The sequence below is a fragment of the Falco peregrinus genome, chromosome 6, assembly GCF_023634155.1.
Source record: "Falco peregrinus isolate bFalPer1 chromosome 6, bFalPer1.pri, whole genome shotgun sequence".
Taxonomy (NCBI): domain Eukaryota; kingdom Metazoa; phylum Chordata; class Aves; order Falconiformes; family Falconidae; genus Falco; species Falco peregrinus.
The window spans coordinates 60032291-60104379 of record NC_073726.1 but is presented as its reverse complement, the minus strand read 5'-3'; the positions used below and the strand labels follow the sequence as shown (position 1 = coordinate 60104379).

The 72089-nt window shown below is 43.6% G+C and overlaps 1 protein-coding gene and 1 long non-coding RNA gene across 2 annotated transcripts; one reads left to right on the top strand and one right to left on the bottom strand.

Annotated features, from left to right (window-relative positions):
• The first annotated feature begins 24097 nt into the window (after positions 1 to 24097).
• On the top strand, positions 24098 to 50343 carry ISX (intestine specific homeobox). Its single transcript, XM_055809360.1, has 5 exons — positions 24098 to 24269; positions 32049 to 32291; positions 44678 to 44829; positions 49329 to 49445; positions 50107 to 50343. The coding sequence occupies exons 1-5, from the start codon at positions 24098 to 24100 to the stop codon at positions 50341 to 50343; spliced, it is 921 nt and encodes a 306-aa protein (XP_055665335.1).
• A 291-nt stretch (positions 50344 to 50634) lies between these two features.
• LOC129784691 (uncharacterized) lies at positions 50635 to 58069 on the bottom strand. The gene is made up of 3 exons (XR_008747690.1): positions 57972 to 58069; positions 57589 to 57706; positions 50635 to 50806 (listed from the first exon to the last, which is right to left on the bottom strand). It is a non-coding gene; the product is annotated as an uncharacterized LOC129784691 (long non-coding RNA).
• Positions 58070 to 72089: the final 14020 nt, after the last annotated feature.

Sequence of the window (72089 nt, the reverse complement as noted above, 5' to 3'; positions counted from 1 at the left end):
TAATGGACTCCTGCTGCTTATAACCTTATTGTAATCAAAGGGGTATATTCATTTCTTGCATAGTTATGTGCACATAACTCCTATTGAAGCTAATAAGTGTTATGTGCTTGCTGTGAGGGGCAAAGAGGTGCCACACAATTAAATCATTTGCTATAGCTGCATTGTAAATGGTAAAAACAGCCTAGAATGTTATAGTTATAGATAACATTGCCCATTTTTAATTTTAAAAAGGATGTATAGCATTGGCCCTTTGGCCTTGTGCTTAGGGGAAGACAGAAATGGTCACAGGCATTGGAGACAGTCGAAGAGTAGGTTTCTGTGCATGGTTGAGCTCTCCACAGGCTTCCAGCAAGTCTTGCTACATGATGTAAGGAGACTACTTAACCAATTTTCAAAAAAACTTTCTATGGGTGCCTGCAGGGCTGAGTAAAAGTAAAAAGTAAAAAAAAAAAGCTTCACCATGCCATGGAAGAATTGGATCTTGGTGGGACCAGACACCTTGCTGAAAATACCATAGGTTGCAACTCTGAAGAAACAGCAGAAATGTCTGCATTGATCAGCAGGAAATGAACATCCTCTTTTCAAGGGTATTAAGGAACCTGCAAGTAATTGCATATCTTGGTTTGGTATATTTTAGATGTGATCCATTGGTCAGGGTCTGACATGAGAGCTCAAACCAGTGGCAGGCATTCACCTGGAACAGTTATTTATGTGTTCCTTTCTGGGAAAAGTGTGTGCAGTTTCGCTTTGACAGTGTAACCACAGCTGCAGGTAAACTGGAAGAGGATCATATTTATATATAAATAGTGCCATTTTGGACATATCATTTCAATTTGGTATGGCAGGCTGAGTTGATCTTTCAATATTAAAAGCCAAAATGGGGTAGCATAGCTATTTGATTACAGCTAAAAGTTCTTTTGATAATGCTTAACCAAAATACTTCCATCGTGCTGACAGATCATTTCACACAAGGTGATGCAGATGGAGTTAATACATCCTAAAAAAATACTTGGATTTTGGTAAATTATTAATTTCTAAAATAAAACCAAGTAATAGTCTCCAGTCCTACAGCAGTATTTTCCAAACTTTTGTGTTTCCTGAAAGTAAACAATATAAAAAGAAAATAATGAAAACTTCACAAACCTGGACAAGGGACTATGCGCTTAGATATAACAGATAGTGAAGAAACAACTCATCATAGTACAGTTTAATGTGTATAGAAGTGTTTGAAGGACCGCTATCTCAGATTGCTGTGCTTCACACAGTCCCAGGATGTCCTGACATGAGTATTCGTGAATACAGCAGTCACAGGGCACCTTAGGAAAGCAGATAATGCAGAAACCAGAAAAAAGCAGGTTCCAAAGGTGAATTCTTCAGAAATTTGGTGACCTTTTTGAGTTTAGACAGCCTGATTTGGAACAAAAGCCACCTTGTGGTGTGATTGAAGTCACAGCAGAACTACCCTTCCCTCTTCTTCGTCTTAGAAATCAGCATCATCGTCTTCTCATGTGATACACAGCATTTAATGAAGTTGTTTCTACCAGTAATTAAAGCAGCCAAATCTTCAGTGCTTACATAGCACAGACAAGACCATGAATGTTACAATCTGGAAATAAGGACAAATATCCAAATACCTGTTTAGTTAATGAAATAAGTGGCGCTTATTCTCAGATGTGCCAGACCACCCAAGGCTCCTGTTCAGTTGCTTTCAGAGGCCGTGGACAAACATCCTCCTTCAGATCCAGCTGCACGGCTGGATGTCACCACTGCAGCTGCTCACCTGTGGTGTCCCCTGTCCTCCTTTTCCCACCCCTTCCCCCCCCTAGTGTTAAGCCCCCTTTTGAACCAGGCTACACCGCAGTTTGTGTCAGCATTCCAAGCAAATTCATCCAGGTCAGTTCAACCGGTTTAAACAGGAGGTGGCAGTAGTGACTGTAGCCCCGAGAGGTACCAGTCTTTGGACAGCAAGGTAAGGATGATGGCCAGCTGGCAGCAGCCTGGGAGCTGATGAAGAAAACTAAGAAGCCCAGGTGCAGAACAAAGGTAAAGTACCAGTTCAGACCTAATTGATCCTTTTGTGGTGCCGAGGAAGGAAAAAAAAAAAAAAAAAAAAAAAAGCAAGACTATCTGCACTGCTTGCTCCCACAGGTCAGACCTGCTGATCTCATGCCATCCTGGTTTTACAGCTTCTCCCACAATCTGAGGTGTCTCACCTGCCATGAATGGAAATACACAGTTCAAGTATGGCTGCCATTCCTCCACAATACCTGGAGAACATCTTTTATTCCTCTGCCTGTAAATGCTGTACCAGTGACCTTTGAGATTCTTGTTTATTTGATGTTTTTCAGACAAACATAGCTAGCCAAGCATCATTGCTTAACACAATCAGTCCAGAAAGAAGTGGGTTTGCTGCCTCCAAGATACACACTTAGCACCTGTGATGCAACCAGGGAGCACCTAACTCCTCATGTGTGGTGCGTTCCTGTCCAGGAAATCTCAGTCAGAACTGTGGCAGCATCACCTGGATAGCACATACAACTCAGAAAGCTTGACTGGTCCCAAAACCACTGGTTGTACTACATTTGGGGATGCAGCATTTGCACCTGCAAAACATATTCTGTTTTGGCGGTGTCTTTGAACAGCAAATCCTGTATCCCTTCTCATTTAGGAGATGATTCAGACTAACTTTCTCCTCCTCTCTCCCCTTTGTCCAACCCCAGCTGTTTGAAGATGCTGTCATGCAGCATGTGCTAATCAAATAACATGTCAAAACGGTGACATGACAAAATAGTAGCACCCATGTGACAGACTCCCCATCTTGCATCCCCATCTTTGGGGAGCTGTGCTCAGTGGTGCATGAAGCATAGCGGCAGCTTTCTCATCAAGTGAAGCTCAGCTGCAGAGACATTGGGAGTCTCCATCTAAACCAGCAGACCAGGCTGAAGAGCTGGGGTGTGGGAGGGAGTACAGTCCGTGAGAAATTGAATCAAGAACGTATTAACTAAAGTCACCTTGCTTTCAGTGAGGACAGGTCATAATCATCCCTGAGTCCCAGTGGGAACATAAGAGCTTAAATAATGAATCTCCAAGTCTCCTCAGTGAGGTACAGTAATGTGACACCTCTTTCTCCTCCCCAGCTTGTCCACTGCGGCAGATTGATTCCCAAGAAATTGCAGTGAACTTACAGATTCTTCTCTAGTACAGGGAGGGGGAAGGAGCAAGCACCATGGAGCTATCCTTACATTTTCAATCACCTCCTGTCCTGCCCCAGACAGCTGTGCAGTTGTGATGGAGACTGTTAAAAAGTGACTGTATCCTGCTCCAGAGCTAGCTGCATTCAGAGGCGAGTGAAATCTGGGCTTCTTTCAGTCTCAGTGTCCTCTGGATTAAAAATTGAAATGTTAACTTTTCTCATAACCTCAAGAAAGATTTAAACAATTTGAAACCTCAGACAGTTTCAGAGAGGGATTTTGCAATTGTGCTATCAGTCACAGTTACTCCTCATAACCCTAAGGAAGACAGGGCAAAGGTTTATAGTAACAAGTAGCACTTTTGTGTATAGAGACATTGATTCTTATTTCCACTGCCCTTACAATGGTCAGGATGTTGAAGTGAAAGTAATATTATTTTTGCACAAATTTTCCTTGCTGCTACATCAGGGATGGACTTACAGGGCGAAGAGTTGATGGGACTGTAGCTCTGCTTACAGCATGTACTGGATGCCCTGTATACCCTTAGCCACAGGCTGAGGAGTGGCTGCTCCTCTTTCCCCACTTTCTTAGACTGTGGTCACATTCCACTCAACGCTACACTGCAAAATTTTCAAAAGACCTTTCTGTAAATGAGAACAAAAGGCCACATACTTGTTCTTTAGATCAGTCCCTCTTTTTTGGTTTGTTTGTTTGTTTGTTTGCTTGTTTTGCAAATGGCAATGAAAAACATTTCTATAGTCACAATTGTGTTACAGAGTTCTTCTTGGAAACTTTCTAGAGAGGGATTAGAGAGCAGAAATTATCTTCTTGTGGTCGATAGAACCTGCATGTTCCACGGTGCCTTGAAGGCTTCTATCCCCATTATACAAAATGATGATTCTTCTTTAAGAAGCTCTAATAAATTCTCTTTAAGAAGCTCCAATAAATTCTCCTCAAATTAAGATATTCTGCTGTCCATGTACAATGTTACTAATTTCCTTTGTACAAGAAGAAAAACCATTAAGCAGAGGTATGAAGGACACCTACAGTATTCCTCCTTTATGACTCATGTCTGCCCATCTTTACAACCTTTTCTTCTGGACTCACTATTTGAAGTCTTTTTTGCTCTTCCCTTTCCAGAAAATTTTCACACTCTCAATGGCCTGATTTGCTAGGGCAAATTCATCTAATTCACTGTAATTAGGAGCATGGTAAACTTCTATTCGTGTACAAAAGATGAAAGGTAACAGCTAGCAAGTGATTATTTCTATCAGTAGGCTTCTGTATAGTATTTCAGACAAAACATTCCTGCTCTTAATAGCTTGAATTTCACAAAAGAAATCCATGGTAACTTGATCAACAGTGTCTGAATCTTTTCACAAGCTGGATGCTTTTCAAGAAATAATGATATTTGAATCATCTTTCTTAATGAAGAAGACAGCATCAATACAGTGTGCCAGTTCTGTTGCTTAGCCACTAAAAGCTGGCACTGGCTCCACGTTAGGGTTGCTCACTTGTTGACTGCAGGGTGCTGAGGCCCTGATCCAAGAAAGTAATGAAGCACGTGTGCCTAAACATAAGCCTGAAGGTAATCCTTCAGACTACCTCATGTTCAGTGAACATGAGCTCCTGCTCCAAGTACATCTCAGAAACAGGATGGGAAAGCCAGGAGGGAAAGGAGATGGGTGTTACTGCAAACACCAATGGATCCCAATGTGGGAAGAGCTGACATTACGCAGCACCTAGAGTGGTGGCCTCCTGAGCAGATCCAGGATACTCAAATCATTCACATCAGTGTTCTTAATTGTCTGGAGGATCAGGAAGCCCAAAGCCATTGTACTGATCTGCACTACACTGGACTGCTCTAACTGGCACGTCTAAGCACAATAAGCCCAGTGGAGCAGGGATCCTGTTGCTAGTTCTCCTATTCTTCCAGTGAGATCTATGACAATCAGCCTGAAATTGCTAATTTAAAAGGATCCCTGAATCTTTTTGAAAAAAACTTTGGCTTGAAGCAATGGGGTTTGGCCACAGAAACCACAGACCTCAAAGTTTCCAGATTGAGGAAAATCTCTGATAACTGTTGGGAGCTTATGGCTCTGCAGAGACCCGGTAAAATGGGAGTATGCCTGTGCAACATCAGTCTGCACAAGAGGGAGCATGCAAATAGCTTGGATGCAGTAAGCTAGGCACACCTCAGTTTGTGGGGACAGTCTTAAAGGAAGAAATTGTTGCATTTTATTTCAAGTTAATTGTGTGCGTATTTCTCATCAGTATCCAATGGTCAGACTAGAATATTGGAAACTTCTCCTTTCTTTTTTTTTTTTTTCTGCTCAGCTGCATTCCTATTCTTTGCAGAGGCAAAATCACTCATGAATCTTAAACAGCTTTTGCACAGAATCACTTCAACTAATGAAAAAACAGAGAAGATTGCCATAATCTCTTGAAACTAAGGAGTAATACAGAGCACTGATTCCATCAGGGTGAGGAAGAAAGAAAGGCATGAGAAAGATGGTCAGGTGCATGATGAATTTTTTGCAATATATACCTTTAAAAAATGTGAGGGAGGGAGAAATGACAGTATTTTAACAATACCATTATTTTACATCATCCTTCTCCTCATTATTTATGGACAGGCTGATGCTGAGATTTAGCACAGGAAACAGTTTTAAGAATCCATATATTCTTGGCTACAGTTCATGCCCTCAGACTGTGCCAGAACTCGAACTGAATGTTAAATATCTAATCTACCTATGCATTTTTAATGCACGCGTTACCAACATATTGAAATAACACTGAGCGCTAATGGCAAGTCTTTTTTTATTTTTTAAACAAATAAAAGGAAGCACCCAGAAACTATATTGAAACAGTAAGTGTGGACAAAACTGGCATACACTGCAAAAACATATGATTTCTTCCCAGAGCTTATGTGCACAGTATAGTAAAAAGCATGGGGTTAGATATGATCACACTTGGGGATAAGGTTTGCTGGACTGGAAGCTCTTCATTTGGAAGATTTAGGCAGGTCTGCAAATTATTCTAGTGCTGCCCCTCTGTGTGCCTTCAGCTAAGCCACTTTAGGTGCATTTGTCACCAAAAGCAGGATGAGTGATGGCTCTTCTGCCAATGCTCCACAGGCTTGCTGTGGAGATGGAAGCCACACCAGCCTGTCAGCTCTCCCACACCAACCTGGGTCAGAGGAGGGACTCCGGTACAGGCACAGCATCCAGTCTGTGAGGTTTTTCTGGATCCAGACCTTGTGCTAGAGTCCCTGCACAGTACTGCCCTGCACAAGCAGTGCATTTCAAGGCACTAGCTTGGTGAAGGATCTCTAGCCAAGCACTGCTTTAGGTAAACATTTCTTCAGAAGTTACAAGGATAGTCAGAGAAATTACACAGGGGAGGCATCTGTTCTTTCTTCTCATGGTCTTTCTTGTCTAGTTAAGCACTGATGTCTTCAAGGCTAGAGCTCTTCCTTAGTGTTTCTGCAGATAAAGTGCAAGGGATCTTCAATTTCTGTGGCAGCTGCTAAGCACCACTGCAACACTTACTAATTTGTGTGTATCAAAGAAACTAGCTGACTGGCAGACCCTATGTACCCACTTCTGAAAAGGTATTTACCCCTCTATTATTCTCTCTGCTTATAAATACATATATAAGTGTATATACATATTTCTTTTCCACAGAAAAAGATCTGTGATGGACCATTTAAAAAATAAGATATGTAAGGCTTGAGGCCAATGTTCCTAAACCATGACATTTTCTAGATTTTAAAATGCTGTCTTCCATTTTTAAAATCATTTTGGGAACAAAAATACTACAATTTCATTACTACTCAAGCCTCTAATCCATTAAGCTTTCTTCTTTTTTTTTAACCAGAAAAAGACTTAGTACACGAGGAAGAACTGGAGATCATCTGCTACATAAGCAACTGAAAAGGAAAAAGAGAGAGAGAATCTATATCTCTGGAATGGATGCCCAAACATAGTCCCTTCCTTCCTGCCTTCCTAAAACATACAGCTTAAAGTATTCTTTCAGTTGTATTGCCTTCTGCAATATTCTGCTTTGGTTTTGCCTAATTAATTAATTAATCTAAAACATGCTTGCTCCAGTAGTCAGGACCCAGTTCTTAAGAGTGATGCTTCCTCACTGGCAGAAGGTCTTTCTCCGATAGAAGGGGATGAAACCCTGGCTGGATGAAGCAGTTACAGCTCTGCAGCAGTTAGTTAATGACCTAAACTGGGATCCCTATTCAATAATCCATCACCAAACAGAAATATTTATGCTTCTAATGCAAATACTGTTTCTGGGGTTTTCTTACTTGTTCTGTCACTGAGACACCTGGGAAGTATGAGTACACTGTTACATTTGCATCCCAAAGACAAATGGTATATTTATTTACCTCAGGGAAATTAAGTTCTCAGCTCCTCTCTTTGCCCCAAGGTGTTCAAACCCCATCATCTTCATTTCTGATTTTAGGTGCTGAAAACCTGGCAAGGTGACTTACGCTCCTGATGTTTTAGTTGGATTTTTTTTCTGGGAACATGATATGTATTTTGTCCTTGTTTCCTCTGGCAAACCTGGTACCATGAAAACACTGTGACAGGAAGAAGTACCCCAGTTGCCTAAAGAGTAAGCACCTAGTTCTCAGCACCAGCTAAAGTTACCTGGAATGAATCCCACCGTAGTCACTGCTTCCTTCTGGGTAGCTCAAAGCTACCTGTTAGAAGCTGTTCACGCTGTGCTAGCAGTCTCATTTCAATCAATGCAACACCTCACACAGTGAGACATGACCCAGCTAGAGGCAGAACTGATTTCCCTGTTCTTTAAATCAATAAATTCTGCCACTGATTTTCCTTAGGACCAAAATATTTCTTTATCTTTAGCATAATGATATAAGCATGGCCTTGCTGGGTAAAAGCAAAGGTCTGAGCAGCTTGACAGATGAAAAACAGTGTGTTGGAAGCAAGGCCGGGCTACAGTGATTATCCCCATATGCCTTTCCAGCAGCTAGAAACTTTATTTCTTGAGCTTATAGCTGTGCCTACATCACTCAAAAAATACAACCTTTGTCTGGCCTAATGCCAACAGCTTTATTTAATTTCTGTTGATTTAATTTCATTACCTTTAGGTTTTCAGAATTTCCTGTGGCAATGAGTTCCACAGTACTGTTGTCTCATCAATATTTACAGTATTTCTTTTAAGCCTGCTGTCTAATAAATTGTTCCCTCCCTCCAGTGAACCTTGTCATCTTCATGAAGTTTCTGGTTCCATATTTTTCACACCTACCTCATACTTTATTTTTTATTCTGCCAGGAGACCAGAACTGCAGATAGCATTCAAGATGTGAGCACAACATAGGTTTGCATAGTAACAAAAAGTATGTCTTTTACCATGTTGTCTATTTCTTTCCTAATAATTTCTAATAATCCATTTGTCTTTTCAACCACTGCTAGCTTGGAGCTGATGTTTTTGAAGAGTTATGTGCAATGATTCCTATATCTGTCTTCTGAGTGGTAATAGCTCATTTAGAGTCCATCACTGTGAACGTATAGTTAAGGTTGTTTTCCTCCATGTGCATTACTTTGCATTTATTGACACTGAATTTCATCTCTCATTTTATTACCCATTCACTCAATTTCTTGAGCTCCTTCTGCAAGCCTTCACAAACAGTTTGAGCTTTGACTGTTGTAAATAACGTGATGTCAGCAGCTGGCTATGCCTACTCACTGCTCACCTCTTTTGCAAAGGGAGTGTTCAGAGGCATGCTGTGCCTGTGGGACCCCACCAGCTACCCCCCTCTCCTGTGGAGCTGCCCCTACTAAGGTCTCCAAGCTGACAGTCTCCAAACTGCCCTGTACCTCAGGGGCACCCAGACTGCCCTGCATCTCAGGGGCACCCAACCTGCCCTGCATCTCAGGGACACCCAGGCCACGTCGCTTTCCCCTGGTCCCCCCAGGGACCCGTGTTCATCCACGGCTTCTCCCCCTCCTAAAACTCATTCTGGCCATTCCCACAGCCAGGCCTCCTAGTCCCAGCGCAGCGCGGGGAGGCGAGCAGCACAGGTATAATTTGCTTCCCGCCCGGGCCCCCCGAAGAAGCGCCCCCGGCCCCCGGCGCCCCCTCGGCCCCAGGACGGCGCCCCGCGTTCTTGCTCGGCGCGGCCCGGCCGTGCGCACGGCGCCCCCTAGCGGCGGCCGCCCTGCATGGCGCCCGGCGCCACCCCAGCCCGGGCCGGCGGGACCCCGGCGCGCCTCGGCGGGACTTAGGGCGCCAGCCGGGAACCGGCGGCGGGGCGGGAAGGTGGCGGGGGGGGCGGGGGGTGCCAGCCCTGCGGCGGGGGGGCGGCATGACAGGCCTCCGGGATTGCACGGGCAGTGCTGGAGGCACTCCGAGGCGAACGTTTGGAGCTAAGTCTGTTGGCGCTACTTATCTTTCCGGATCCCTGCGAGCAGCATCCGCCGTTCCCTGCCGCACTCGCTGCCATAGTCCTTCCCCCGCCATGGCACTGTCACTGCGCTTTGCAGTTTATGTGGGTCCCAGCAACGGTGGGAGATGAATGCTTTTACGGGGCCAGGGGGACCCAACAAATCCGGTTTGCTGTTCTGTTCCCATCTACCCCAAAGGGAGGTGGGAGAAGAAAATTAAGCCGAAGCTCGAAGAAGAGGAAGCCCAGGATCCTGCCAGGGTAGTACTTTTCACCTCGGAGCTTATGTGCCGTAATGCAGCGCGCAGTGCTTCTGTTAGCATGCTGCTAACTGCTGGCAGGCGCTGTCTGTGCTGTACGGACCGAGAAAAGCTGAGAAAGAAGCAGCATTCTAGTTAATTCTTCATTTGCTCAGAGGAAGGGCACTGAGAATGGAGGGTTCACCTCTCTCACCCTGGGCAGCACTGTATGTTGATGCAAAAGCCAGTGTTTTAAGAGATAACTACTTCACCAGGCTCACGCTATGGAACAGGACCAAGTAGCCTGCTTGGGAGTCTGTGTTGACTGAGAGGATAGTTCCATGGGTGTTAGAAGCAGCACCTCAGTACAGCAAAGTTCAGCACAATCCTACCTGGAGCATGTTAGCCCATACATCTCTGCATTGCATGGTGCTGACATGCCCTGATGCACCTAGAAGGAAGTTCACATACAAATGTTTAAACTACAGCCATGGTTTAGCTCATCTCAGTACAACACATTCCACCAAGGGCAACATGAAGACATAACAAGATTTCTGCAACATATTTTTTTTTCATAAAATCACACATGAATTGAGCACCTCTCATTTTACAACAGAGAAGTGTCTCCTGTACTTTTATAACACCTAGCACAAGGAGGTTCTTAGTTGCTAAAGGAGAGGTGAGCTGTAAACTCAGCCCAGTGCCTTGAGAAGTTCAGGTCGAAGATACATTTTTCATAATTAAATACAGACTGCAAACTCAGTAAATAATATGACTACAGTCCCCACATAAATAGAAAATTGCATTAGTTTGGAGAATGTTTCCAAGCCTACAGCTCCCAGCCTTTATTTGTGACTGCAGGATACTGGTCTGAAGGCTACATCTCGGATTCTGCATGGAAAGGACACACTGCAAGGTTGAACACAGCCATGATGTGAAGGAGGGCCTGTGAAGACACAGCCATTCCCTTTTCCCCTGACCTAGTGCATGACCTCAGGTACCAAATGAGGTTTTAAATCATCCTTGATCAGAAAGCTTTGTAACAGTTGAAATTGTAAGCTAAAAAGCAAAACCTCACCTGATCGATATCCCAGGCCAGCCAACAAATGAATCAGGTACATTGCACAAATTGCCAATGGCTTCACTCCATTTGTCTGTGTTCCTCCAAATGCTTCTATTGCACTGTATTAGTGTGAGGCAAACCCTATTGCTTTTCTCAGCCACGAACTAAGTCTATACGAGCAATGCAGAAAGTGCATTAGCCTTTTTTCCTCCACGTGTAAAGGTCTCTAGTGCACCTGGAAGTCCAGTACTTGAGCTGTGGTCCAGGGATACTCAGCCAGCACCCCAGGCAGGAATCTTGACTGCATGGATCATAAAAAGTACACAGGTCATTTGTTGATCATGTTTTGTCATGCGGAAGGTGGCAAAGCAAATGCTTGTTGTCATTCTATTTCTCAGGAAGCAAATAAAAATACTCTCAAGCTGCACTCCTCACAGCTTCCTCATCACAGCCACAAGCCTGAGCAAACCCACTCTCTCTGTGTCTTTAAAACACTCTGTATGTATTTGGTCTTCTAAAAGGTTACCAGAAAGATTCGTCAACAATTCACCGTGGAGACAGAAGGGGGAGGAGAAGCTAGCCATTGGGACTAAGGAGCAACTGCACACTGAGCAGGCACAGGTCAGGTTAAGCAACCAGCTTGCACATGAGGTTTAAGAGGTTGTTTCCCCATCTTTCTCCCTGCTCCAGCTGCAAAGAGAAGAGATAATGCAAGCTGGTAAAAAAAGTGGAGCCTGGCAGAGTCCACAGACTAAGGACCCTTGCACTCTCTTTGCACTGAAGTATCCTGGTTTGATCAGCTCAGTTACACATGGTGAAAAGTTCTTAATGGAAAGATTTTTGCGGAAGGCAGAGACTTTTTTTTTGAGGGTGGTGCAGGAAATAAAAGATTATGCTGCAGTTCTCCTTCATTCTCTGTATGCCCATTATCTAGGCTGATATTAACTGTACAGAGCCACCTGTGGATGCTCCACATGAACAGCTACACTATTTCCACATCCAAAGAGGACATTGGCATGGTGATACCTGGTCCTCAGTGGGACATTGTCTCTGTTGGACATTGGCTGGAACACGTCTGCACTGACATGGTCTCTCACTGCATCCTCTTCTCTGCTGCAACCTGCCTGTATGCTCTCTACCCTATTTCAAATGCATTCAGTGCCAGCTGTTTTACTGCTTTTTGTGAATTGTCTTATGCCATCTGTATCACTATTACTTTGCATTATCAAGAGAAAAAAGTCCTTGGCTATGTAATGATTCTGTGGTTGGGGGTTTTTGTGTGTGTGTGTGTGCAATTTTTTTACTGCTGTGTAGCTGTGATGAATACAGGTGGAGCCAACTGAATATTTAGCCATTTAGCTTGCTACGTCTGAGGTGGATTTTTATTGGAATGTGATATTTCTATTATAAACTATAAGCCCCAAGTCCAAAATGTGCATCTTCAGAACTCTTGAATTCAAAATGCAGTCTCATAAAATTAATATTTCAGATGCATTTGGTCATTCTAACACTTGGGTATTAATGAAAAAGCACAGACATGCTTGATCCACATGCAAGCTTGATCCAGTCACCATTTCAATCAAAGAAACTTCTTATTTGATTTATGGGAGCCAAGCTGGGCTTGTTTCAACCTTTTTTAAATGTTTAAGTGAAACTATAGATCTTCCGGTACAAGCAGGAGGATGCTTGAATGCAGCATTCAAACTCCTTGGCAGTAGAGTTTTGGTTATTCAGTACAATTTCTAAATAACCAATACCAATGAAACAGGGTCTAGGCATGCTTCCTATGTCACTATTGTTAGTCAAATGACCAATTACATGTTGTAAGCACTGATTTAAAAGCAACAGATTTGAAGATGTAGAAATAATATGATTTTGCATTCCATCGCCTTCACACTTCCTCAAAGGAGTAAAAGAAACTTATTTAAAATAGGACGTGATGGGTAATTACAAACCGACTCTTAACCTCATCCCACCCCTACCGTTAGTGTACTAGCATGTAAACAAAATTTAGAAAAGTATTAAAATAAAACCCAGAACACCAAAGCTGACAGTGACTGTCTTGTCTATTCACCCAGTCATGCCAATAGTGTAGAGACAGCAATTAGTATGTGGCATCTGCAGGGAAGTTCCTGTGGATAAAGCACATACAAGGCTGTACGTGCCTCTGCAGAGCCAGAGGAACAAATTTACATGATGCCCAGGACAGATTAATGCACAGGCATGCGCCTGGGGCTCCAGCTCTGCCTTGATGACAACAACATCTCTGTTTTCATTATTGGTAAATGCTTTTAGCCCCCCTGGCCATGAAAGCAAGCTGAAAATGGCAACCTGCGTGTCACAGATAGAGCAACATCTGCTTGAATCTGCTGTCAGCAGAGGGAAGGGCTGTACCTAAAGCAAAAACAAAATTACAGGGACTTCCCCCCACCCCCTCTAAATAAATAAAGAAGACAGAAAAGGTTTTTTAATTTTTAAAAAAAGCTTCTTTTTTCATTAATTTCATAAAAATAGCAGTGACAATCAGAAAATGTTTCCATTTCTCAAAACTTACTCTCATAGTAATACAACTAAATGGAACGTTGCAGCCATTTAGGTTTATTTTTGGCAGCCTAAACTGGAATAAGCTTCACTATTCGGTCAGAAAGGAAACTCACTGCCCTGTCACATTACCACTAGTGTAGGCAGGGGTGAGGGCAGGGGGACAGACCCTACACCAGCTGCCCCTAACGGCCCTCACCCATCCTTGACCAGATTTCTCTGTGGCGGTGCAAGGTGGCTTCTCAGTGTCTTGCTTTGGCCATGCACAGCTCAGCTGCTCTGCGCTCTGTTGACCTGTGGTGGGGTAAATTTTCATTTTGTCCTCAGTGAGCCGTGGAAACATTTACTGGATCAGAAAATAACACTACTTTTGTAGCCCTTTTCAGTGCCTCCCCAGTGACTGACAGCTCATCACCAAAGGAGGCTGAATGAGCCAGAAGCACACCACGGAGAGGGGTGACCTACCTAGCAGCTCCTGTCTCTTGCTTCCTGCGCTGAAAAATGTCCTTTTGTCCCTTGTCAGAGGTTGCCTGAACCAGGCAATCCTCATCTGCCGCCTGCCCCTCCTCTTCCCCCACCTGCAGCAGAGTGCCGTGACGTGTGCCACAGCCACCCTGGCTTTGGTACCTCCTGGGAGTTACAGAGGACACACAATGAACCAAAATGAGCAGAGGGGAGGGGGTTGGGGGCCATGGCTGAGGAAGAAAGAGTTCATGCAAATGAGTCACTTTTCAGGTAATGCATCAGTCCTGCCAGTGAGACAGATCCTCCCACCTTCTGCAGGGGTCCAACCATCTACAAAAGCTTTTAGCATGTCCTGATGCGTCTTGGCTCTTAATGTATGAGCAGAAGCAATCTCAAGTCTGGCATTGCCTTAGCTTTCCAGTACTTGACTCTGCAGCCTCAGCTAATAATGTTCTTTAGATGGACTTTCCGGTATGTGATTTTACGGATAAAAAGCAGACAGTGCACTTGAAAAGAGGCCAGGTTGGCACACAAATACAGAAAGGTTTCTTTCCTACTACAATCTGCAAGTGAAAAAAGAAAAAAACGCGTACAACTATATAGCCCAATTTTCATAGCTTGTGGCAGTGGCACATCAGAAAATACAGAAATATTTTCAAATGTCCATGGTTATAAAAACAGGGGATGGCTTCCTGCAGGAAATTTATTTGAAATGCATGAAATTGGCTACGTTGGATGTCACCCAGGGGAACAAAACCAGGGCTTTTTTTCTGCCCCAAAGGCATAGGCAGCTTTAGCAGCTAGAGCTAAACTTTGGCTAGAGTGTGTACAGTTCTGGGGCCAGACCACAGAAGCACCTGCAGTCACCTGCAGGGCAGAAGTGTCCATTCCTCTGAAGTCTGAGCTCTTGCACCACTACATGAGTGGAAACACCATGATTCAGAGAGCACCTTAAGACGGAAAAACACCCAAACCATACTTTTGCCCTGTAATTGCACAATTTATTCCAGTATTCAACTCAACCCCCCAGCAGACCCCCACATGCCTGTATAGCTTTGGAGATGTCCTGCCCTTATCCAAACCCTAACGCTGACTTGCTGTTCCCCTCCAAATATCCTGTAATTCTCTGAGCCACAAGAGCCTGTCTTTTCCCCTGCCTCTGCCACTTCAGCACTTGGCCTTTCTCCGGAGGGATGCAGCAAGGAAGCTCTTAATGGGCCCCGGTGGGACATCACAGGGAAGTCCAGGAGTGAGGAAGAACATCAGGCACATAATTCATGACCTGCCTCAGGCAGAAGGGGGCAAACAACAACAGCAGCAACAACAACAAAAAAGCTCTTCTCTCTGGAGTGGATTAATAGGAGCTCCCACTGGAGCCCATTAAACAAAACAAAATGCTGAAAGCCTAGGAATATTGTGCACTTCATCATTTTCTCAGGATCCGCAGGGAGAGGACAGGGAAAGTTGCAACAATACTGAAGTGGAGGGAAGCAGCCTGGGAGAGGGCTGGCTCAGGAGGGGAGAGCACTGCCAGGCAAGAGCAAGTCGTATTTCCTCAGTAAGTGGATGAATGTCTCCTTTATGTGCCTCCAGGTGATATTTTTCCTTCTCTAGTCTGTACACAGATTTCTTAAGCTCTCCCAAGATTTTGCAGGGTCTCAGTGGACAGTTTGCTTGTTTTGCCATACTGCCATCTGGCCAGCCTGACACAACTGTCCCTGGCAGAGGCTGAAATTTTGATATATTGTCTGAATTTGGAATTGACATTTTCCCCAGGTTTTGTAAGCAGAACTAATGAATCACTGTAGTGCGATCTCTTTTACTCTCTCTTTGTGGAGTTTGACCTGAATTTTAGCATTGATGAAGATGATGTGTTGACAGGACTGGTTGCAAGGATAATATCTCCCAGTGTGCTCTGCTGATGTATCTTGCTCCTGCCCAGTAACTTCTGCTTATATCAAGACTTTTTTATCTACCGCTGTCACTCCTCTGTCAACAAAGAGTTTATTCTCCTCCTGGGACTCCCTTTGTATGGTTCTGAGGACACATCTTCACGCCCTCCTGCCATTCCTGTTCAGGGGACCTACAGAGAAATTCAATGATACAAACCATCCCACCTCATACTGAAATAATACTTAAGGTCTAGTGGGCAAGAGGCTACTTGGCCCAGCAGGGCCTGGATCAGGATCAGTTCACTCCCTACACTTCATGGGATAAGTAGGGTTTGGAGTATTCAACAGGAAAAATTATGAATTATTGTCATTTTCCCCATTATTATTTTTTTTAAACTGCATGTCTAGGTGCTGGGAAGTCTGAAGTTTAAAGAAGACAGGACAATGCTCAGCTTCTCTTGTGCTTTCTGGAACAAGTGACCCAAAAAAAGGGCTTTAGTGACTAGCCTTTAATGGATTTTAATTTACTGGCTTTCTTTACAGATATTGTATGCTCTCTACAGCTTCCTGAGGAGGGGAATTGGAGAGGGAGATGCCGATTTCTTCTCACTGGTATTCAGTGATAGGATGTGTGGGAATGGTTCAAAGCTGAGCCAGGGAAGGTTTGGACTGGACATTAGGAAGCATTTATTTACCAAGAGGGTGGTCAAACACTGCAATAGGCTTCCTAGAGAGGTGCTCGATGCCCCAAGCCTGTCAGTTTTTAAGAGGCATTTGAACGCTTTAACTTGGTCAGCCCTGAATTGGTCAGGCAATAGACTAGATGATCGTTGTAGGTCCCTTACAACTGAAATTATGCTATTCTATTCTGTTTTATTCTATTATGTTCTGTTCTATTTCTGTAATTCTTTCCCACCCTGCAAAGCTTCAGAGCCCATATATGCAAAAACTCAAGGTCGTTCTTGGCTTGTGGTTTACTGTGTCAAGTAACTGCACAAGAATCTTTGTATGGAAATCAGGTGGGTAAGAGTATCTTTGCATTCTGCGGTGTCTTTTCACCAGGGGGATGACTTGACTTAAGGTGAAAGACAAGGATGTAAGACAATTTTCACATCCCCACCTGGGCTGTTGCAGCCGCGGTCTGCTGTCCCACAGGACACATTGCCTTCTCCTGCTTGGCTCCGTGATGCAGAAATGATTCAAGCCCTGATCACCTCATACTGGCTCTGTCAGCCTGAACATGGAATTAGTCACTGGCAACTAAAGCAGTTTCACAACACTATTTGCAAAGCCTGTCACATGGAGGGTGTTGACTGGTTAAAATCTATGCAGTGTGTCCGAGCCAGGTGGGAACTTTAAGACACAGTAATGCTTTTTTTCTTGTGGAGATCAAAGCAATTTTAGAGAAAGGTTAAGTTTGGCAAACTTGTATGCACTGAAATCTGTGACCACCCCAGACAGATAAAAGCCCTGTTATGCATGCAGTATAGAATTCCTTTATTCCCACATAAGCTATCTTTGCAATAACTGCTTCCCAGGATACCTCACAGATTGGACTGCTGGATTTGAGAGAAATAGCTATGGAAATAAGAGGAAAAGCCTTTGAAAAAAGTGAGTTTAACAGTATAATATGACTAGGTAGTTAACTATGCCTCTTGTTAATCAGGACAGACAGCAGCCTTAGGAAAAGCATACATAATATAACTTTTATTGAATGTTTTTTAGCTAACAGCTGATTTTCCAGTTGCATCTAGGAGACCAGAAAACTGGGTCAATGGCAAACACATGCATTTGCTCTGCACACACAGAGCACTACACTACCAGGCTGGTAGTGTTTGGATTCACTATTCATTTAAAAGAAAAAAGATTATGAAAATTCTTCAAATTCTGGAAACCCGTTGTTCCAATAGCTTTATAAAGGTTGTTTTTCCATGTTTAAGATTATGTCTTTATTTAAAAATAAATTAATTATGGTGAGAAAATAATTTAAAGTTCAACACCAAGACAAAACATTTCTTATGATCAAAATGAAATGCTTTTATTGGGCTGAATCCCCATACCCCCACCCTTTTTTTTTGAGTCCTTGAGAGTTTGACTCTATTCTGATTTGGTGGAGTGGCATCTCTTGAAATCTCAAAATACTCCCAGCAGGAGAAGGTTACTTCCCATGTAGAACCGCACCCAGGAGGTGAATGGCTCTAGACCAGTCTTCTCGGGAATGAGACAGGAGCTGGCAGCTCCACCCCGTTAGTATAGCACCAACCTTTCTCAAACAGCCAAGACACTGGCGGTCAGTCAGCTCAACCTCACTGACTTCTGCCAACTGCTAGGCTCACTTTGTGTGCGCTTTTCTTCATACGAGCACGTTGAAAAAAGCTGTGTACCAAAACACAGCATTTAAGAACACAAGACAAAAAGGTCAGTCTCACACTCCTAATCTGTGCATTGCATGGTCGATTTAAGGGGGGGTGAGTGGTGTTTACGATACTCTAGGCACCTAACTTTTAGATAATCTAAGCTACTTCTTGAGGCTTTCTCTCCTGAAAATGTAGAGAGACAAGAACACCCTGAGAGAGATTAGGAACGAATGTCTCAGGCATTTATCTGAATATAGCTTGAATTGCCCATTTGGAAGTGCCGGTCTCCTCCCCCATTGACAAACAAGAGAGCTTGCCATGGCACTGTTTAAAAGATCATCTTCTGCTGGGCATGGAAAATGGAGTGAAGGCCTAATTCTTTAATTGCAAATACTGCTACAAAACAACAGCCGCCCAGCATAGCGCTAGTGATTCATGGGAGGATTCAGTGCCGCCTTCACATCTGGGTGATGAACAACCACTCTGGGACACAGGAAGTTAATTTTCATGCATCACCACAGACATTTATTCACTACCAAACTACAACCAATTTGAAATAATGAGCTAGAGGTCATGGACTTTCTGTTTTGCTCTGTTATCAATTCATGGAGCCTTTCCCCCCCCGCCCCCCCGAATTGTTTTTATATCTGTACACGTAACCTCTGTAGCCTTCTTCAGTAGGTGGGGAAAGAATCATTGTTCTTCCCATGTTTGCAAGGATGGGCTACATTAAGCACATTCCTTCTTTATTTTTAACTTTCTGTCAGCTAAACAGCAGACAGATCAAAGCTGGTTTATAGCTGTGCCGGACAGTTCTCCATGGCAATTGCTGCTCAGAGGCCTGAATTGCTATGAAAAGGACAACCTTTGATCTCTCCAGCCCTTTCCACATATAACAGATCCTGCTCTGTTCAAAGCAAAGAGCCAGGCTCCCCATCATGGATTAACTAAAGATTTTTGATAGAAAAACCTCTACAAAGGGCTTGAGGAGCCTGGCAGGGGAGAAGAAGCATTATGAAATACAAGATTGGATTAAACAGAGGGTGAAGTTGCTAAAAACCACCTCCAAACTATGTAATCTGTGACCTGGACTCAAACTGTTTGTGTGCTTCCCCTCTTGCAGTCCTGCTGCTGCTGCTGTTGTTATTTTTGGCCTGGGAGAAATATCTTTCTGAGTCCATTTCACCTTGATGTATTATGATGGCATTTTAAATGTCAATTGATAATAATTGTGCCATAAAACCCCCATAATAAATGTTACCAGTTTAAACCTACAGTGTCCCTTTTATTAATATTTGTAATTTATGAGCTTGTTGAGAAATCTACAGAGACAACATGGCTAATAAATCTGAGGTTAAAAGGACTCCAGGAGGCAGGCTGCATGGGCTTTCTGCTAGATCATTGCCAGCTGTTGAACTCTGAGAAGATCAGAGCCGCTGAGCTGTCACTGGGGAGATTGTCAGAGGCCAGTAAGGTGTAAAGGATGGAAGACAACCTACAAGGACATGAGGCTCCAGAGGTGATGTGGGAATTTTGCAGCTGGCAACTGCTGGTGCACCTACGCACCGGTGCCTCTGCCTGCCTGAGCTCATAGGCTTGCACTGCACAGCTGACTGAGCACAAGCCCTCAGCCGTGAGGTGTTTATGAGCTGCAGCATCCATGCTGTGCATAAACACTGGGCAGCTCTGACTCTGAGTCACACACAAAAGTGGGAGTTTAAAGGAGATGTTTCAGAAGCGTCAGGTGGAATATTGTCCCGTTATCGTCTTTATCCAGAGGAAAAGACCAGTGGGGCAGGAACAGCCATGCTTCCTGACTAACAGCATAAATACAGTTCTTCTTCCTCTTTGAGACAGGCAATATAAGACAAAAAACTCCGAAGTATTGATCCCAAGTTGATTTCGAGTCTGCACATTCAGGATTTTTCACTTTCTGAAAGCACACCATATTTTAAAAACCTCACAGGCTTTCTGGGCCTCTAGCTTTGCCTGGCACAGGCAGGACAAGTTGAGAAAATCAACATGGCATGATTATGCCCTAGACACCTGCATTCTGGTGTAAAGAGTTGCCTTCAGAGCTCAGCAACCCCAGGGGAAGATATGTTTCCTGCCTCAAGGAATTTATAGACTAAATTAGACAGGTAGCACAATAATTGTAACAAATGAGAGTCATCTGCATTTCCAGATCAAGCTAAAATGTAAAAATAGCCCCAAACTACCCTACAAAAGCCATCACATTAGAACTTGGCAGAAAAATAACTTCTTCATTCTTTGGTAATTTAAAAGTAAATCATTTCTTGTTTTGGACGTAAATAATTTGTTACGTTTCAGCAACTCAGTCATTTGAAAAAGGGGGTCAACTGAACTATTTTAATTTGCAAAATGTTCATTTGCATTTCAAGCTTCTATTTTTTGCTACTCATCTTTATTTTAACATAATACAAAGCAAAGAAATTCCAAACTAGCAGTCATTCAAAAGAAAGTATTTCATTTTTGTAGTTAATGAAATAGTATTTATAATTATTTTTCCATTTATTTATTAAAAAAGTGTTAAAATGGTTGAGACTTTTGGTATTACTTAAACATTTTGATATCAAATCTACTTTTTTTCTGAAAAAAACCCTTTGTATTCAAAACATGGGGTTTATGCATCATTACACTGCTGCTTTCTAATCCCCTTTCAAGAGTTGTCAGTTATTCATTCTATTTCCTACTTTAGTGCCTGTTGTGTTTTTCTATATAGAAGAACTAAAATATATTTCTCAGTTGGCATTGCCTTCAGTTTTAATAAAAAGAACAATACAATAAGACAGAAGAAAAATAAAGCCTTCACAAGGAAGCTTTCAAGTTGTAAATTTGCATGTGAGCATCTCATTTAAACACACACAGAAAATCAACTTGTCCCTGTGAGCAGCAGGGAGGTTTAAAGTCTCAGACTAAGGCAGAATTGTTATACAAACATGCACAACTTGATTTTGTGACATGGGACTACAGTGTTGTCTCAGCAGGTGCCTACCCAGAGCAAGCTGGTGGCAGTGGAGACAGACAGCACGTTCTCTCTGAATGCGGAGATACTCTGGTACATGTTGTCAATGTGATCATTGAATAAAGGTATTTCACTGAGATGAAAACTTGGGAGTATGCCTGTCTCAGCTCTCTTTTTCTTCAGAATATCTTTAACATGGATGCACATGTATTTCTTTGGGAGCTGGTGTGAATGTTCATAGAGACATAACTGCCAGAAGGCTACATTTCTTTCTTTCAAAACTGTGTGTATTTAACTCAGCAAAAATGGAGCTGGAGCAAAGAGGAGGGATAGGAAGTATATTTTTTTGCCCTGAGAGTCTCTAGGCTAATTTACCCAGCTAGTGACCTCCAGAGATATGAGTCCTCTCATAAGGAGTGTTGGGACCTATCAGACTTTCCCATGAAATCCTCCTCCTCCTCCCCCTCCCCTGCAGCAAGAAATTAGCCCCTTGAACACACAGAAGCTTTAATAACAAATGAAAGCCAAAGCATTCCACAGCAAAGGAAAATGTGTGCTTTCTTGGGCTTCACTTGGCAAATGAAGCAGATGAATCCATGGGCTTCGCTTAGCTGCCTACATGGAGCCCTTGGAAAAACACACAGCAGGGGAGGCTTAAAAAACAGAGGCTCTTGGTCCCCAGAGTTGCCCTGTGCCTGAAAGCCTTCAGATAAAAGGTAGCACAGTAAGTATCAGAGTCCAGACACTGTCATATATGCTAAATTAATACACTGAAGTTTGGGTCAAGGACATGCGACTCATGACATAGGGGAAGTGAGTAAGGTTTGAAGCCAAAGCTGTATAGGAAGCCAGTAAAAGCAGGAAGAGTGGTCCCTTTTTTAGTGCCTTAGGCAAGCTGAGTAGGGAAAGTAAAACATTTGCAAAAGAATGCACCAGGATTCTTGTGCTTTTTCATGGGTTTTAAACCAGGAGTCATGAGGAAAAAGGGAACTCTGTTATTAAATAGGCAGGTTTCATCCAGGGCGTAGATTCACAGCATCTTTCTTTCCCTTCCCTCTGCATACAGATGACGCACTCACCTCTGCTCAGCTCATAAATTACCTACTCTGTCATTCTGCCTAAGCAGAGAAGGGGAAGGCATCCCTATTTGTGTGCCCAGCCAGAATTACAGGTATTGGCAGCAAAGCAGGAGAGGACAGCTTGGCCAGAGCAACATTCCCCTGCACACATTGATGGAAACAGCAAGGTGTCCTGGGCTTACGGAGAGGGCCACAAGACCTGATGCACCCACCCAGCAGCTGCCAACTCATCACACAACCAGGAAGGCACGAGATCCGCCTTTACACAAACAGCTCCACTGAGCCACCGGGCAGAGGGATGCGAAGGGAACAAAGAAATGCAATTCCCACTCTCTACCCCATGCATTTCATCGGTGTAAAAGACACTCGCTTGTCTGCCCTGTCACCTGGGGAGAAGTTTGGTTAATAAAATCAGATAATTAAATATTCTTCATCATGACTGGCTGCACCATTTTTTAACCTCCTTCATTGTTCTTTTTCCCACCGCCCCCACTGCTTTTCCAGTATCTCGAATACGGAAAAAGCTGAAAGCCTTTCATCTTATCAGGTGTGGTTTATTGCCCCCTGGTTACACAGTAATTTTGGTCTCCGCTCCATGAAGAGGTCATATGATGGGATATCAGCTCAAGAATTGTCAGCTCATTGGACAAATAAGGCAGGGCCTGCCAATACAATTATAAGACCCTGATAAGGAAGGCACAGAGGAGAACCAGCAGGAGTGGGAGATACAGCCATAGCAATTTAAAAGGTGAGGGGCAATCCCAGAAGAAGGCAAGAAATGCCAGTGGGGGCAGGGAGAGGGAAGGAATGGGAGTGTATCTAACCACACATTCTTCCCAAAATAAAAATTAACGAGAAGATAGATGTGGCTCAGGAGAGGAATTGCTGGCATTTATCCGCATTATCCGGGAAATCTCCCCCTGCAGTGGACAGCTGACTAGGAGGCGCAAGCAACTGGTGGGACGATTATCAAGCTAGCTTGCCTCGTTAGCTCAGGAGAGAAAGAAAATAATGCTTTATCTTTAGGAGTATAGCTGGGGGATAGAGGGCACTCATTCCTATTCCTAAGCATGTTGCAAGGGCCATTTCTTTTTCTCTTGTGACTGATAAGATGGGATGATGTTGAAAAGCACCTGTTTGGAAAGTTCAAAGGATTTCCAGAGTAGAAGAAAAGAGAATCTGAACCTAAGCTGATGGCTCGGGGGGGGGGGGGGGGGGGGGGCGCTGAAGGGTAACCTGGGTATTGCTGGTGAGGGAGGTTTTCACGTGAGACACCTTCCTGTATGTGAGAGAAGTTTACAGGGTGTCTCTCTTGCTAGTAAGTGGCACAAGGGACAGGACAAGTATTCATCCTGCCGATTATTTTCTTAACTACGTAACAGTGCAAATCCAGTGTGCTTGTCACAGATTTCAGCCTGAAAGCAGAAAAGGAGGATAACTGCCCCACAAACAGGATTTGCCAACAAGAAACAACTCTTCCCAGGGCATTTTTCACCTGGGTCTGTGAGGAGCACACCTTCTCCTCGGATGGCCGTGCTCAGAGCTCCATAAATCTGTGCTGGCTGGGGGATGTTCAGCCAGTGGGGGGGGGTTGGTAAGACTTCCCCCCCTACACTTCTAATTCTGTCTTCCCCAGACATGGGAGCACAGGTCTTGGTCCCAAGCTGATCAGCAGAGGAGCAGATGTGTGTGCTTACTTGTGAGTCACTTTTGTTTCTCCTCTCGCCCGGCACTCCTGCAGGTCGGCCAGGCACAGGTGGGGAGAGGCACACACCTTCCCAGCTGCATGTTTCTTGGGGTGCACCGAGAGCTAGAAGAGTAGAAGACTCTCTGCCCTGTAGACACTTTGGCGGGAAGATGATGGACCCCCAGCTGTGTGTTGGCCAGGGGAAGCCCAGCCTGTCTTTTTCCATTGAGGAAATCTTAAAGAAACCTTCTGCCAGCACCTCTCTAAGCAGTGAAACCAGGTACAGAAGTAACTATGCCGAGAGACCTCCAGCCCTAAAAGCAGGGTCACCACTGGCCTTTGGTAAGTACCAGTTATAAGACTCAATAAAAATGCTCCTTTGTTTTTAATCCTTAAAGCTATGTCAATTGATTATGTAGAATTTTTATTCTGTAGCTTTTTGTAAGAATCTGGGGTTTCTCTAGTGAGATGCGAATAATTCATTATATATACAGAAATAAACTTAAAAAAATAATGTGTTTTCAACCTCACAGTAGACTGGGCTCTGCTGCCAGCCTTTTGTGGGATTTTGTACATTATGAACCCGCAGTGTCATTGGAGAGGTGGGTATGCAACCTGAACAGTTACTGCAGGTAGCTCTCTTCAGTAACAGTGAGAAGTGCTTATTGTAAACAAATACAACATCCTGGTTTCTTTCCCTTTAAAAAATAATACTCATGTTATTAAAAAAAATAAATAATTGCCTGTCATAAGGAAGGACAGGCATTCAAACTCAGGAAGCTAGCCTCAAACTGCTGCAACTTAATGAAGTTGTTGGAGTTTCACTTATATCAAGAGCTGACTGTTGCCTGGAATTACAGCTAAATCTCATAACAGTGCTGTTTTCTGATAAATCTGACCACTCATCCTCAAGCAAGAGAAATGGTCTGTAAGGGTAATGGTAGCTAAGGAGTGTTAGAACTCAATTGCTGGAACAAGAAAAGAGAAAGCATTTGTGTTTAATCATTTCTCCTTATCATCATGGACACTAGGTCCTTTCATAAACTAAATAAAACAAGCTAGTGGAAGACTAGCATGACTTTGATCTTAGCAAACCAGCAAGTGCATTAGCCTTTTTGACTTCGGTTTCCTCCATTTAGTTACTGTGGCCTTGAATGAACTTCTACCCTCACAGAAATATTTTTTTTTTCCTTAAACAAAAAACAATAGCTCACGTTTTCTGGATTTAGTATTTCTTCTTTTTTTTATCTACATCTTCCATGAAAAGGAAATGTTTTATGTATACAAACACACCCAATTAACTGAAAAATTACCTGTAACTTTGACAGAAAATTTTTCACTCACCTCTTGCTCAACTGCTATCAACAAACCCTAATGCTACACTTCATTTTTTGTAACACAGGGATCCTTTCATAGATCAGGACCCCATTTCCCAGTTCACTGGATGAACCACCCAGTAGTAAGGGAGAGGGTCTTTTTCAAAAACCTGACAGTCCGAGCAACCTTTGCTTATTCACATAGTTTCAGCTTTTTTTTTATGTCCAAACTGTATACTGACCTGGACTGGAAAGCAAACAAGACCTAAACTGGGAAGGAAACTACAGTGAAGTGAGCACCACACTCACCAGCGTAACGTTAGTCACCAGTTGGGTTTGAGCCCAGTCCTACTAACGCTGCCTCTCAGCCATGCTTTGCACAAGATTTGCATTTTCTTGTTCCCTTCTGGCATGGGGTAACTTCACTCACTCTGTACAGAGCTTGTTTCCTGACCGTGGGACAGAGCCAGCCCACAGCACATCTCACAGCCGTGGGAGACCCAAGCACTGGGGCTGAGTATCTGACCGCTGCTTCTGTGCCATTACCTGCAGCTTTCCATGGAAACCTGTGTATGGGGATGAAGCACAGTGTGCTGCTGAATTTTCACAGAACCATAGGATTACTGAGGTTGGATGGGACCTCTCAAGGTCATCTGGAGGTCCAGCCTGCTGCTCACAAACAAAGTTGCTGAAGGCCACGGCTGGTGTTGCTTAGTTGTTTCACCACTGGTACTGTTGGAGGACTGCAGCATTTAGAGATTTCCTAAAGTTGCCGGTGCAGATCAGACCTGAAGAACAGCAGACTCAGGCCATGTTTTAAATACAGTCCTGAAACAAGCGACAGCTTTGTAACTTGTAGGGTGGACAACGACATAGCTAATGCTGGTGCAAGTGTAATGGGGACAGTGTGCTGAAGGAGCCCAGGAGCCAGATTGCGAAGGGGAGGAATGTTGGTGTGAGCTCCGTGGCAGTGATTTTTTGTGAGCTGAAAGTCCTTTCCAGAAAGCCCATGGCAGTCATTTTTTGCCACTGGATCTGAAGTGAGACAGATATCACCACTGAAAATTTAGTCAGCGCTGTTCATAAGGTGGACCATAGAACTGCATTTTAGCAACAGGAGACTTTTCCAGGAACAGAGAAGTGTGGCAGAGATTGGACCTTTCTATATTAAGTCTGTTTCATGATCAATATGTTGAAGCCCTGTTGCACTGTGTGTCTTGGTTAAGCATGCTGCTCTAAGCACAAGGTCTGACAAATCTGTAAGCAGGACATGGTATGTTCCTCCAATTGCATTACTGCACCGCCAGTAGTCTCATCCCAAATTGTTCCACCTGAGAGTACAGTCAGTTTTTCACCTTGAAAGCAATGCAGGCAGAACAGCCAGACCTTGCCTTTAACTTAGCTTCATCACCTAAGCAGAGAGAGGTAGCAAGAGAATATAGTAACCCTTCTCTCCCCTGCTAGAAAGTAAGGTTGGATTAATAAACTTAAAGCAATGTAAAATGTTAATTAATGAAAATAGTATACACATGAAGATTCACTTAACTGCCACTGGAGCTAGGAAAACAGTAAAGCTGTAGAGATACTCCAAAATGTTGTTACACATTGCTTTTGCAATTGGTCAAGGATATTTAAAAAAGAGAATGAAAACAAAGCTTTTTTACTGTTGGTTTCTTACTACCACCAAAGAGATACCTAAACTTACTACCCTTTGCTTTTCCAGCAGAACTGCCAATTTTGGCAGATAAGGTTTATTTATTTCAGAAGTGCAATACTCTATGCTGTACAGCTTGGGATAATTGCTGTATTTCATCAAAGTCTTTCAACTTCATGCCATGTAACACTGGCATTAAAGAAGTTGTGTAAATAGTAAGCCATACCTCATTTGGCTCAGTGCTGGCCAAGGTCAGGGAACCGAAATGAATTAAGGAACTTGTTGGAAATTCCAGGATAGGACACAAATCTATCTGCTTTCCCAGAACAGCAGCAGCAATGAAGAAAGCACTACAGGTCAGGGCTGAGTTATATCTTACTATGAATTTTAAGAACATTTTCCACACCCCATATGGTATGTATCTGAGCCAAGCCATGATCCGTATGAGAGCAAGAACTGGCACCACACACATACTTGTGGCTACCATAAGGTAAATGCCCAAGCTAAAAGTTATCATCAGGTTCGTCTGCTGATCTAGGCACTCTTAAGTATCGCGATCACACTTGTCCTGAAGTCTAAATGTAGCCATTAAGAGCAAAGGAGACAGGTATGACCAGAGGACCAGGTGGTGTGGAATATCAGAAGTGAGGGACATAGAAAAAGCTTACCCTGGAGCCCTTTCCCAAGAAAACCCAGGGGTGCTGGACCAGATGACTTCTAGAAGTTGCTTCTAACCTAAATTATTCTATGATTCTTTGAAAAAAAGGATGCTGTGATGTGTAGTGTCAGGCTTTCGTGGAAAGCTGGGGAGGACTTGATCATGTATGAGAAGTTCTCTGGGCCTGACTCCTAAGTTCACAGGTTTTTTGTGAGTATAATGCCAGTGGGACTTGGAATAAGGAGTATGCATTCTTCCCAGGAGTGTGCAGACTTCCTAGTTGCAGTGAGTTTGTCCACAAACTGATTTGTGAGTTCACTGCACAAACACAACTACTGGGTGATCTGGAACTCCAGCTGTTGATCTGAAGTCTACAGAATTTTTTGAATTTTTGAAAGACTTTCACCCAGTTAAAAAAAGGAGTAGTGAACAAAAAGACATTTTAGTATTCAGTCTATGCTTTTCATCTTTTTGTCACGGTGCCTAGAAAGGGTAACCATGGCCTTTGTAAGGGACACAAATAAACACCGAGCAAGTGCTGATCTCCTCCCTAGTGCCAACTCTTTCATTTTAAACAGAGAAGACTAGCAGGTCTATTTCAGAATAAATCCTTCTTCTGAAATCCCTGGGAACTTGACTTCAGTGTGCTTGAAAATACATGTGAAAAAATTGTTCATTTCTCCTCTGATTTCTGCCAGTGAGGTTCCACCAACAGGAGGTCCTTTATCAAGTCAAGGAGAGCTTGGAATGAGGAATTAATAGTAAAAACAGTAACAGATACAGAAACTGTGTCATTCTTCCTGTGTTATGCCCCATTACATTAAGGATATGCAAAGTAATATGAATACAACTGCCACTTCATGCACTAATATCAATAGGTGATTGTTTTTTTCACCCGTAGCAGCACTCCACCCAGCTTTATTGCAGAAGAGGAAACAGCTGAAGGAATATAACTGAACAGACACCACCTGGCCAATATCACCAATTCACCCCACCTATTACAAGGAAAATAATCCACCTAAAAAAAAAAAAAGGGGGGGGGGGGCGGGAAGAGGTATAGAAGGAAGAGAAGAACAGCACAATAAAAAGGTACTTGCATTTCTCAGTGGCAGACTCTTCCCTGCTCACAGCCTTAGTAAGATCTAAAAATCACAAGCTGTATGCCTACAACAGGTCTTTCTCTCCAGTGATTACACAAAAAGGCTTAAATGGAACTTAGGCTATCTGAAATAGCCTCCTACTTCTAAAAAGAAATTTATTTTACTATCTATCTGGCCTGAAATTTCCCATCCTTTCCTATGTAATTGAAAGTCAAGCCAAAAAGACAATTTTGAGTCACAAGTAAAAGTCATTTATTTGCATGACAGTAAGAAATACCTCACTTTGTGCCAGGCTGAAATGTCATTGCCATCCCTGGGGAAAAAAAACAACACAAAAAAACCCCAAAAAACCCAAACCTGCATTTCCTGGAGGAAATTTTACCCCATGACAATTTGTAGATATTTTTCAAAGATCTCTGCTGGAGTCACATGAATAAGCACCAAAAAATACTGGCTGGCCTAAAGAGTTACCACTGCGGTCTCCTTGCTTGTTCAGGACAACAAGGACCAGAGAAGGTTGTAATGAAAACAGGACTAGACCTTGGGAATCCTAACTTTCAGATATGTGCTTTAAACTCAGTATCACCTACTTTCAATCTGATCCTCCAGAAAACTTCCTTGATTTTTCCAGCCTCTCTTTAAGCTTCATGCCACTGTTGTTTGCTTCTTTGACCTCAAACAACAGATCCTCCCACTCCTTTTTACCATTTCACAGAGATATTTCTATTTTCCCATCTGCCTGGGACAGTCTTTCATTCCCTGCCTGTTTTCTCTTCTTTAGTGTATAGTTATTCTGTCCACTCTCATACATAAGTTGTGTTCACTGCTGAGGTATGCGAGCATCTCAGAGAAAAATTTTGGGGAGGAAAGTTGTGTAAGAAGGATGAAGACGTGTCCTCTATGATTTAGAAAATGCCAGTGTTATTCTTAGAATGCTTTAATCACTGCCCATAAGAGCACCTTGCTTGGGTACCCTTATATTCTTCATTACTGTAGGGTATAAGCACCATCAATTCCGTAACATACTAATTTTCACAACACATCTAGCAAGGAAGTGCGACTTGTCCTTAATTTAGAGACAGGGGACCGAGATAAAAATCCGGGGTTAAGAACCTATGCCAACACTGATAGCCTGTGAGTTCTTGAGCAAATCATCTAACCGAAGCCCCATGCTAGTGACCGATCCCAGGTTTATCCTTCTCCTTTATCCCACAAATACTGTTCAAAACCTCCCTGTTTTCTCACCAGAAAACTCAAACCTAGTTGATCCTAAAGGAATTAAATGAGTCCCATTTTGCACAATATGCCTCAAACACAGAGGTAGTCCCCGTACCAGGTTTTTAAGGTCAGCACGGCTGGAGACATGCAATTGTGTTTAGGAGTTTACCCAAAGATTGGTGATAATTTGAAAAGTCAACATTTGAACAATCATCCTTTGTTGGCATGAGGTTTTGGCTAATTTCCAGAGCTCTTGTAACTGTATTTTCTTCATGTCAGTGTCAGTCCTCTGTAAAATTCCTATTGTGTGGGCTTTTACTGAGGCCAGAATTGGGCATTTTGTCTCCAGATGTTATAACTGTCATTGCTTCAAGGCTGGTTACAAACAGAACTTGTTATTTGTTCAGAAAACAAAAGTCTGACAAGTCTAAAAAAGTAGAGGCTTTGCCAATGCTAGATACTGCACCAGAAGTAAAATATATATTCAAAAAATTGAGTTTCTTCCAGCATAACCTGTTGGAGTTCACACTTGCTGGTATTTAGATATGAGAGGAGAGAGGGGACCAGCCACAGGTGCTGCAGACCCCGAAGCCTAGATGTGGGTGACTGCTTAGGAGTGCAGTCCATTATTCCGTTAAGATTTTAATGTTCTTTGGTGGTAAAAGCAGACAAACCTGTGCTGTCATATTCACTTCAGGGTCACAATAACCATGGAATCTAAATTCCCCAGTGGATCCATTATGCTTAAGTGTTGCCTTTTACTCTGCCTTTCTAAGCAAAGAAATCCAGACATGGAGGAAAACTAGAACAAATTCTAGGTTTGCCATTAAAGCAGCACAGATCCAGTTATCTTGTCCGAAGAGTCAAGCCTGAGCCTTGATTGCATCTACCAAAGGCAGCGCATATAGCCCTCAGAATCAGTGTTTATGGTGAGGCTTTAATGTAGAAAAGAGCAGGTAAGAGAATGGGAGTATTTCGCATACCTCTGTTGGGATGCTAGCAGCCACAGGCAGCCCACTGCCTTGAATCATGAGGCTTCCCAGCATGTTATGTTCCAGTCCATAGCTTTGCAAGGGCCGCTTACATTTATCAGGAAGAGTAAGGACTCATAATACATTCCTGAGGGCTGAAAACTAACCTGAAAGGTCTTTGCAGTGCCCCTGCTACACACAGAGGTGACAATGAGAGTAATAAGGCAATACTATGGCAGAAGAAAGATTGTGGCTTCTGTGACCAATTTCATCGCTAGTCAGGGTCAGGTGTCCTAGGACATGTCACCACTGGTTACTGCTGAGATTAGCTTCAGCTCCTGCTGAGATTGATTATAGCACCCATGCTCAAATCTAAACTAACTTTATGGCTGCACTTCATGAAAATGGGCCAATATGCACTTCTCTTATGTTTGTCCTGTCAACAAGAGTGTGCAGGTGATTTCATGAAGATGAGTTGGCTGTCAGTACCTTCCTAGATATCACCGGTGTCACCTGTTACAAAGGTAGATGGTAAATGCTGACAGCCTGGGCAAAGGCTGCCTTTAGAATTATCCAATGCCTAAACCTGTGCAACAGGCAGCCCAGATGTAGAAGAAAGGACAAATGGACCTGAACCGGGGAAGACACTGACCTTTGGCCTATTCTTTGGCCCATCTTCCTATAGGGTAGAGGTACCTATGGAGACATTTAAGAAAGGACCAGGTTTTTAAAAGCATTTGGCATCCAGCAAATTCCACGGCAATCTTGCTGGCAGATTTTCAGAGCAGCTCCACATGTACTGTACTTCTGACTTCTTCAGAAAAGGCAGCCACTGATTTGGATACTGACAGGGAAGCTGAGCTTTCTTTATCATTTCGTTGTGCCTCCTTACTTCTACAGTCCTTCTTTGAAAATCTCCCACGAGGACCATTAGAAGTTTTAAGGTGGAAAGAAGCAGAGAACAGGCTAGATTTTGGGGTTAAATTCACCAGGATCATGCCCTTTGCAACCTGGGGTCATCTTGGCACTGATGCACAGCACAGAATGATAAAGGCCATTCTAAATATGATCAGGTTTGAAAGGTAAGGTATCTAGACCATACCTACACTTCTTTTTTTTTTTTCACAGAAACTGGAAAGTGCACTGAATGACAGTTGCTTTATTCAAAAAGCACATCACAACTCTTGTGCTGTGTCCTTCACAGATTCCAGCAGCTGGAGTCAGTTAGCCTGTGACTTACCTTCAGCTAAAGTGCTTCTCCCTGCCACATGTGCTACACCCATGTCCAGGGCAAAGAGAGTGCAGGCAGCTCACTGCAGGAGACCTACTGACAGCCCAGCCTCCCTCCTGGGCGAGGACACAGGACAGGAACACCTGCAAGGCAAAAGAAAACATGAGGAAGAGGAAGATCAGCTATGTGATTTCCCAGCAGAGCATCCACTTCACGGTGAGTGCCTCTATATCCAAACTTTCTCCCAGAGTACCCAAAAACACAGCTGTTACCTTACAATGATGTACATGGCAATACCTAGCAACAGACGCCAGAGATATTTCTACTGCTAAGCTCCTGGCGGAGTTACAGGGATGGTTCTTCAGTCTCCCCACCAAAAACACGGAGACCCACACTTTGAAATAAAGATTTAGCTCAGGCCTGCCAACCCTACCAAATTTAGTGACAGGGACTGCTTTGGGTGTTTATTACCCTCCTACTTGGGGTGGCAATCTACCGAATCACCAGGTTCCACAGCCAGGCTGTGCAGTGCCCGTTTCCTGGTACATGGGTGCTGCGCAACAGGAGGAGTGAGGCGGCTGAACACGCCGAATCAGCTCGATGTGTTCTGTACACCTTGGACCCACTGTACAGGTGATGAAAAGGTCACCAGCATGTGCGCAGGCAAACTGTCGATGTGGAATAGGTCTGGCACGCAGGATGTGTCAGGCACAATTTTCAAGCCTGGCCCATGTTGGTAGGTCTGCTAGTTTTGTTGCTTGTGAGCACTGGTAAACAGAAGTCTTATCTCTTTCACCAAAGCAAAGGACAACACAAATATACTTTGCCAATATGTTGCACAGAGACTTTAAGCTAGGTGGGATACATGGTACCTGAAAAAGCCAAGCTCCTAACAGACAGACTGCAATTTATTTGTAGCATGTGGCAGAAACTGCTTTAAGTTCTTTGAGTTTTAGGAAAGGTTAATACGGATGATTGTACTACACCCCAGGGAACAGGTTCTCAGTAGCAGCAGTAAGGTGTTTCCTGCATAGTTTGTTATTATTCATTCCTTTCTGAAAGAAAAAAAAAAAAAAAAGCAATTTCAGTTAAGTGCTAATGGGCTCGTATGACCGCAGATGCAGGGTTTCTCAGCTGGCTTCACTGAGATCTGCACATCTTCCTTGGCTCATACTCTGCAAGCTGGCAGAGGAAACATTTCTTTCTGTGAAATACATTTGAAAGAAAAGCCTTGTTCCTGCTGCTGCTGCTGCTGCTATGGTACACATGAGTCTTGTGACAAGGTGCTGTCACCTCCTCCAACTGCACAAGACAGCGTCTCTCTTCATACGGAGAGAAGCCTTGTAAGATAACCAGGTATTTTAGCCTACCTCTGCCCTGTTAAGTTGCACCAGGTGATGGCAGTAGGGCAAAATAATGTTGCGTCCTTGCAGAAGAGCCAGGGCTGTATGTATCTGGCACTCGAAGTTGCCTGTGAGTGCTAAAAAGGAGTGTATTTAATGCAGGGAGGGAGTCCTCAGTCACAGGGATCATACCAGAGCTGGGAGGTGGCTTTCCCAGGGTGACAGAGGAGGGAGGTGGCTGTCCCCACTCAGCACTTAGCCTCATTGACCAGCGCAGTGACTGGCACCAGCCCCGTCAACAAAGCAGAGGGGACAGCATGTAATTATCTGCGCAAAACTGAGGTAAACTGAACTGGCCTTTTCAATAACAACTTATATTGTAAAGGCATTTTAAACAAAATTCCTCTGTTCACTGGTGGCAGTGGGGTTTTGAAAGCAAGCAGAGGTTTAATGATCTGCCATTTTCTAGGCTACTGGTTCCTGTAGTTGCTGAGCCTTTGATAGAAACTGGCTGCGGGAGGGGGGAGGATCCCAAAGCACTGGATTGGCATTTTCCCTGTGGTGCACAAACATTGATTTCGGATCCTGTTCGTGCACTGTGTCATTCTTAGCAGGGACCTGGAGGCCTGGGTTTAAAATCCTTTTGAGCATCATAAGCTTCATCCTCTTTCCTCTACTTTACATTAGGGGGAAAGAGCTGGCTGCTCTCTTTTCTCTGCCTCTGGCTGTGGCTGGAGTCACCTTTCCCAGATGAGGTCAGCAGCAGCACCTGCAGGAGAGGTAGACTGCACCATCCCTGGAAGCAGCCTGTAATCCTTACACCTCGAGCTGGTAGCAATTTCACTTCTGTTTCCATGCCTATTGACTCTGCAGTGTTTCAGACATGTTTTTGGCATGGTAGATATAGGGCAGTTATGGGTCCTAACAAGGCACCCCCAGGCAGTGCCAAATGCCCATAGCATATGCCATGGGTGTCCCCAGGACTTCCCTCGCATTCACACCGAGGATGCCTACAAAGACCCAGGGGAATGGCACCAACCTCAGCCACGGCAGTGCTGTCTGATGTGAACAGTATCCAAAGTTCTTGGCTGGGTGTACCCCCACCTCTTTCTCACAGGCTGCCTCTCTATCTATAAAACACCTGCATATTTGTGAGGAAGGGCACTAGGCTCTGACTAAGCACTCACACCTGCATAGTTGTCAGGGAGCAGAAGAAATCAAGCGTGCTATGCAATCACCTTGGAGGTGGGAGGGCTGGGGTTTGTCTGATGTTTTTTTGGATAGGAGAAGGATGAAGAGGAGGCTGTGACAATATGCCCTTCATGGGCAGGTGCTCTGAGATAGCAAGAACACCCTGACCGTGACCCTGAGTGTGAATTTGGAGCATATTTCCAGGAAAGCCTGTAACACTGCAGTGTTCCTAAAAATTTGCTTTTCCCACAAAATGTTTTCTGCAACTAAGTGGTTTAGAAAGGCGGTGTCATTTAAACTAAAGCGATTTATGCCCTTATCAGAAACCATTTACAGGAAGCTATGCCTCTAGCACTTTGAACTTAGAGGCTGCATTGTAAGCGAAAAAAGAGAAAAGCCCTCATATCCTAGAGACATGCTGACAGCTGGCATTTAGTTTTGCAAAGCCACCATTTGAATTTGGAAGCCTTCATTCTGAATGTTGGGTGATTTCACCTGTGGCCTTCTGCTCAAAAAGCTCAGTGGAACTTTTATGGAAAACCTGGTTCTTGGGAAGCAGCACTGATAAAACCCACTTTAGAAGGAGACCATTCTGAAAGAGGACTGACTTTGGAGCTGTAGGTACAGACTGTGTTTAGGCCAGCTCTCTGTGAAATGATTAATTGCTGTTTTGCTATGTGCAACCACTGTCGCTGCCAGGGTCTTCAAAACTTAAGACCAAGCAGGGCAAACTCTTGTGACTGTCGGTCAGCATCACAGAAACATGTTCACATAAATGCCCATGTTAAATCCTGAGCTCAAATTTCCTTTTTAATTCCTTCTCTCTGCTCTGTGTGACACCCTTGGGACTTGACCAGTTGATGACAGCCAAGCAGGAGCCTGAGAGGATTATGTGCCCCCATGCCTGCCTGCCCTATGGCCACCCCTGCTGGAGACTGCCACACACAAGATCCCAGCTTAGTTCAGATGCTCTTGGGCAATTGTTTTGCAACGTCTTTGACATATGCTGGGTCTGATTGTATACATTTGTGTGTGCACTGTAACTATTTACATCCAAAGGCAATGATGAGTGTGCCGTCCTGTCCTCTGCTCCAGCAAGGGAGCAGTTAGTGTCTTGGCAAAGCCAGATAGCAGCATCACCTTAAGACACTGGCAGATGCCTGGTCTTACGGGATTTCTTCTCTGGGTAATAATTCAAGTACAAGGTAAATCAGGCTTCAATAAATGGAGATGACTCCTAATCCCACCAGAAACAGGGAGTTTCAGGCCATGGGAAAAACTGGACTATGTTATTTCCTGCAGCTCATGTCTTCATTATTCACTGTAGAGGAAGCTGCCATAATGAGGCAACATCACCCAAACGCTTCCATAGCAAAAATTATCTGCACATTGCTGACCGGGAGCTCAGGCATCTTTTTATTAATCTAATTGTTATATTATTACGATAGCATCTTTGATCCCAAAGCATATTGACAAATTCTGGTGGGAATTATCATAAAGACAACAGGAAATGTAGAGATTATCTCAGTTCTGGAGACCTTCCAGTGTAAGTCATGTCCCTCTGTACCGATGCCAGTTGCAGGCATCTTTAGCTTAGCGTTTATGTTTTCTCTGAAGCCATAAATTCATTTGTACTGTTCATTTGTAGACAATATGGTCAAATCCATGTACCTCTGTGAAGCAGCATGGTTTATCTCTCGCAGAACAGTCTTCTCCCCAGTATGGTGACTTATCTTAATGCATTTATAAAACACCCAAGAGACAATGAAGCACTGTATAATCACAATCCCAGATAAATATCGGCTGCCCAGAACACACCAATGGGACTGTGAGAAAGGGCACAAGCATCCCATTGTCCTGCCAAACAAAAGGAAGCAATTCTAAATGAAAAGGGAAAGCAGGAGGAAAAAAATAGATGCCTATATATATAATTTGGCTGCCATTAGCTTTCTTACCAGTCTTCTGTTTATCAGTGTGAGTAGCCCCTGCAGCCCTGTGTCTGTGAAGTGCAGTATTCCTATATACATTTGCAAATGCAGGAGACCATTGACCTTGTTTTGGTGAGTTTACCTGAGGCATTGTTGAAGGCTGGTTCTTTGTTTTTCTCCCTATTTGAAGACTGACTGTTTATAATCATACCCTGGATATTAAATGAAAGGCATGAAACCTGAATCCTTTATTCCTACCCTTCAGACTCTGTTCACACAGAATTCTCACTGATACAAGTACTGAAGAAAGCAAAGCTGTCAGCAGTTGGGGGACTATCATAAATTCTGTTTGTGTTGTTTCTTCATGGTTTTAGGGTTTTGGGGATTTTTTAGTTAAAGTAAATGTTAGCATTCAATGCTTTCCCCAAGCAGCTCCTTCTTTCCTGGGAATTTTGGATCCAAAGGGTACCTTACACAGGACTCAGAGGTTAATTTGTTCCTGTTAGTCAAATCTGCATAATGTGACTACTTGCAGAGTTGATGGCACATCTTGATAAGTTTATTTCAAAGGTATTACAAGCACTTATTGGCTTTTCTTAAATTGTCTGAGAACTTTTCATTAAATCTCCAGGATTTGGTACTTTTAATTACTGTTCTTTGAAATTGAGGGCAGGCCTTTTACCTATTGTATTAGCAAGTGTTTTATGCTGAAATGGGAAACAGCAGAGACTACGTACTAAAATAATGATGGAATTATGCTTTCTAGGAGAGAGTGCAGACTCTGAGGCAGGGAAGTAAACAAGCATGCCTGATTGATGTCTAGAGGTTTGCAGGTACAAATAACCACAAAGACTAGCAATAAAGTAGAAAACAGGCTGTCTGTGCAAACTGCAATGAGCTCAGTTTTGTCCATGGGCAGATGGCCAGCTTCTGACAAAGGAGGCTGACTACAGAGTCAACTAGAGTGGTAGGGAACCTGTTTCCCCTGGTAGGAACCATTATTGTATTAGGGTGGCCACTGCTTTTAAGGTGAAAGTTGACAACGGTTGAACATTCACAGAAAGTACATTTCAAACTTGAGATTTAGCTGAACAGGGAAACTGCACACATACCTACCCCAAATCCACCTTGACCTGAAGGATTCATGAAGGTGCAGGTCTGGATACAAAACTGGTATCAGGTGATGGAAATTAACTCACACAGCTGTCAGTTGGGGTCCCTCAAACCATGGCCTGCATGCTTCTTCCTCCAGATACTTCACTGACCACTGGCTGTGCCAGAGTTATACACAACACCATTTCAGGGCAGCAGCATTTGTAAACACGATCATAATTTTGCTGGCAGATGGGAAGGGTTAAATCACGAGGGGCTCAGGCTGATGGTGAGCACCATCCTCCGCAATGAACTGTCCACCTGAGTGGTTTCATACATACAATTTACTCCTTGCCAACTCCTCTGACAAGCAGACTAAGAAACTCCCCTGGCCACCACTGTACAGCTTGCTTAAACAGGTTTCTAGCCTGGTATTTTTAGCATTCCTGTTCACACCACCTAAAGTCTGAACCTCTCTGCATTTCAGCCTTGCTGTCAGGTAATTAGGCACTGTACTCCATGCCAAGGTGAAAGCAACTCTCCATCAAGGAATTGTGGACTAAGGGAGGAAGTCAAGCCTTTAAAAGTTCAAGTCATGCTGCTCTCTCTTAACTTCAGCAACGCCTGAACGGCCAGCAGCTGGATGCTAAATGCTGCATTTTACTAGCAGGAGGCTGTATCCAGAGCACATTGTACCTATCCAATTAGGATCAGTCTCACTAGCTACACCAGTCCTTCTTAATGAAGGCTGAAAAAACACTTCAATAAAGATTAGCCACACTGCCATACTCCCACCTAAATATTGCAGTGCAAGCTCTTTTGAAAGCCATGAGCCACCTCTTTAACTAGGAGAGGGACTGCCACAGGCATATCTCTGTACACAGACAAGCACGTTTTGTCCTGATGCCATCAGCACTCTGCAATAACTCTTTGATAGAGCTGCAGTTGTTGGTTGTGGGGTTTTTTTTGCTGTGGGCTTGGCTGCCATGACCAGAATGTCACCTCACAAAAGAGCAACGTTCAGAAAAGCCACTAGAAGGAACCAGCTGGGAGACCTATATATCTGTAATTGGCTGAATTAAAAAGAAGAGAGAGCAGAACTTATTTTAAAGAGGCTAAAAGAGAAAAACAGAACTTAACCAGATATAATGAGGCTCTTTTTCAATGCTCCTGAGTTTCTTTCTGAGAAAAAAATGATACAGTCAACTTTGTTACATAGAGAAAAACATATTTCTGAGGATATGTAGATAAAGCCACTTGCTTATGTAACTGCTTTCTCTCTTCTTGTCAACAAAGAAGCAAAATCTTTGGATCTGGTTATCGCATACCATGAGAGGGTGCCTGTCCAGAAACGACAAAGAGGATTGCAGCAAGATAAACTGATCCCACCAATTTTCATCTACCTAGATTACATGCTTCAAAGCAAATACGTCCCAGCACTGACTTCAAGCCCTTCTCTTGGGTTTTCAGTTCCTCATGCCTCTAGTGTATGCACCCTTGTAATGACCCCAGCTAGGCTTTATACAGTCTTAGGCTGCTAATGAACTAAGCACAAGTGGGAGGTGCAATCGCAGAGGTCTCACTGAAGTAGCATTTATCTAGCTGGTTCAGGTATGCAGGACAGCTGAGAAACAGCAGTGCAAGGTGTACCGTAGGCTATTTGACTGCTACGGACTATAGCCCAGAATAAATCTGCCCCGGTATGGCATTGGCAGCTGCACATCTACAAAAGTCAGGTGCAAGCAGTAGTCTTTGGTATTGATTTGTTTGTGCCACTAATATCTTGTAACTGTGCTATACTGGTTAGTGGAAATAAGCTGTAATATGCTAAGCTAAAACTGTGTAAATAAGCTATCAGACTCCTTGAGCTGTGCGTAGTATTAAAGCCTTAAATTCCCTTACTTTTTAGGAAAGGAGGGATGGGGGGGCTTCAGTCCATGTAGATATTTGGAGGTCAGAGATCACATGATAACGTAAGTTGGGAAGGACCTCTGGAGACCACCTTGTCCAGCCCCAACTCTAAGCAGGGCCTGCTTAAATCAGTTTGCTTAGGCTTTTGTCCAGTCAGGTTTAGAATATGTGTGAGGACTGAGACTTCGCAACCTCTCCAGGCCCATGTCAGACTACCTTCATGGTGAAAACACTTTTTCCTATTATGTAATCAGAATTCCCTTGTTGCAACCTGTCCCCTTTGATCTCATCCTTTCACTGGCACCTTCAAGAATCTGTATTTCTACAAAGTTCAAATGTTTCAACTTGCTCCAAGTCCAACCTAGTAGTAAAGCCAGATCTGCAGAGGACAAATGGAGCCTGTTACTAAATTTAAAGGAGCTATACTGCTTTATCAGCATGGAGAATCTGCCTCTTCCAATGTCAACAGTAAGGTAATGTATAGACAGCTGTATCTGTAAGCATCTGCAAATGCTGACATATTTAGCTGCCTGGTATTTTCAGGCTTGGTTTCAGCAACCAGCTAACCTGCAAATGACTTTCACAGAGCATAAAAGTACACTTGAATATCCGCAGCTTTTACATAGAAAATAGCTCAGGAAACTCAGGCAGAGTCTTATTTCCCCAGAGACTCTAGAGCCACGTTCGTAAAGCCAATGTTACACTTCCAACACTTTCTAGTCTTATATCTTCCACCCACATTCTTTATTAGACTGTAATTCTGAATGCTGTTGTTTGCTATGGGATCTCTAAGCTAAAGTCCCAAGGCAAAGGGGAGTATCAAAACTACAGTCAGAGAAAGTTTCATCTTGCAAGAGAAAATGTTAACACAGTCCCAGATTTTTTGTACTTTTTTATAGTTTTTTTTGTTTTAAAAGAAAAATAGTATTGCAGATTACTTATAGAAAAAAATGCACTTTTCTAGATTTCTACTGACAAAAGCCTTGATTAGTTCACAGGAGTCAATTTTTATAGCAATGCCATTTCATTTCCAGTTGAAATCAAAGCCTGTTCTTCAGTCTCCACTGGCCCATAGCTGATCTCAAGGTATTGTATTTTGTTTAATCTGATGAGATTCAGCTTTGAAAAATCCGGGTTCAGTAGGATTGACACTTCTGAGCACTGTGTAAACCCTTCCCTTACATAAGAGTTGTCTGTAAAACAGTTCACTTTTCAAGAAGGAAAAATGTGTAGGATGTAAGAGTGAACTGATAGGGAGTTTCTTCTGCCTATCACCAAGTTATCTGGGTCATTTTCACACCAAAGAAGCTGATATGAGACAACAGAATCTCACAAGCCTATTCTCTCTGAAGCCATGCTCTCTAGTCCTGGGCACTTCTTAGCTACCAGTGGAACAGTACAGTAAGAGATTATCTTGCAGATCCATTCCCCATCCCATCTCCATCCCAGTTTAAAATACTGTGTAGTTCAAGGCAATGGATCCAGATCTCAGGCACCACAAAATGTTCCATCTCAGCTAAAAGTGTCTTCCCAAAGTTACACTAGCTATGCACAGCCTTTGTCTTCTCATTCTCGTATATTCTTTTTAAAGTAGACTTCACAGCTCGTTCTAGACTCGTGATCTTTACTACCGAGTTTGTTCCATACCTTGGCCCTGTAGAGATGGTATTGCATTGCTTGTAATAGCTGATTTTTGGAGTCTAAATTGATTAATCCAATGAACTCTCTACCAATTATCCTGCCACCACCCACAATTTCTTAAGTTGGTAGCCAAGGATAGATGTCCGCATTATCATCTCTGTCTCTGGTATGCATGAACATACTTTGCGGAGAAGTCATGCAGCTAGCATGTTCTAATCATGTAAATCACTCCTAGCTCAGCTAGCAGCCTCTGGTTTGGGCACTAAAAGTCTTGCCTTAGCTTTGGTTCCCCATTACAAAAAGAATATGATAGCTGTCATCATATGTGCTTACAGGCAAGAACTAATGGTTGCTGTTTGCATGGTGCCTGCTGCTATGAGGTCTGATACAGCTGGTCTTTAACATTTTCAATGCCATTATGGACCCAGTTCAGTCATCCCAATTCTGCAGAGTCTGGTTAATGCATGAGACAGAAGGGATTATACTGGACTAGATCATTATATGTATTCTGATGGAATACAAAAGTTTACCTGGTTTTTTTTGTTTTTTTAAAAAAAAGTACATTGGGGCTTTTTTGCTAATTCAGAAATCTTCCAGGAGACTGCAGGTTTGTTCTCTGTCTCCTGAAGGCTTTCTTATTGCTGGAAGGTACATGGACTGCCTGAGCATACAAAACCTGGCAGGACAAGAACCCTGCCAGCATCCTAGATGTTTATGTACAGCTGGGATAACAGGAACAAGGAGGAGGTCACACTTTGAGCTTGGATCTCTTGTTCCACTCTGGAAATGCTGGAGGTAGACTGCAGCTTCTCCCAGGTTTGTGGAGCCGTTCTTCTACTCTGGATAGAGGCAGAAGCTCAGCTCAGTGTTCAGGGAGACACACAGGACATCTCAGGGAGGCCGCAAATTTCTGAGACCATGACAAGGTCAGGGAAAACTTCACTTGTTGAGATCTGCTATACGAATTGCCCTGTGCTAGAAAAATATAAACGCCATACATTGTAATGATACAAATACAACACAGAGATTCATTACTGTATGACAGAACGTGAGGCGCTTGACAAAATATCAGCTTGGTACTCAATCTAACCTGCCTGCAGTATCTTCCAGGAGGATATGGGGGCCAACCCCCACAGAGAGGCATGAGGTGAAAATCTTGCAGATAAGAGACACCATTATGAACTGACAGCTCTATTATATCTACAGGGGACATAGTGTCCTGAGATTCATGTTGTCAGCATGGACATTTCCCTTTTAATCCATATAGCAATAAATCCCCCTTCCAGACATCTTTTGGGAAGGTTCAAGTAGATGCAGCTTTGTAATCAGAGCTTCTTAGGAGAGGGTGCTCATTGCTATCCTCAGCATAAATGCAAAAAATATTTCTCATTTCAGATCTCTGCCCCAGCAGTGCCAGCAAGATTCAATGTAAATAACATTTTTCTCTTGGGGCTGAAGCCAGTGCTGCAGTCTAATGAGTAGTGCTTTGATAGGTCAGTGAAAAGTCTAATGATATGGATTTAACTGTGTTGGACATCAGCTTTATTAGGCTGTTTCTGAGATATGGGAGTATTGACAGCATTTATGATAAATGATGCTCCTCAGTTATTCTTGCATGACCGGTTTCCTTTCAAAGTACTCAAAAAGTTTAGGAAAGATTAAATATTCATAATGGAATATATTCAGTTACTGGTCCCCAGGTATCATGTCCTAGGCATCTTCCTACCAAGTCAATGGGCAGAATTTTTTATTCCTTATTTTCTGTGTCAACAGAGTCACAATGAAGTTTCAATTAGAGAGTGAAAAACATCATTTTCTGGTTGGCACAGAGCCCAATTTATATTGGCTGAGGTGTTTAGTTACCTTTTTCACTGCTTTAGCCCCTAAAAGGAAAATTTTATGCTAACGGTCGAACAAAAGGTGGGGAAAAAAGTGCAAAGTCTCTTTGAGGGACTAAGCTCACCTTCTCTGGTTAACTGTTCCCATTAGGAAGTGTATGCATCTAGTTACATAGTATGAACCGGTAGTTGTCATCAGAGCATGGAAGACCAAAAGCAGTTACTCAAAAAGGTCATTTTGCCAAGCAACATGGTTTCATTGCTAATTACTTCAGGTCATCAAGTAGCAAGCTCATCATAGTCACTAGGGATATTACAATTTTTATGCTCCTATCAGGCTTCAGTTTTCCAAGCTCAGTAGAAAAAAACATGACTCACAACATTTGAAGCCTAGCTTTTTGCACTGGTCTTTCAATAGCAGCTGGAAGAGACTCAATTTGTGCATCAGAGAGGATTCCAGCCTTGGAACAAGGCTGAATTCCACATTCTACATAAACCTCACTTCTGCTGCTCCTTTCTCCTCCTCCTTGCAAGATACCAGCCCTTCAGCATAATTTCAGAGTGACCTAGCCCTTACTCTAACTTACACCAAGCAGCATACAGAGTTCATGATCTAAATAAAATGTCCTGGTGTAAGAAGGCATTTTCAAAGCTGTAGGAATGCTGAGGGAAATCTTTAGTGTGGTCACAGCACAGTAGGTGGAGGCATACAGCAATCTAAGGGTCCCCTTAGGAATTCACAGCACACAAATTCCCCCATATGCTGCTCCATGGGTTTAAGACCTTACAGTTCTTAAGGTTAAGCTTGTTTAAAAGTCCCCACACCACAACGGTGCAATCAGAATACCATGGCTTTTCTTTGTAAGATAGTATTTCTAATGCCACTGTCACACTGCAGTGCAACTGCTGGCTCTCCGTAAATACTGCCAAAGGAGTGGTATGGGAAGAGAACAGTGGTCAGTCAGTCTGGAATGGTTGACTTCCCTCCACAGTGTTCACGCATTTTGGGTATTCTGATCTTGCTGGCATACAGGAGGAGAAAATTAATCAAAACCGATACAGTGATGATGGAATAGAATAATACCTCAGAGCCTGAGGAAAGCTTAGTAAGACCAGTATGACAGGAAAAGATAGGGATGGAAAATCTATGAGCTGAGAGAAAGATGGTGATTTATTACAGGCATGAAAACACCACGAAGACAAAAGGGAGTATGTATTCTTTCATTCCGTTTACATTAAGGGTTTCTTCACAAATAGCTAATAAGGGATTATAAGTTAGCAACAGATGTGTGCATGTGACAGAGGCAAAAAGGGGTCAAAGTTTGGTCCAACACTACAGGAATTTGATGACAAACCCATTGCAGGGTTAGTGTGGTTAAAATACATTGAGTTTTGTAGCTATTGACAAGCTTTGGATCCATGGAATTAGCACTGCAAATGGGCACTTCTGACTCACTCCTTGAATGATAAAGAAGTTCATTCACATTCACTGCTGGGTCAGGAGACAGTCACCTATGGTAAGTACATCTCTAGAAGGTGTTGGAGGTGCCAGACCAGCTGCATAGCAATTTACAGGAATTGCTGGATCTCTGAATCATCTTGTGGCCCCGTGGCCTTTTCCTATAAAATGTGATATACACCTTTCCTTGTTTGCACAGTTGAGAGGAAAGGGAAACGGAGAATCCGGACGACGTTCACAGCTGAGCAGCTCCAGGAACTGGAGAAGATTTTCCAAGTGACTCACTACCCAGATGTCCATATTCGCAATCAACTGGCAGCAAAGATAAACCTCCCAGAAGCCAGAGTTCAGGTACACTGTGTCTCCAAAAGACTATGCTCACTGCACCAATTCTTTCTTCAGAGAACATTCTTAATAGTTTATGCCTGGGTGACAACGCTAATGAAATATGTGACCTCTCTGTTACCTTGCAGAGGAGGCAAGTATCACCGTTCTCCTTTTACAAATAGGGAAAAAAGTATTTGTCACCCAGCTGGGACTAACCAAATGGGATTAATCAAAGGGTTAACAGGAGCTCTAAGCACACTAAATGCATAGCAAATAGGGGTTCCGGATGGTTATGAGCAACCTGTTGGCCTCTGTAGCAACAGAGCAGCCATTTATGAAAATATTTATTAATCGTTTATCAACCTTTTACAGACTAATGTACATCCAGTACAAACTGTTATCCACATCCATCTTCTACAGGGTCTCAAAAAAAAGTGAAAATTATTGCCCAAATGAAAATGCTTTCTTACTGCTCTGTATTTTGATATCATAGGCTATAAATGCCCTGGCTGTAATTTTAGTGCACGGAAACTAACCCAGTTCCCTCCCAGCTGTAATGTAGTCTTACTGACTGAGCTCAAAATTGACCCCAAATGTTTACTGCATATGAAACTGCTACATTAAAACATACATACTGCTGTGTATTGGAATTTGGCGTTGTTTACCAGGCACTGTTGTGATAATTTTTGCACAAGGCAGTTTCTGTACTTGCCATAATGCTAGAGTCATCAGTGTACTGTGATGCACATATCCCACTAACAACCAAAGTTCAACACAGAGCAGCTTATTGGCTATGACATGCCTGGGACTATCGACTAACCATGATGATATTGCTTCATCGTTAGGTGACGGGGAGAGTTGGAACAGCGTATCTGTAATACGCCCAGTAGCAGTATCAGGGCACCCACAATGCATTTCCAATGGCATAAAGCACAACCTGGGCTACTAGTCAGTGTTGCCAACAAAACAGCAAATCACATGAAAGAACAGGAAAATCTTCTGTTAAAAAGATTATTTATAATCTGTAGGGGAGAAAATAAAGAAGAGTTATCACGGGAAACATCAATCTAAGATGTACATGAAGGAAGTAAAAAGCCCCTCATGTATGAATTGCAGATGGCAAATTCCCAATTCAGACAGTGTTACATGTGACATAGGAAATTCTACATTTGACCTCATCTTGGCTGGTAAAGGGAAACCGGCCACAGAACTAAAAGTTTGCAGGAACTTTGTTACAAGCTACAAGTTGTTATAATTTTGGTTGATTGCATTTATCACATATAAGCAAAATAGGATGCAGAGAATTTATATGTGTTCTTCCTGCTTTGAAAGAATAGTTTTGACAAAGCTAAAAGCAGTGTAAGTCAAATCACTTCAGAAAGGTAATTTTACTGGGGAGAAAAAAAGAGTGAGCAACCATTGGGTAACCAAGTGAAACATTTCATAACTGTGAAAAAGCTTGTGTCCTCCAGTCAAGAAACAAAGGTTATGACTGCTGAGAGGCAGTTTAAGTGGATAGATGGAATCATATCCCTGCATGTGTGCATGCTACATGCAACACAAAAAGAAGAATGCTGGATGAATAAACATCAGAAACAAGGGATTATAAAGAATGAATAAACAAAGCAGAAGGATACAGACCAAAGCTTTGGTCAGAAAAATTAAGGGTCATCAGGAACTCAAAAAAAGTCCATTAAGAACAAACAAACAAACAAGTGAACAATTATATTGATCTGTTACTTTATAGAAACAGTGGGACGGTCAAGGATAATGCAGAAATGGCAAAGGTGTTCAGTCATAATTTCTGCTCTATCCTTGGAAATATGTCAGGTAAGGTGGTAGTATCACACAATGATGATGAAACACTTTCCATAAGGACAATGTTGAGCACCAGCTGCTACAGACAGATATTTTTAAATCCAGACATCTAGGTGACTTACCTCTAGTAGTTCTTAAAAAGCCGCTTGAGAAGCACTTTGGGTCATCTGTGTTGATATTTAATCATCCCTGGAACAAAAGACATTCCAGGGGCCTTGAGGAAATCTAATGTTGTGTCAGTATTTAAAAAGTAAAAAGAACAGCCAGATAATGACTGGCCTGTCAGCCAAACAATTTTTGGCAAAACAGTGAAAAAGCCAGTATGAGTTTCTGCTAATGAAGAATTAAAGTAAGGGTAATATATTTAATGTTTATCGCCAAACTCATCTTTTTATGATGAGATTATTGGTGACAGTTTTAAAATGAAAGATTTAGATTGGAAATAAGGAATAATTTTTTTTTATTATTAGGGTGGCAAGACACTGGCACAGGTTGCCCAGAGAAGTTGTGGATGCCCTGTCATTGGAAGTGTTCAAAGTCAGTTCAGGCAGGGTTTTGAGCAAGCTGATCTGGTGAAAGATGTCCCTGTCCACAGCAGGGAGGTTGGACTAGATGATCTTTAAAAGGTCCCTTCCAACCCAAACCAGTCAATGGTTCTATGATTCTATGTTTCTATGTATTTGGTGGTAAAGGTAATCAAATTCATGGTGTGTCACTATAAGGGCCTTGCCTTGGTCCTACACCCTGCTTGTATTAAGAAAACAGAGCAGATTGAGTAGCATGTGCTAGCAGGCAAAAAGCTGGGTCTGGAACAAGTGCCCGATAGCAAATGGGGATGTTTCAAAGGTGGTCTCTCATAGGAACCATTTACTGACACAGAGGTGCATTTGAACTACATGGTCAGTAAAACCTTTAACAATAATTCTATAAAATGGCAAGAAGGTTAGAGGACTGGAAAATAATGAAAAGGCTGATTCAGCAGGCTTCAGATCATTGTTCATGTGTCTGCAAGAGAACAGCAAATGGACAGTCTTACAAAGCACCAAATGGAGGCCATTCCTACAACATGGGGCACACCACCCTCCCCTACATTCTGGTTTGGTTGTCATTTCCTTGGACAATCTGCTGACCACTGAGAAGGCAAATGAGGCTTTTGTGAAATCTCAGGCAGGGTTAAGGAGGCACTTGTCCCTGGATTTAGCACTGGTGTGACTTTTGCAAACACACACGGGAATACTGTGCTGTGTCTCAGTGCCATAGCTCAGTAACACTGGAAAAGTGAAGGTTAGTAGCATGCAGAGAATAAATTCTATCAGTAGCTTGATATCTGTGGAAGACAGAGCGTGGAGTAATTGTTTTAAATCCCAGTAACAGAAATTATGGCTGGGCACTGAGAAATCATTTTAAGGATAAGGGTGTTGGAGAACTGGTTGAGCAAAAAAAGAGTAGTTCAGTCTGTGAACACAGCTTTGCCTTTATTAAAAAAAAAATAATAATCCCTGAAGTGAGGACTTTATCCCATGTGCAGACTTTGGAGGGAGTACTTCAGAGGTTGAATTTTGGCTTCAGTTCCCTCTCTGCCCTCAACCACTTTGTCGGTGTTAAAGAGGAGTCATTTTTATGGTGCTTTTTCACCATGTAACTCCTGTGTGGTAGAAAAAGAATGGAGCAGTTCATACTGACTAAGCAGTTCTCAAACACATGCAAACCCAGATAAACAAAACTGTCCTTTCAGTAACCTCGGCTACTGCTATCAGCAATATAGCAGAGGGCTCCTGACATTCCCATTACTTTCTGGCCATGACATGCAGAAAGAATTGAGCTGATTCTTATTTGGTTTAAAATGCATACATATTTACATCCAGCAGCATCTGGTTTTCATCACTAATACCTCCTGTTCATGAACCACTCGCTTACACTCAAAGAGCAGGTTCCTAAGCCAGCTAGAAATGACAATGGAAGGGGGATTCAACTTTTGACAGCAATACAGCAAGATGAATTACTGTGGCTGCAGCATAAATACTTACACGCCTCAGCCAGAAGCCAGGCTGGTCAAATCAGCTGACAAATGAAAGAAATTCCCCTAAGAATATTAATTGTCTGTTTTCCAGTGCAAAAGAATGGTGGATAACATACTCGGACTGCTGAGTGATTCCCTTGGGTGTTTTGCTTAGGTCCCTTATGTGAATTTCAAAATGTTACCAGCCAAATACGAGAAGAACCCTGTTACTACATCCCCACTGTTGCAGCCCAGCAAAACATCTAGGTGGGTCTTTTCCCAGCCTGATCACTTGGGAACAGGGTGAAAGAGCCCTGTCATGCAACAAATCACACCTCCTAAGGAAAACAGAATGTCGTGTGCCTTGACTGCTGCAAAGCTGTGACTGCAAAAGGATCTGCTTTCCCCGGAGAGCCCTGGAAGACTTGCTGTACCTTGTACTTGCTGAACAGGGAAATCCTAGCTCTTCTGTGAGCTGCGAGGGAAGAGAGGCTGTCAGAATAGTCCAGAGATCCCACATGCTATGCAAAGTGTGAAAGGTGCTGTGTCGAACCCAATGTTTTCCCTTAGATTCAGCCCCTGGCTCTGCTGAGCTGGAGGTCAATGTTTTCTCATGCTCAGAGAGTAGGGAAAGTAGTTGGATGTGAGGAGTTCCTCCTTTATCTCCTGTTCATTTCTGTGCCTTTTCTTTCTTGCCTGTATCCAGATCTGGTTCCAGAACCAGAGAGCAAAGTGGAGGAAACATGAAAAATTTGGCAGCTTTGGTGGCCTTCAGAATCTGACAGAAGTTGATTTCATTCCTGCTCCCAAGTCAGATATCACAGTGAGTATCAGAGGCTATGTATAAAGCCACTGAGGGAGAGAGCTGTCCTTCACCGGGTCACCTCTTCACATGGTACTATCCCAGAGAAGGAGGACTGGAAAAGACAAAAATGGCAATATGATGATGAGAAATTCCAGAAAATATGGTCAAATAACATATTTTTTCATGAAATTAAACCTGTTTTGTAAATATGTTGTGAGGTGTCTCTTGCAGGATGATCCTTCCCCATTTTACTTCTAAATTGCTTCCTTGTAAATCATACTTTGGTTCAAGATATCTTTACCATTATAAAATTCCCGAACAGGAAAAAATATGACATTTGCAGCCACAAAGCCATGTTTCTTTATGGACAGTATCTCTTTACAACGTCCGGCCTTGTTAGGCTGACCAGCACTTTTAGTACTTGACCCACGTCCTTGCCAGGTTCGGGACAGTCAATATTATCTAGGCTGGCACACAGGCTCTTTCCTGTCAGTTTTTCCATGGGTAGAAAAAACGGTATTTTTGCCTTGATCACACCACTGGGTTTTAAGGAGTCTCTTCTTCTAAACTTTTCTTCTTAATTATTAAGAACCAGGGAAAGAAATAAGGTTGATCATAAATTGTATCTAACTAAAAGTCTGTATTGATTCACCTGAGACTGCATTTTTATTCTTGAAAGGCTCCTAGCTTGATGCCAAGAAAGCTCACCGCTATCATCCCTGCCGCAGGATACTACTCACCGCTGCAAGGGCAGCTGACACCTGCCTGGCTGCCCAGCACACTCTCCTTCATCCCCCACCACTTGGAGCTGCTACCCTTCCCAAAACCATATTTGCTCTTCAATGTCCTTCCCTCTTACGGCACGCCGCTACCCCACAAGTTTGAAAGGAGCACTATCTGTGCCAGCTCCACATAGAGGAGGATACGGGGGAGTGGGGGACTTTGGGGGCTTGCTTTTGTCACCCATAACTATTTGGGGGGGTGAGGGGTGGAGGTGGTGGTTCCTTGAACAAGCCTGCTGAGCCAATGGGTGGCCTGTGGTGCAAGGTCACCTTGCTGCAGGAGTGCCACCACGCGAGAGGCACCACGGACCAGGAAGGAGCTCCCCATCTGCCTGAGGAGCAGTATGCTCTGCAGAAACCCAACCACTCAGCTGAGATCCTCTCCCTGGGGGGGATGGTGCACTGAGCAGCCCTGCAGAAGGACTGGGTTTTTACTCAGCCCTGAGACAATGCTGGATGACCTTATTGCTCTGGTGGCTTGAGGCAGACAAGATGCCTGCGATGAGGTGTGTGTCACACCAAGGTCCAGTCAAAAGGGCTTTCCTCCACAGGTTTAGGTTGCTTTCCTCATACATTCTGATCCTCACACGCTGGGAGCTGCAAAGAACATGTTTAGGTCAGAAGTCAAACTTTAAAGATACTTCTTTTTTTTCAAACAGTCAGTGAGGGAGGGGGGTGGGTTTGATTTGCTGTCTGTGGTTTTGACTTGAATAAAAGGGCACAAACACGATTTGAGCTGAAATATGACAGTCTGAGAGAGGTAACAATGCTGAGCTCTGGATTTGGTACTCTAGGGGCAAGAGAGTTCTTCAGCTAGTTAATTAAAATGCTTATAAGGAAGCCTCTAATTTTTTGACCTGAATTAAGAAAGCTCCAAAATTCCATCAGAAACAATAACGAAAAGAAACAGCCTGAATTTAATCTGCTAGACATAATAGGATGGTATGACCCCATGGTTTGGTTTAATTGTAGATCAATAATGAGATCAGCCTGCCCACTTACAAAATATCAGTATGCCTTATTACTTACATAATATTCATCTCCTTCCAACATATGATGCTTTTTTCCCCTCTCCTTATTCAGGGCCCAACCCTGCTTCCACTAATGTCTCCACTGGCTTTCACAGGGAGCACTGTCGGAAAGCCCTGTTTAAAGGGTTGCACCACCTTTTGTCTGGCAGCCACAGCACATACTGCACACTGAGAGGGGAAGCTACTGAACAAAGCCATTAAAATGTGATCTCCCTCCCAGACATATCACTTCTAAGGGTGGCCATTTGTGACAGAGTCCAAAAGCAAAGCAAATCATGACCCAAAGGCTTGCTGCCCCATCACAATGGCAGTGCAGGTAGGTTAATGACCAAATTAGGTTGCTTGCTTAAGAAATCCCTCCAGCCAGACTGCAGCTGCCAGGTCTTCAGCCTTCTTCTAGCCACTAATTGTTAGTTACATAGTGGATCACAGTGAGTTGATATCTTTATTGTTGTCTGGCTGGTACCAGCTTTTCATTGGTTTGGGAGACCTGTAAGGGGGAGTAGCTGATCATTGCAGAGGAAAAGATAAATCCTACCCTACACGGGCTTCATTTCTCCAGGCCACAACTGTTCATCAGAAGTCAGATATACTGTGTCCTTCCTCCTATAGGTCTTACAAAAGACCTTTTTCCCACACCTGCTTGGATCTTTACATCCTCTTCATCCCTGTCATTTTATCTGTCATCTGAAGGACAATCCAGTCAGATACAGAACTAAACTTCAGCTTCAGCAAAGAGGTTTAAGCGCCTAACTGATAAAGATCAATAGGAATTAGCTATGGTGTTCACCTCATCCAGCTTTGGGTGACTGTATTACAGCCACTCACACCTGAATTAAGCACCCTGGGCTCGCTTTAAAGAAGAAAAAGCGATCCCGCTAAGATTTCTAGGTTAGATGAAGTCAACGCATTAGAGCAGTTTCCACGGTGTGAATTGTGCCTATGCAATTATTAGCTTGAATATAGACACTGGCATTGTAACTATGTAAAGCTAAAGGGGCATGACTGTGCACAAATAGACAAGAGCTGCGATCAAGTACCTGCATTGGGACAGCTTATCCTGCAGGAATATTTGTGCAGCGTAGAGAAGAGTTGTGCAGTGATCATAATGTGACAATTTTTCTTGGTCAGGATATGAGGTGTTTTAATTTCACCAGTCTTTTATCAGAAACCAAGCAACTTTCCAGGGTTATTGCTTACTTTCTGTCCACTCCACATGTCTGTCAGATAACGCCACGGCCAGGGTTCCTACACACCATGACATCTGCCTAGAATCTGGAAGCTCTGCCTCATGCCTCTGAGGCCCTCTAGAAGCCCTGTTTTGGACCAGAGAGGTGAGAAGCCAAGCTGCTGAGCAAACTTCATCAACTTCATCTTGAAAAATCAACACCTTAAAGTTCCTTTTCTGCTAGCAGCTTCAGTACTTGGAGGGTTTGTTTTGATGTAGAACAGCTTTGCTTGAGCTTTCTTGTTTATTTATTTATTTCAGAATTTCCCACTGAACAGCAAACCTACATGTCAGGATATATGTAGCATCTCCATCCATATGCAGATGGTCAAATCCCCGACAAACTTAATACTATGACTTTGTTTCTCACCAGTTCCATAATTTTATTCTAAGGTGCAGTCAGAACAAATCAGCACGGAGTGGGGCAGTTTCTGGCATGGTCATCTTGTTAAACTCCAGTACCTCCTAGTCTTCCAGTTTTCATCCCATCTCATCTAATAGTGGCATCCTTCCCTTCCTCTGCACCTCTTACCTGTCTTCAAAGCAAGAAGTAAGAAAGTCCACTTGTTTCACAGCTGTGCTGGTCCTCAGGATGCTGGTTTTGCATTGTTCTATACTCCGATGTTTCCAGAAAATTCTAGGTTGGGCACACCAGTTTTTGGGCCGCCCTAAGTGCCACAGACCTTCAGACATATAGGATTGCTTTGGGCAGAAATGTATCTTAAACCTGACAAAATGTTGCTAGAACAAGTCATCCAAGGAAGCTGACCACACACTAGCAAGACCTGCTTACAGAAATGCAGTCATAGTTCCATCCTAACTTCAGAATAGTAGTCTGTGGTATTCCCTGAGCAGGTGGCTGGGGAAAAAAGGAATCAAATTTCTTACTGCCAGTGTATGGCTCCAGCTGTGCTGCCTCAGAGTGTACTGGTCCATCTGATCTCCCAGCACATGTGCTATGCTTGTCCCATCCAGAAGCACTTAGACCACCTCTCAGCAGACTCATCCCACTTCTCAAAAAAAAGTGTGGTTGTCATCTCTATGCAAAGGGCCTGGCGGAGCATTCAGGCTCAGATCTGGTCATGATAACATTTTTTTCCCCCAGCAGATCTTCCCAGAAGAATCATTTCTCCAGGGCAGTGGCAATGAGAGGTGACAGCATGGAGCTACACGCTCCCCACTGATGGACATCCTGGAAGGCTGTTGCCACAGTCTGCTGCATCAGGTCACATTAGCCTAATAGCATCTTTGAAACAAGTGATGGGAGAACCCTGTCTTGTCCTAGTCCCTGACAAAAATGAAGGGCCATTATTTATGGTAGATGCTTAGAGGTTTTGCCTCTCTTGATTTCAAGTGACTCAAATGACAGGGCTTACAGTCCCCTCAAGGTAGACCCCTCTCACAGCAGTCTCACAGCTCTCCATGACACTCCACTCACATTTTCCATATGACAGTTTCATCCTTTAATCCCCCATAAAACTCCTTGTAACCTGAAAAATTTCTCCCTCTGGCTTATGGCACTGATTTCCTTTTTCATGCTGACTTTTCTCAGTGAGCCAGGCCACTGATTTCAGGGAAATTAGTCCTCCTTGGCACGAGGAAGACATGACCCTGCCCATGATGTCTGCACACTGCAGACATCTCTGAGCCCTCAGATCACCCGGACTTGTTCTTTAGTTCACCTAGCTGTCTTATGTCCTTAATCTGTCCTTGTAAATCCCTCTGGGATATAGGTATTGAGGGCAAAATTCTCAAGTGGATTAAAAACAATTAGACGGATGACCAAAGTCCAAGAACTGACAGCAATTAGCACCAATCAAGAGGGTGGAGACTGGAATAAAGTCCAAAGAGGGTGGTAAATATGTGTGTGGGAGAAGGGGATGGAGGAGCACAGCAAGTTGGCAGGGTTGGGACCAACTTTGCCCATGTGTCAGCTGCCTGCGAGAAGGGACCCTGTGCTGCTGAAGGGGAGGAAGGCACAGGAGGAAAGCTGAGCTTAAAAAGGACCCCACATAAGAAATGGATAATGAGGTTACCTGACTTATCTAGACAATTTCATATGGAAAACTTGCCATATATCAGATTGAAATGTACACCAGTGGGCAGAGCAAGAAGACACATGTGCAAAGATAGCTCTTCTGATCAAAAGTTCATTTTGGGCATATTTTTTACTCTTAACCAGAGTTTCCAGATTGGATGGCTTTTAACTGTATCACAGTAAGAGATCCCAGGGGCCTCTAGAAAGCTTTTCTGTTATTGTCGCTGCTGCTATTTTGTGGGGGTGGCTAGAAAACAGAGCTATGGTTTGGAGGGGGTTGTTTTCTTTTCAAGGTTTCTTTTTTATTTTCTTTTTTTTCCCTGTGATTACCACGTGCTCTGTTCAGTCAGAAAGAGAGCATGCAGAGAGAGCACTGCCTGCTTTGCAATTCCAAACAGGTACACACTAGACCCTGGGTCAAAAAAGCTGTGATTTAAAGCAGCCAAACATCTGGTTCTTCATGCTTGTTGACCAAGCTCTCTGTCCTTTTCCCACTCTGTGCTCTGACCTGACTTTGGTAAATGACTGCAAAGTCTCCTTCCTCTGTTACCTCACGTCTCCCCTTTGCCTGGACTACAGGTCTTGCCTAAGTGCCTACTTCTGTTTTCTTGCTCTGCTCCCTTTTTGCCCCTTGGGAGTTTGGTGTGGGTTTGTGTTATGAGCAAATTCTATCACTTCTAGCTTAGGGAATCAAATAAGCCCACATCTGTGCACATCAGGGAGATAACCAAAAAGACTGGGTGTAAATAAAGGCTTAATTCAAAATGTAATGGTCAGTGAAATAATTCAGGTGGGCTTTTATCCCACCAGGAGAGCTTAGCTCTTCCAAGAAGCCTCTTGTGGCACTTTCTCCCTGCCCCTGTCTTCATGCAAACCTGCTCTGTTCCTTGGCCAGTTTTTGCCCCACTTCCATGGCATGTTCTTGATTTTGCTGATATTCATCATTTACAGTGTCTATCCAAAGATACGTGCACAGACTAATTTTCTTTTCAAGTGCCTGGCTATAAAAACTCACCCCCTGACCTCCTGAAGCCCAGCAGAATGGAGAGGGCGGGAAGGGAAAATACCTTTCATTCCAGCGCTTCAGAGCTGGAGCTTCTGAAAGGACTCCAGAGTTTGATCAAAAGTGAACCTAGTGTCAAAGCCACAAAGTGGGTTTGCATTAAACGTGTTAAATGGAAACCCAAAGAGTTTTTTTTTTTTTAACTGGCTCAAAGGAAAAAAAAATAAATCTGTGTCTCAAAGTAGCAAATGATTCATTACTCCAACAACTGTTTGCACAGGCATTTCAAGGAAAGGATGTCCCCTCATGAGGCAGTTTACGTTGGCACTGCAACCCCTTTCTGGGACCAACCTATCAAGCGGTACATGTGGTCTGATCTGCAGCCTGTTAAGGAATTAGAGTACCAGCCAGCAACTGCATGCCAGGAATTCATAGCAGCAGCCCCTTTTTCTGCATTTCAAAACTCTCCTGGTCACATTCTTTGCCATTGCATTCCTCATCTTTGTCACATGGCTGTTGTCAAGCTTACAGGACAGAAATTCACTGAATCCTTCATCGTCTTAGATTAAATATAGATGCTGCTATTTACAGCCTTACTGACCCCGGGCCTTGTCAGCTTTTAATGGTTTCAAATGCTTCCAATAGCAGAAAAGAGACATTTCATCTGCTCCTCAACAATAGGAAAAGCCAATTTAACACTTTTCTTTCTTTCTCTGCAGGAAGCACGTTCCTGACTCTGGGACAGTACCCTTTGCTTTGTTTGTGACAGCTGAAGCTAGGAAAACGTTTAGGGCTCTCAGCAATATCAGCCTTCCCTGTTACTAATTTTCCACTCTCTGAAGCCTTGTTATTCCCCCTTTCATTTCTTTTGTCTCCCCCACAGATTAAAAGAACAAATGCTACCGCTACTTTTGCTTTTTTTCTTTGGCTAATCTCTTTTTGCTGCTTAAACTTAGGGCTGTCCCATAGAATGCTGCCAGGGTTTTTCCAGGCAGGAATAGGTGCGTACCCTTCCAGGGGTGCCAGGCAGTGCAAAGCACCTCCTCACTGCCACGAAATGGCTGTTCGTGTAGCAAGATGCTCAGGAGAGGCTTTTTCCTTCGTTTGCCTCAAGGAGGAGTAGATAGGCATCTGGTGTTCAGGGTCTACCATATGATTCCCAGGATTATCCTTCTGAGAGCTGAGGAAAAATAGGTCCCCACCAAGGGGTCTTAAAAATCTCCGCCTGCACCGCAGGTGTTTGGGCAATCTTTTATTGATGGTATTTTACAGCACTCCTCAGTGCAATTCTCCTGTTCTCAGACACTTTGAATTTTACCAAATTTTAGCTCTCAAAATTTAACGTTTTCCTCTGTTATGTGTCTGCCTCAGGCTGATGTCTTAAATCTAAGCAATTCAGTCCTTGAAACTGGGGAAAATACGCTCTTTTGTGCATGGTGACAAAATCCTGGCGCCCTTTTGAGAACGGCACTTGGAGCAGGAGCTTGAAATCTGGCATGGAGGTGGCCTTTTCTGTTAATTGTGCACTTTACCATTGTCACAACTACTGTCATCTGGCTGAAGTATCAGTCTTTGAAAAGTACCAGTTTGCACAGGTTTATTCTGTGTCCTTCAGATTATAGCAATTACATTCCTTGTGGAACTGATGCTCCCTAGATGCTTATTCTGATGGCTCAGCACGACTTCACCCACAAACTCAGTTCCTGGCTTGCTGGGAATAACACACGGCCCACAGCCTCACGATAGTCATCAGAGCCCCTTTCTCCTGGTTTCTGAATGCCCCACCACCTCAATCGCAGGATCAGGACAGTGGAGCAACCTCTCCAAGCCTAATAGCAGGAGCACATTCCCCAGGGAAGGTGGGATAGCAGGGAGGGGTTGTGGCTGAAGAGAGAAGACCAGACAAGGACTGGCATAGGCAGAAGAGGCTGGCTGGGTGAGGAGACTCTGCTGGGGAGCCAGGGAGGTATGACCAGAGGTGATGCCATGGTTCATGGAGCCAGGATGAGTGGGTAGCAGTGGACTGCACCAGGCCAAATAGCTGATCTGAGGCAGCGTGAGGGGTGGGTTTAGCCTTACCTGTTCCTATGGGATGTTTAGCTAGTGGCCTGAACTGCAGGTTTCACTCATGCAAGGCTCCTTTTCCACATACCCGGCTTGGCTGGATCATGCTACAGCATTATTTGGCGCTGCCTGCCTGCAAAAATAAGATCCCCAAAATCTGACAGTGGCATGCCAAACTCAGGAGTGCTCCCAGCCTTTGCCAGTCTGTGCCCCAGTTCCCGTTCGCACTATAGGTATTGCATACTCTTGCAAGACACGAGTCTGTGGTGTTCAGACAACCCCAAAGGGGAGCACTGCAGAGAGCCCAGTGGGCTGGGAATACTTCTAACACCAGAGCAGGCAGCAGCTAAGGGCTGAAAGCTCACAATTAATAATAATGAGAATTAAACAAGTCCTACCTAAGGCCACTTCTTCAGTAAGTCCTTCCATCCCATGCATTCAATGAAGGCTGATGCCACAGGGAAAAAAGCATCATGCAGTTGTTCAATTAAGGACTCTGTCATAATACAAGCACAAAATGGGACAGAGCTGAGGATTCACTCCACCCTTTTGGGGTTTCCTACCCGTTTCAGTGCCCAATCTAGCTCCCTTGATAGCTTTTTCTATACTCAGCTCTTGCCTGTGGTGGTGTGTGGAGCATCACTGGAGAAGGGTGAATAGTGAGGAGGGGAAGAAACCTTTGTGCCATGCAGAGCAGAGAGCTATAAATTCTCATTGACAGAAAAAACTTGACCAGACCAGGATTTGTTTTAGTATCTAATTACATCATGTGTTACTAAAAGGCATAATAAAAAAAAGAAATATTGTGTAGCTATATCTGATGAGTGCATGTGTGTTTTTAAATGTGGGTGTATATGTATGTGCGCATTTCTTGAATGAAACTATTTAGAGTCTACTGGGCCAAAAAAATAAATTCCATTGATAAAACTCCTTATTTTATAGAAATCGGGAGTGAAAGAACACAAAAACAGCCACACTGGATCAAACCTCAAATGAACACCCAGCCCAGTACCAGAGAGTACTCAGATGATCAGCACTGGATGTTTCCAGCATGTTCTGTTCCACATCATGTTGTGTGCATCAGGTTATTCCTGTGCATTCATCCAGCTCTGGAGAACAACCCCACATGCTGTCATTTCTCAATGGTGGTCTCCGTCTTTGGTATCATCTTCTGATGTCAAGTTGCAAGAGCTGTGTCAAGTGAGACAGTTGTGGTGTCTCCCCAGCCACCAGAAACCCTCAACGACTGAGACTATTCTTTTCCTCCTCCATGCAAAACACTCAGTCACAACCTCTTCCCTATGCCTATTTCAGAACAAAAAATCAGAATATCTCCTTATCCTGCATGAGCACCTGCCTCCCTGGGTAGTCACAGTCCACCCACATTTCACCCAGACTCTTTGAGGACTGACTGACGTCAGAGGTGGATCCAAGATGTCTTACGTAAAAAGTAGATCCATTTTCAACCCACAAAAGGGTCCCCAGGTGTCATGAGCCTTTGCTGATTCTTGAAAGCCACAAACTACACACAAAACAAGTAATTTCCTATAACCTGTCATAAAATACGTAGGGTGCCATGTGGTAAATACTGCCTTCTGATCTATACCTTGTAAAAATCTGTTGTTCAGTTCTTTGTAACTGGGTGCTAGGGATGGCTCCAGGAAGAGTGGTGAGTTTGGCTGTGGGAGGCTGGTTCAGTCCCTGTTGCTATCAGCAGGAAAATAGGAAAACATTTATCGTCTTTGGCGGAACCAGAGATTGATGTATGCTGGAAAACAACCTTCTGACACCTACTCACTGAACAAAACTACAGCCAGAGGCTTGTTGATGTTGCACTGCGAGTTACTCAAGTGCAGACCAGCATTAGCACAGCATTTCAGGACTTAATATTATTCCAGGCAATTTATTGCTCTCCAATATTAAAGAGAGTCCTTTCATAAGTCCTGCTGTCCTTACGAAAACAACAGTGTGTGATGGCATCTCATATTTTCTGTGTTTAGCAGAGCTGCCTTAGAAATGCTGCTTCAATAAAGTTAAATTTGTACTTATGTTACAATGAACAATAGTGCTGAAGGAGCTATGAAAATTAGTATCTCCTCTTCTGGGAAGCCAAATCTTCTCAGTTCTTGTGGGGTCTGTTGCAGCACACAGCACTAGCCCAGGAAATGTTTTATTGCACTGTTATACAATTCTTACACAGTTCTTACTCAGTGTAAATATTTAGAAACAATATTAATCTTGTGTCTTCATTTTCCATGGGGAGGGTGCTGATCAGGGAGACAAATCTATGTCCTGCTTCTCCCAGCAGACTACCCTGATCACTAGGTCCTGATTGTTTGCTCTTGATGTTTGCTCTTCTCCTGGCCCCACAGCCTTTGCATTCCTGCATGTACCATGACCCAGTCTGAAAAGGGTCTTGTCTCTCTTCCCCCATACGAGAGCTGTGCATCCCATCTTCCTCAAGGCAGAGAAAACTTAGGGCACACATCTTGGTGAATGAAAGCTGTAATCAGTAGGTCTGAGGTCCAGCCACGACTTTTTGCCTGGGAAGTGCAGCAGTGGCAAAGATTACACCCTCAGTGTTGGTGGTGGCAGATACCCTCAGCGATGCTGGCTGTTTCCACCTCTGGGATGGATTATGTACCATGTTGAAGTGGAAGTGGCTTTTGGACTTCAAGCATGCCTAAATCTCTCCATAGAGCCTATAGGGAGACTACCTAATTCAGTCAGCCCAGATGTGGCCACAAAACTATGGCCTCACAATGCCTATAGCAGTCATGGTCTGGATACTGTCCTTAATGTAACACATATCTTGACAGTACTTAACTTCTTAGAAGGCTGTCTTCACCATCCAGCATGGTAAATAAGGGATGCAGCAATGTGCCTTTTCATTCAGGCTCACAGAAGACCTGCTCCTGAATTACACATAAAGAAAGAGGACAAAAAAAATCCTTTAAAAAAAATAAAAATCAGATGAGGATACCTTAATTAAAAGATAAAAACAAATGAAATCAAAACAATCAATGGTAGTTCAACTCTAATTGAATTTTATCATCATCAGAGCTGCTGTTGTTTTTCCCTTCCTCCCAAAATGAGAAGCTCTGGAGAGGAAATTTCCCTCATCAAATTTCATATTCAGTAAATTAGTCTGGGAATCTTTTAAATAAAATAAAATAAAATAAAAAAAAATAAAAACAACTAACCAAACACACACACACACACACCCCCCAAAAAAACCTTAAAGACAAGCCTTTAATTCTAGCTAAGGCCCTTAAACCAGCCACCGTGTGCCAAACTGTTCAGTGAGGGAACTGGAGGGTGTCAGCGCTAATCATCTGCCTCTGTTTTCTGAGGGTAAGTTCAGAGTGTGTCTCAGAGCCGGGGAGAAGAGGTTCTGGAGTCCTCCAAGGAATCGGATTGTAATTCTGATGTGATGGCATCAGCTAATTAGCAGCTCTAACAAACCTCACCTCCAGCCCCTCTCTGGATTTTTCTCCAATTATGGCTAAGAGTGAAGCCTGCAAGAAGGGAAGGTGAGGTGGGGGGAGTTGTCCGTAGCTATTGAAGGTTACACGGCTGCACAGAATAAAAATGATTGCAATATTTAATGACACTCCTGTTTAATTCTGACAAACAGGAGCATTAACATCCTGCAAATAGGGACAAATTAATGTGAAGGATACTAAGCAGAGACAAGCCCCAAAGCCCCTTCCCCGGCCCTTTGCACAGAGCTGAATTTTACCATTATCGAAGTAAGGGACTCAGCAGCCTTTGAACATGATTACTCCTTTACATATGTGTGTGACTATAAATATATAATTTCCTTGAGGTTCTGCTTTATTAAAATTCTTAACCACAGAGGTTTTCTTGCTGCAGTCTTTTCTCATACATATCATGCAAAGCAGCAAATACTGTTTACCAGAAAAAGAATAATCACTTACGTGCCAAAGGCAGAAAACACTTTAATTGCTGCTGTCCTCAAAAGAGTTTTCTGCTATGCTCAGGAAGTTTGGGTGTGTTTTTTATCCCTCGGTGGCATTGGAAAACTCCCCCACTGAAACCAGTGTAGTCCATTTTTCATTGAAATCACAGCACTTCCCAACTGCCATAAAATGACACTATTTTACAAATGCCATAAAATCACACAGAATTTTACAAACGCCATAAATGTGGCCATGCAAAGAGTGAAAAATGTTCAAAGTGTGGTTCCATCTCTCCCAAATAACTATGACAACCCTGTCACAGTACAAAGCTTTGAAACAGTTGTATCGCCACACGCAGCAATGTAAAGTGCAGATGATGACACCAACAAATGCTCAGTACTGACACTTAAAAGAGAAGCAGTAAAAAATAGCAGTCCATGATAAAAAGCACAGCATCAGCCATTGACTTTATGCAAAATATTATTTACTGTACAAACATACTGGGCTGCAAAATACAGCTAATAAAATAAGTGATTTGCCTGCCTGCTTCTTCCAGAATCACTCACAGTCTCCAGTAGGCACAGTTCCCCAGGGGTGATGGAAAGTATTTTCTAGCAGTAGACAAGAAACTCTTGATGAATTTTTTTTCTCTTTTGCTGCCAGTGAAGAGTCACCCTTGAAAATCTGATTGTAACTCACTAAACTCATTACAAGCTCCCAGCGTAAAAAAATTAAAAGCAGGAGCGCAGGTGCTAAATAAATCAAAGAGATTACATCTCCCAGGGATAGGATTTGTTCCTCCAGCTCCAAAATAGCCAAATGGCATGCCAGCATTTTTACACAGCATGGAGCACAGGCACCAGTCACATTAAATGTCACCTCACGGTAAGCTGGCGTGACAGTCACAGTATGCTTAGTTTTGGCCAATGCAGAGCAATAATCTGGCAAGACACCAGCCGGGTTCAGCGTGCAAGCTACTTAGGCACGCTGGCCAAGGAGCTGCACTTGAGCAAAGGCATCCTCCCCTTGGTCAAGTGGCCCACAGACGGCTCCCTGGACGCTGCCTATGTGTGCCTGTGTCACACAGACATCCTTTATTACTCCACTTTTGCCTGTACTTGAACTGAATAAAATCCCTCCCTGTACAGGCCATCAGTTCTGAGATCTATGTGCCAATAAAGATCGACTTGAAAAAATGCTGGGAAGGTCAGGCAGGCCTCAGTTTCCCTGTTGACAATGACGAGTGTCACTGCCTAAATACAATGCAAGCAGAAAACCTCCTGGTGCTGTCCAGACAGCAAAACTTCTAAACAGAAACCAAAGTCCTTTCCCTTGGCTGGTCCCCAAATGATCTTGTTTCTCATCCTCCAGGCTGGTCACCTGCATCCCTGTCACAGGCGATGATTCAGAAAATACCATATAGATAAGCTTAGGAAAAGGGAAGATTCTACAGAAATGCCAGCAACAACCATGCCCAAGATCTGTGTAGCTGGTATATAGATATTAACAGGGTTACAAGTTGTTGTGCAGGTACTCCAAGGAGAAGTAACTGGCTGTAATCTGGTCTACTAACTTCTTCTTCTTCGTCGTCATCTTCTTCTTAACAGGTTTGTATTCACTTTCATGGGACATCATCCCCCTGGTTCAAGGAGGCCTTTCACCAGAAAGCCATGTTCCAGACTGGGAGAGGGAGTGGTGGCCATGTTGGGAAGAGTTTCCCACCACCAGCTCTTTCCTACAGAAAGGCAGTCCACATTCACCAAGAAAGTCGACCACCTACACAAACTTGGAAGCATTTTACACAGTTTGGATGCTGGGTTCCCTTCCCGGTGATCTCACTCTGGCACCACTACAAGGGCAAGGATCCTTGAAAATGGGGCACAGCATTTGCCAAGTGCTCGGGCTCCCCAGAGATGCATGGCGTATCAGACATGGACTGCCACCCACCCCTCTGTGCCTTCTTACACAGCACTGCTTCAGCTCAGCTTTTCTCCAGAGAGGGCTGCCTCATCTAGGAAAATAATCCAAGTATCTGAAACCCAAAGTTTCCTACAAAGCCTCCTGGAGTTGCCCTCCTGTAAACTGGCCTCTGACATTTCAGGCAGTCTCCTGGGAGCACTCAGGAGTTAGCACAGAACAAGAGGACAACAAGGCAAGTTTATGGCTTGAGAAATATAAGCAAAAGCAAAGCAATGTCCTTTCTGGATGGTCTTTCTCAACCAGACTCCATTTTGTCCACTTGGGGGTTTCTTTGTTAGTTGTTTTTTATTTTTTTCCTCTCCTTGTTTTAAAATGCTGACACATTGACAGATGTTTCCCATATATTTCCATCCTATGGTGTATTAAATCTTACTGTTGAAACAGCTACAAGTCCTTTCAAGGGATTATTTCTTTCATTGTTACACCTGGGTCATCTGGAAATCTGAGGGGAGAAAGAACATTCTCCGCTGGCTCTGTGATTAAGACGATTTATCTTGCCACATCTTGCAGCATCACAATGAGCAGAATACCACCATCCTGTGTACATGCTAGCTCCTGCACAAGACTCCACTAATGGCTTCTTTTCCCCAAGCAGAAATGTCTTCAAAACCCCAGAGTTTTCTTCTGAGGCTAGAAAAATATCCGATGCTCAAAGCCAAACTCAGGTGGAAGCAACACATTAGGTAGGAACTACATTAAAAACTCAAAGCAACCTTGTTCTCCCTTATTAGTTGGGTAATGTAAAGGCAGTGCCTGGGCTGATGACAGAAGAAATGTATTCATTAACCAAAGGCATCACAGCTGCCTTCCTATTGCTAAGCTCTGCAACTGCAAGCAGTTCTCCTACCCAGAATCAATGCTGCTTCGGCAATATAGTTTAATCTAAGCATTGCCCCATTGAACCTATTATAGACTAAAGTTTTATCTTACTTTTTACATCACTTTTTTTTTTCCCTTTGTGACAAAATTCAACTAAAAAAACCTGAACAACTTTAACACTTACTTAAGCAACGTTTGTATTGCCCACCACAGTGGCAATGCTCACATACCAGTCAAAAATGCCACCGCGAAGAAATAAAACAAAACCATGGTCTTCCAAGTGTTGGAATTTTCCTTTGCAAAATAAATATTTTACCATCTGTTGCCCTAAATCATGAGCTTCCTGCCATCTGAAAGGCTGTTCAGGCTGGTATTTGCCCCTCAGTGGATGCAGAAATTGTATGCAATACATCTGTGTCTCCTCACATACCAAGAAACACATGCCAAACACATCCTAGCCCAGAGTGATCCTACCTCTCAACAGATGCTGTTCCTAAATATCTCAGCTGGTGCGGCAGAACACTTACAGGGGACTGGCAGTCATTGGGAAGTTTGGTGCAAAGTCACACACCTTCAGCATTGCCAGGAACAGCGTTATGCGTGATATACACCCCACCAGTCCTTGCTTTTTTACATTTTCTGAGCAGCACCACTTACAAGCTGTGACCCTACCTTAGATCCTGGCTTAATTCCTGCAATTTTTTACCATTTACCTATAGTGCAAAGGGTAGATACACAGGTCGGTGCGTAGAGCTGGACAGCTAGTTGCCCCACTGCTTCCTCTCAGTCCAGCTGCCAGACCAGGTACTAATTAGAAAGTGCAATTTAGCAATAACCTGCACATGCCACACACTCTGTGTGGAGCTGCACTTAAAGCTCCTTGGCAGAGCCAGGGTATCAGGAAATAGAGATTGTAAAATACAAATAATGTGGATTTCCACAGAGGCTGGTGTGCATGGCTGAGCCGGAGGGAGTGCCTGGCATCCATGCCCTGCTCATGAAGGTGTTTCCCAAACCCTCTGAGCAGCACCAACTACTACAAAGCTCATTAAGGCCAGTTAGCTCCACAGACTGGAAACAGGTATCTTACTGACCAGGCAGGAGAGCAGCCTTTGCTTTTTTTTTTTTTAATCGGCAACCTGCTACATGACCTCAGTCCTACACTGTACAAGTGGGATGGGAGCAGGGAGAGCTTCCTGCTATCTGTATAAGACAGTCAAGTCATTTAGCAGCAATTAGGCTTCCAACCAGCTTAACTCATTTACAATTATACGATGGCTCCTAACAGCTCCGGAGTTCCAAGGCATTATTTGAGGGAGGTTGTAAACTAGTCAGGGTGTTGGTGGGGCTGAAATGGAGCATGAAGCTAAATAAGGAAAAATAAAGTGGCCCATTAAAAGGTTTAACCCTCAAGCACCTCAATGGGAACTGCTATACCATTTCAGGGGTGAGAATCATTACCACACCTATCATCCCCTTTCCACACCAAAGAATATAGCATGAGCAGCTGACCAACTTCTTCTGTATCTATACAATAAGAAAGGTTTTTTTGTCTTCCTTAATGAAGAAAGGGTAATTTTTTCAATCCCCTAAGAAGCAGCACTGTATAGTATATTCATAGCATCTGTTATAAGTGTGATGCTATTTGTATTCTTCTACCTGGTATTTTTAAAGTATCGGGACACAAGGACCCCTGGAGGTGCTGTGGCTGGCACTTAACCTCACATATTAGGCTCTGTCAACAGGTCTTGCAAAGACATGGGCTCCATTTAAGTTGCTCTAAATACTCCATACAGGGTATTTCCCAATTGCAGAGGGAGTTAATTTTTATAGGCTGAACTGACCCATCGCAAAATGCTTCCCTAGGAATCCACTGCAAAGAGCCTTGCAGACGAGCGGATTAGGTACCTGCTCTCCCACCCATAACACTTTCTTGTTTTCTCTTGCCAGTGTGTTGTCCCCCATATCTGACATCTGCCAGGCCCCCACAAGCCCTTACAACAACGGCAGTAGCCCCGCTGTGCGCTGTCAGTCTCCACCTGCAGGTTCTGACGTCCACAGTGATAAGAGCTACTGCTGAGCTGGTAAGGTCTGATCTCTTGTGCTGTCAACAGCTCACTCACTGGCTCATGATGTCCTGGGGGACAACGAGGATGTGGATGAAATGCTGCAACCAATTGTTAATCTGCTTGAGTCAGTGCTAAATTTGTTCTATAAACATTTGCCCTGAGTGCATGAGCCATCGTGTGTGTGGTGCTTCTTGGCTGTTTATGAAGCTGCAGGAGCTGTTTTGTCCCAGTTGCCTCATGCAGTAGTGCTTAGAGAATGGAGCTGTTCCCCCAGGGAAATAAGGCTACCTAGAGATCCCCAGGGGGAGTGCAAATTGTGGATGGATTTACTTGTCTTCTTCTCCCAGGGTACAGTCTCAGGGCATCTGACTGCACTGAGAAATCTTACAGCTAGCTAGGAGATTTTACTGAAGGAGGGTAAAGGCATATATGAGAAAAAGAGGGCAAACCCACAGGTAGACAGTTAATGCCAGGAAGCAAATAGTTATGGATTTATTCAGATCCCTGATGAATCCAGGGCCAGGCTCCCTGTTGCTCTGCAAGGGCACAGTTCTGTTGGCATCAGCATGGTTTGGTCTGTTTTCACCCCTGAAAACTGGGCTCAGGATCTCTTCCCAGGAAACTGTCCTTTGTAAATTTACCCTGCTGCACCAGAAGCCCAACCCATCAACCTCCCACACCAGGCAGGCAGCAGTTCTTGGTCGCTGTGTTTCTCAGCCGACGATTCTTGCCCAACAAGGCTCAGAGGTGTTGCAGCCAGGAGCACTGGCATGTAACAGAGGACGGCACGCACAGGGAGGAACCAAGGCCTTCTAGGCAGCCAAAATGCTGACTTTCCCTGCCTTCCAAAGAACTGGTCTTGCAAGCTTACTCTGTGTTTAGCAGCATTTTTCTTCAGACAAGACTGCATGAACTCTCAGAAGAGGTCTCTGTTGGGTACAGAGTGGGGGCAATCCACAGAGGTGCCTTTTTTCTCCAGCCAGTGATCCTGTGCTTACTTTCTGTGACCTGTCCTTAAGGAAAGGGCTGGGCAGAAGAAAAACAACTCACGCCAGGAGTTACGACTAAAGGAAGAAAGAAACAGCACAGAGCGTATAAAGAAAGAGGAAAGGCAGAGGGAGTGAAGCTGGCAAAAGAAAGTAGAATTGCTGATGTGTTAACTGCCTCCAGAACTAAAGCCTTCTCTGATGTTTTCCAAACAAACCCCAAAAGAACAGCCTGGCCACATGAGAAATCCCTTGCCTGCTCCCAGCATCCCCCAGTCAGAACATCCTCACTTTCACCAGTGAAAGGTTGCAATGCCCTGCCCTTCTGAGCCACTGCCTGGCCATGGCATCCTCTAACACCCCCACTGGCAGCCCATCAGAAAGCTGCTCTGGGCAGCTCGTTCCCCACCACCATGTTAGTGGAGAGGATGACATGGGAAGCAATAATGCGTTTGTGTGTGCAGAAGGACTAATTGGGTATTTGCTGTTTGGCTGCCTGCTTCAGCACAGCAGGCATCCCAGGGTGTGGAAATACCACAACAAAATGGTAGCCTGTTTTCATAACAGCATAGGCCATTTAGGTAAGTTTTATGCACAGCATTATGACAAGGAACCTCTTAAATTCTCGGGAAAAGCATGAGTGAGCGATTGGTCTGGAGGAAGTGGCAATATTTCTTTAGATATGCCAGTAATCGAGGCTTGTTTAGGAGCACAGCCATGATTCTCTGTAAATAGTTTAGATTGCCAAGGTTAATTAAGTTAGAAAGTGTCAAGGACACAAGTGTAAAGTTCTTGTGCTGCACCTATTACAGCTATCTCCTTTCTGCTAGCTCGCTGAGAAACACTCACTGAAGAAATTGAGTCCTTTTTTACTGACAGAAAGTACACTCTTTATTAGTACCTCTCACACCTTCTAATAATTTCTTCAAAAAAAAATAATTATAAAATGAAGCATAGGGCAAAGTTATCTTCTTATCCAGTGAGCAACCTTATAATTTATTATCTGTCTCCATCATTAGGGCAAAGTTCAGGTGGGATGTTAAGTAACGCAGCAGCAGGAGAGCTAACAACATCTGTGGGGTTGCTATGTGGTTCCTGTCCCAGTCCTTTGGGCTGGCACCACATGGTAAGAGGGACCTGGAGTTTGGAGTCAGCCCTCTGATATGCTTCATGTGATTTCTGAGGCCTAGAATTTAGTTGCTTTCATTCTTAAACCCATAAACACCTGAGACACAGGAAGACAGGCTCAGTCTCTTAAGGACAGAACAGGTATTTTATGCTTTGGTATGGTGAAGACATTTAGTGAAGTTATTGCACAACTTAAAACAACAACATGTAGTAAGCAGTAGTTGCTAGAAAGTGCCACTTGCTAGAAACGGCAGAAACTGCAATATAAGCACTTTAATGATAACATTACCTAAGTCTACTTGGAGGGCCATGAGGTGCCAATAAAAATAGTGCCTAGGTCTGCTTGCATCACCCATTTTCCTCCAGGTAATGCCAGTGCTCTTCATCTGTGTGTTATGTTTCAAGAAGAAAATTGATTTCCTCTTCATCGGGCTGGAGGGGCACCATACAGAAATTTGGATTCTTGTTGCCTGTGCGGTGCACTTTCAGTCAGTCCTTACTACTACCCCCCTGAATAACCTGACCTGCAGAAAGTGCTTAAAAAGTAATAAAACTGAACAAGTCATGAACTTAAAAATACAAGTGAAGCAGCTGAGAACAGTTCTGAGCTTTCATTACTGGTACCATGTCAGCAGGGGATTTGCTGTTCACCATAGGAAACCGCCAGGAAATGTATTTAGATGCTGAACTTCTGAACTTCTCCTTTCACCTGTATTTGAACCTGCTAAATGATTTTACAACTATTATTGCTTTATAACCCATGACTGTAAATTCTTCCATTAGACTTTATTACTTAAGGATAAAAATGTGTGCCTGGGGTTTGTATTTGTATTTAATAATATGTGTATGTGCTCACATACAAAGTGACAGATAGATAAGATAGAAGGGACAAATGGCGGTTTGCATCTGAGAACTGCGGCATCCCTCACTGGGAGCCCATGTTGGAGCTGCAGTGGGGGGATCTGAGACACCCAACCCCTGGTCACCTACCCAAAAGGCCCTCAGAGACCAGGAACACTTTGTGCTGGTAAAGGAAGGAAATACCAGTTTTACCAGCCTCAAGCAATAGGAAAATTATGAATCTGGCCCTATAAAATCTCTGGAATGTTTAAAAGTATCATTTAAAACATGAGTCTCTCTTCTTCTGAGGCTGTAAGGCTAACATTTTCAAGCTACCTCCATCATCTGAAGGGCTAGGCTTTCTTTTCATTTTTAAGAAATGCTGAGATTATGCTATAATAGCAGGACTCAAAGGGCTAGGGCTTTATAAGGAGAAAAAAAACACATTGTAAACCAACTGTGATAAAAACGATGGGAATTGATACCATCGAGTCCTCAGTGCCTGTGTCTTCTATAGGCACTCACTGGCTCTCATATGATGAACTTTGAAGGGACGAAGCTGTTTCCTTCCTTTGGTTTCTTTATTCCAGCTCATTTTTTTGTGTGGGCTGTTTGCAATTAGAAATATCGAGAAAAGGTGGAGTTTTCTAGCAGGCTCTGGCTAGGGAGTCTTCAGAGTGCTGATGTCCGAGTGGGAATTTTCTCCCCCCCACCCCCCCTCTGTCACTTGACAGGGAGTCAAAACCTTGTAGGGTACAGATGGGAGCCCCAGGCAGGAGAAGCAAAGGCAGCTGCCTGGGAGCAAACTGTGGTCTTGCAGCTGCAGACAGACAAGCATGTTGTGCAGGGAAAGCACAGGAGACGGACAGCCTCAGAGGCAGCCAGCCAGATGCACAACAGGCTTAGCCTTTGTGCACCTGACAGCGATTTCACCACTGCTGGGACAGGGTTAGCTTTGCCTCAGGACAGCTTGACATCTTTCAAAGGCCTCCACTTTGCCTCCTTAAAAGGATGCCTGCAGGGGCTCTAGCCAAAAATACCCACTTCCACTGACTGAGGACCAACGGTCCTACAAAGGTCTCAAAGAGCTCACTCGGGAGGGAGGTCTAAAGCACAGAGAAACTCAACTTCAGCCTGAGAAATAGGTAGCTGTGAAAGGGGAGGGAGGAGGCTCTTCCCAGAATAGTTCTTTCATTTCTACCAACACTTCTTCAAGATAAAATCAAGTTGAATAAAAGAAAAGTGTTTCCATACAAGGCTTAAAAGAAAAAAGCGACTCCAAGAGAGCAGGGAAACTCCACTTATGCCCCACTGGAAAAAAATGCACTTAAGAAAGGAGTCTGGATAGACACTGAAAGTTTGGAGAGTGTTTCAGGGTATTTCAGATTCACCAGTATAGCTCCTGTTTCAGATGATACACAACTTGTATTTCACAGTTTGCTCCCTGTTTCTCCACCTCATCTGTCTCCATTACTCAGTTGTTCCAAGTAAAACTCTAAAGGTTTTGCTCTGCAAAATGAAGAATTGTTCTGCAAGATCCCAAAAGACAAGAAATGTGCATTGATGGCATTTTTTAAATGGTATTATCACTCTGCTTTAACAAAGTTTAAGGCAATTAACTCCCTAAGAGCCTCAGGTGGCTGATTTCCTGATTACTCAGCCAGAGGGAATGTCATTGCAATTAATTAATTAACTCACACCAATTGATTGGAAGAGTCACTCCATTATAAAGCCCTCGCTTCGTTCTCTTGTTGCTTTTTTGACACTGATGGGAGTTTTTGTAAGGGTTCCCGGAGGTTTTGTTTCAGCCCAAAGGCAGGCTGCTTTAAACAGTTATGGTCAAAGCAATATGTCAACTTTTTCCTTGCCCAAGGTTGAAAAAGGCCTGGGCACATATATCAGGCGACCACCAAGTATGCTCAGGTAATGTAACTAAGTGCCTAGAAACTGGAAAAAGCCAACTCCAGGGCTGTGTGTCCAGATGGGACTGATTGTACCAGCCCATGATTTCTCACCATTGCATAGCAGCGCAGGGAGCAAAGCACTGGCACTGCTGTTAGATTCAGTTCTGCTCCTGGAGGCATTGCCTCCTGCAGCTCCTGATTTTGCCTGAGGCTGCAGGGTGGGGAGATGGAGCTCCCTATCCACTGCTGGGGAGGTCTGGAACATCAGTTTTTCCTTGAAGGGTCAGAAGAAGGATGGGATCTTTCCAGGCTCCTCGCTCCTCTCTGCTGAGCTCTGATAGCTCTTACTTTCTCTGGGAAGTTATCTGAGATGCACAGGCACTCATCTCCTGCCGAGAAATAGCTGTGCCAGGACTGCATGCCATAATTTCTCTCTTTCTCCCTTTCCCATGCTGATGGCAGATTTCAACTTTTGGGGCTCTTCTCCAGGTGCTGTCAGATTTCTTCAGTTTATAAAGAGATTTCTTTGGGTTTTGCCCTGCAGAAAAGGAAAGCACAGGGAGCATAGGCAGCAGGGGTTTCCGGTTCTGATGCAAGAACTGTCCCAAGTGCATCATCACATCGCCACACTGAGATGTCTCTAGGCTGAACAAGGACTGTTGGTGACAAAAATACAGTGCATTTCCACTGTCTGTGAGTTTGGATGTTTGGGGTTTTTTTGCACATATGCAATGTTTCCCTCTAAATTTTTTGCAGATGGGCATACTTTGTACATGGGTGGTGTGACTGGAGAACCTGTGCCATCCTGCAGCACCTGCTTCTCCTCACCTGGCAGCCTGAGCCTGCCTCAGGGTCAGGCAGGACGGC

Excerpts from the sequence above, each read along its gene's own strand:
- ISX (XM_055809360.1), top strand. The coding sequence starts at position 24,098 with ATGATGGACCCCCAGCTGTGTGTTGGCCAGGGGAAGCCCAGCCTGTCT. Across the intron at positions 44,830-49,328 it reads TCCCAGAAGCCAGAGTTCAG|ATCTGGTTCCAGAACCAGAG; the intron begins GTACACTGTGTC and ends GCCTGTATCCAG. Across the intron at positions 49,446-50,106 it reads CTCCCAAGTCAGATATCACA|GCTCCTAGCTTGATGCCAAG; the intron begins GTGAGTATCAGA and ends TATTCTTGAAAG.